The sequence below is a fragment of the Telopea speciosissima genome, chromosome 5 (genome assembly GCF_018873765.1).
Source record: "Telopea speciosissima isolate NSW1024214 ecotype Mountain lineage chromosome 5, Tspe_v1, whole genome shotgun sequence".
NCBI lineage: Eukaryota > Viridiplantae > Streptophyta > Magnoliopsida > Proteales > Proteaceae > Telopea > Telopea speciosissima.
The window spans coordinates 19,864,456-19,936,544 of NC_057920.1; the positions used below are offsets into that span (position 1 = coordinate 19,864,456).

The window sequence follows — 72,089 nt, forward strand, 5'->3', positions numbered from 1 at the left end:
CCCCCCCCTTTTGTAGTTCTTTCCTTTGCTTTTTGGCTTTAATAAAATCTCAGGGGCTTATTCGGGTCCCAGGTAATATTCGAATTTAAAAAAAAAAAAAAAAAAAAGAGAAAATTTCTTAGATCCACCAGATAAGAATGGAAATTACAAGATAAGTAGGTTTCAAATTTGTTTTACATCCACTACTTTCTGTTTTAAAAAGATTTACTTAATTCCAAATTTGGTTAGAACTCATGCCACGCAAGAATAAAATAAAAAGTAAACTTTCAAAATTGCCCCAACCTCATTTATCTGTTTTAAAAACCGTGAAATCCTATGAAAGTGCACCTTAATTGTAGGAGTAGAAATCAAAGGGAAATACACCTTAATTGGTGGAATAGAAAACAATAGAAACGTATTAAAAAAACATTATAAAAAAAAAAAAAGAGGATGGTTCACCCACCTTCCTAGGGTTCACAAAACCCTCCTAGGGTTTTACTATGTTCCAAAATACCATCCCAATACCTATTCCCACCCTCTCCTACCCCACAGTAAATGAGATCCCTTTCACCGTGGATGGAAGGAAACTCGATCCAAAATAAAAAAAAATAAGCGAATAAAAAAAAAGGAAAAAAACAACAAGTAGAGAAAGTTGCACACCCCTGCTCTCCTATTTTTCCATCGTGGTTTAAAACAGATTTTTGGGGCAATTTTAGAAGTTTATTTTTATTTTATTCTTACATGACATGAATACTAACCAGCCTTGGGGATTGAGTAAATCTTTTCAAAATACAAATTTGAAACCTACTTATCTTGTAATTTCTGATTTTATCTAAGTATATGTAAGAAATTGCCCACCCCCCCCCCCCCCAATCGTTATCGTCTACGGTTCCCTGATCGGTGCAGTTCCCTAGTGCCTCTCACAAGAGGGGGGTGGGACCCACCCGGGGCACCTGACCGACACTCTGCCTGGGTGGGGTCCACCTTCCTCTTGTGAGGGGCACTAGGAAACCGCACCGGTCAGAGAACCGCATACGATAAAAATTCACCCCCCTCCCTCCCCTTTAAAAAACAAAAATTCTCTCAATGGTTGTGTGAAATCCTTTCGCCCATTCCACACCAATCTGTTTCTTCATCAACCACTACAATACTAGGAAATTTCATTGATTGAGAAAGTGGAACGTGGCGTTTAAACAAGCTAGAATGGTCGTCGAGAGAAGGAAACTCAATTAGCTCCTCTAAGTTTGTTTCCATATAAAATGATATAAATGGTTTCCTTTTTTTAATATTTTTATTATTATTATTCCTATCTCAAATTCTCAATCAGTGGATAAGATGGACTTTTCCAAAATATTTTGACTAATAAGTAGAATAAAATATTAAAAATAAATGTGACAAAATTTTGAACGAAATTTTCAAACTTTTTAGTCAACAAGGGCAGCTACGTAACGTCGGATCTCAACTACGTATGAAGCTGCTAGAGAGTGAGAGGGAGAGACGCAACTTCCATAAATTTGATTAAGGGGCAATTACTATCATTATTCTACACTTAATCTATATTTACTAAAACTATTCTATCTTCAATTTTTTTTCTAATACTACCCTGTTTTTAAACTTTTACATCTCCTTCTACCTTCATATTTTTAAATATCTAGATTGCCTTTCCTTTTCACCTAGTAACTTGCTAATCTATTTAACCTACCATTCATTTTCTACTTTTTACTATTTTTGTCATTAAAATAATACAAAACGAAAATATTCACCCGCTTCTCTCTCCCATTTTTTATTCAATTCAATTTTTTTTTTGCTTTTTTTTTTTTTCTATTTAATTAATTTTTTATTCAACATTTCGTCCTCATCATTCTTCTTTGAAGAGATCGTGGTTCTAAGTATCGATATCATATTGCTAGTGATCGATATCGATACCGTATTGGTAGCACGGTACAGATAAGGGGTAAAATTATCAGAAAACTCATTTTTTAAGGAGATTCAGGGATAATTTTGCCTAATACAGGTCGATACCATATCGGTATCGTATTAGTTTTGCAGGTTATCGATACCCATTCTGATACCGTGCACTAAAACCATGGACAGATCGACTCTCTTCAAAAATAGTAAAAATTAAATTGAATAAAAAGAGGAAGAGAGAGAAGAAGTGGGGTGCTTGGAAGAGGGTCGATCTGTTCCATGGTTTTCGTGTACAGTATCAGAACGGGTATCGATAACCGACAAAACCGATACGATACTGATACGGTATTGACCTAGATCGATTGTATCAGGCAAAATTACCCCTGGATCTCCTTAAAAATGAGTTTTCTAACCATTTTACCCCTTGCCCGTACCATGCTACCGATACAGAATCGGCACGGTATCAATATCGATGACTAGTAAAACTACTACGTATTGCCAATACCATACCGATATTTGGAACCATGATCTGTTCGTAAAAGAATGATGAGGATGAAATGTTGAATAAAAGATTGAAAGAAAAAAAAAACCAAATGAAGTAAAAAATGGGATAGAGAAGATGCGGGAGGGTGCTTTAATTTTTTACTATTTTTGTCATATTTTAATGACAAAAATAGTAAAAGTAGAAGATAATGGTAGGTTAAATAGATTAACAGGTTATTAGGTGAAAAGGAAGGGCAATCTGGATATTTAAAAACATGAAGATAATATCAGAAAAGAAACTTAAGGTAAGGTAGTTTTAATACATATAGGCTAAGTGTAGGATAGTGATAGTAATTGCCCCTTTATTTAATTTAATCCCCTTTCTCTTACTCTCGCAGTATATATTCTCCCTCTCCCTCCCCCTCTTCCTCTCTCTTTGTCTAAAGCTGAACTATGAATTCTGAAATGGATTCAAGCAGTCCTAAACCTGAAATATTTTTTAATTTCCGTCCCTTCTTTCGCATCTACAAGGATGGTAGCATTGATAGGCTCACAGGAAATGATATCGTCCCTCCTTCAATCGATCCCCAAACCGGCGTTTCCTCCAAAGACGTTCTAATTGTACCTGAAACCGGCGTCGCCGCCAGAATTTTCCTCCCAAAAATCACCAACTCCACCCGAAAGCTTCCTCTCCTCATCTACGTTCACGGCGGCGGGTTCTGCATAGAAACCCCCTTTTCCCCTGCATACCATAATTATGTATCATCTTTAGTGGCAAAAGCTAACGTAGTTGCAGTATCAATTCACTACAGGAGAGCCCCTGAACACCCTCTTCCGATAGCTTACGACGATTCATGGGCAGCGATTCAATGGGTCGCTTCTCATTCGAAGCGGAACGGTACTGAGTCATGGCTGAACAAGTACGCCGATTTTGACCGATTCTTTATGGCAGGGGATAGCGCAGGTGCTAATATAGCCCATAATTTGGCTATGAAGTCAGTAGAGACACCATTAAAGAATGGAGTAAAGATTGTTGGGTTGGGTATGGTTCACCCTTACTTCCATGGAGAAGAACCGTTGGGTCCAGAAGCTAGTGAGGAAGAGAAAAGGGAAAACGTGGATCTTATGTGGTTGTCAGCTTGTCCATCTACTAGTGGTTGTGATGACCCCCGAGTTAACCCGGCAGCTTGTAAGAATCTGGCGAGTTTGGCTTGTAAGAGGGTGTTGGTGTTTCTTGCAGGGAGTGATGTGGTGAGAGATGGAGGTGTGTTTTATTATGAAACGTTAAAGAAGAGTGGGTGGAAAGGAAAGCTGGAATTGATGGATGTGGAAGGGGAGAACCATGTGTTTCATATTTCTAAACCTAATTCAGAGAAGGCTTTGGCCATGCTTGATCTCTTGGCTTCCTTCCTTAACCAGATGGATCAGAATTACTACTACCAGCACCGTGAAGAACAACAAATCCGCCATGATCAGTACGTCTCACTTCGCTCCTCATTGTGATCATCTGCTAGTCTGCTACTGCTACTAGAGATTTTTTCTTAATGTACTGTTTAATGAAGAGTGAAAATTCTATGTATAATAGTTGTTTTTCTTTACTACATAAGCCATTAATAAGGGTATGTATGTGTAAGCAAAGTTTGAATGCAACTCAATTGGGATATGATTATTGGTAAATTATTGTTCTGTTCATCTGTTCATCATTTATGGGAGGAATGTAACTTCTGGATTGTTAAAATTAGAACAAGGTCCAAGCCTTAATCTGTGATGCAGTTAAGGAAGGTGTTCGTCTCTCTCCTTTACCGACACGCTGATACCAAAGAACATATATATTACTGACAATTGGGGTATTCAGGTCCCCGGATCTTTATCCCCTCTAATTTCCTGTCCGGCCAAGTTCCTCCGTGCCCCTAAAAAAAAGGGTGGGGGGAGGGGAGGGGATGAATGACCATCCTATCCCTACCCGAATGCGCTGCCCGGGTGGGATCCACCCCACCCCACCTTATTAGAAACATTGAGGAATTGAGCCGAGCTAGGAATTGGAGATAATTTTCCTTAGGTCCCCCCTACCTTTTTTTTAGCTAAAGGTTGACAAAATATACTAAATTAAATAAAAGAAGAGATACAGAAAAAAGATCCAAGCATCCCAAGACAATTACAAAGAAACAATCAAGGAAAAGCTGCCCCACCTTCGGCAAGGCCATTAACAAAGCAACTGTACCTACCAAGAAAAGAAGATACATGATCACTTAGAGAAATGTTGTCTAGGCTTGCCTAGTTCATCCTTCTTTAATCCCTCCAAAATATCGGAAGGGAAAGTCCTAGAAGATATGGACAAACCTTAATTTATCTACTGCTAATTTAGCCAAAAAATCCGCAATGGGATTGGATTCTCTGAAGCAATGAATTATCTTACATGATATTAAATCCAAGTAAACCTAAGCATAATTCAAATTTTGCCTGACAAACCATGAAAATGATTTGGTTTCTTCACCCTAGAGAGGTTGTATTACACCATGGAGATGCTCACCATTTATAGTGGTCTTGTTTATGTCCAAAATTTCCATTATATAAAATTCGTAATTGGCCATTGATATATTGAAGAAGATATATGGGCTTGGAAAGTGTTAATTAAAGAGCTCAACCCTTCACCTACTTGAGATGTTTAATTGGTACAAGTTGCAACATGTTTGGAGAGAGCAGAATCAATTGGTATTGCTTCGTTGGCTATTAGATCTTCGGAATTCATCTTCTACCCTCGTAATTTTCAGATGAGCTTCGTAATTTTGTGAAGGATGATTCTAATATGCTTGTTTTTTCGTTTTGTTGGTAGGGTTGTCCTGCTTGTTTTAAGGGGCTTTCTTACTTCCTCTATAGGGTCTATCTAAAGGAAGTATTTTAGGGTCACTTATCCTTTATATATTCTTTTTTCTTTTTTTTCTTTTTTTTTGTAATATATTTTAAATTACTTAAAAAAAAATTAAAGGTTTAAATTAATGGGTGATTAATTTATTAAGAATAATCTCCTTAAAATATATATTTTTTTCAAACAGGTCAGTCTTTTTAAGAGAGAAAGCACACAATTTCTTCTTGGGCTTTGCTAACCTCATACATTTCTTCTTCCTACTTAAAAATTTTGGAGCACTAAAATAAAATTCTATTGGTCCAAATTCTAATTTTATAAATTTTATTTATAATGGATCAAGGAATTTTGATTGTAAAAATGATATCTCTTACATAATGCAAAAAACAAACAACCACATGTACAACGCAAGAAAATACGTGATTCGATAAATTATCTACATCCACAGAGAGATGACAGTTGTTTCACTAGCAATGAAAAAGAATTAATCTTAATTAACCTTAATAGACATATCGCTATCAATTTCTAAAGGAAACAAAGAGATTCTATTTCCTGAATTACATCTATGTAAACCCTAAAAAATTTTCTTTGCAACACTCGACAGTGATATGATCAATAGTCGTTGGTAAAAGTTGAATTAGTCTTATTTCATAATAAAATAGATGGATGAACACTGATATATGGACTTGGAATTGTTGGTCATTGGTCAGATTGAATATGAGTTGGAAGCTTTGGACACATCGCCTTGACTTCTATGCGTGCTATCTTTCATTATAATTTGTCCATATACGCCTTGCGTTTGTAACAATATATTGAAAAATCCAGATTTGAAATAGGCAATGTATGACTCAAAACTGATCAGAAAGGGTTATTTTCTAGGGATTTGAATCCTCTACGGCCGGACAGCCTAGCGGCTAACGTGTGGCCTCACACAGCCAGGTGAAATGAACACGTCAGCCACTGCCTATGTGAGGTCGTATGCTGGCCGTTCGGCTGCCCGCCCGTAGAGGATCCTGATTGTGATTTTTTCTATAGTTCACGTTTGACTCAAAACTCAGAAAAAGATAAAATACTTCTCATGTTCCTTTCAGGGCATAATCACCAAAAACGACATTAACAGGGTGAGATAACTGAATGCAATAGTCAGTAAAGAACAAGTCCAGAGTTTTCCATTGCAACGTAAGCCGCCAAAGTGGAGCTTCCATTAATTGACCATTCACCCAACTAATTGACCTTTAATTGTTTCTCTCCACAAAATTTTTTTTTGGTTAGAATCTCTCCACAAATTTTATTAATTAAATAAGGTGAAAATGATTTCAGTGACCACTCCACATCTTCCATGAAATGCGAAATGATGCTCCAGTTGATGCTACCACATGCTTCCATTGGCACCCGTGCATAGAACGACTACACTTCCCCTTTATAAGATAAGGGGGACTTGGGTCCTCTCAAGCATAGGAGGATTTACAACGCACACCTAACAGATGGTTTGGCACGATCTACATTGGGATGTATACTAACATGTGGATCGTGCCAGCCCATCCGTTGGATGTGCGGTTGACACAGTCCCACGCCGAAGAGGAGCCACGTCCAAGATAAGGGGTATACATTTTCAACTGTTTCTCAAATAACGCAACTAAACAAATGAAAGAACATTTCAACGCCCCTTAGACAATAATTAATTCACAGATCTACGTTATATGATGATAAGAAATATGAGACATATAAGAAAATCAAAAGCACGCTTATCTAAAGCAACAGTCCCAGATTTGAAATCCAACATAATTAAAGTGGCAATGAGCCCTGTAGGGATTTTTTTTTTTTTTTTTTGTTTTTTTTTTGGGGTGGGGTACAAGCACTGGTTTTGACAAGAAACCTACAGTTCTCAATCAAAAGCCCAGCAGCAAGGAATATCATTGAAGTTCATTGGAAGCAACCACCCACAGGTTGGTGGAGCTCAACATAGATGGATCCTCAAGGAGTAATCCAGGCTCAGCAGGTGCAAGAGGAATTTTTCGCGATCACAGAGGTACAGTAGCAAGATGCTTTGCGGCTTTCCAAGGTGTGGGTACCAACTATATGGTAGAAATGGAAGCTTTCTTTGTTGGGATGAAGCAAGCTCAAGAGATGAATATTGATAGAATTTGGATCGAGAGCGACTCGGCGACTCGGCTGCGGTGGTAACATGTATTCTTTTGCGTAACATTCTTTGGTGCTTGTTGCAAAAATGGTGGTCAGTGTCCTCATTCCTTGGCTCTATCCATTGACGCATAACTCACTGCTTCAGAGAAGCAAATGTGCCTGCGGATAAGCTAGCAAACTATGCAGCAAAAGAACACACAACCAAGTTCTGGAGTTCTCCTCCGAGGTTCCTTGCCCATGCTATCTCCTGGGAAGCATCCGGCCGTCCTTATTATAGATTCACTTAGAATTTCCTACATTGTATCTAATAGCAGGGACGACAACTTTGTGTCAACTAGGCTGAGAGCTCATTAGCTCTCACCTAGGCTTCAGTTTTGATTTTTATTTTCACCATTACTTGTAATTTGATTCTTTTACATTTCACATAATCAATACATTGCTGACCTTTAGCAAAAAAAGGGTAGAGGGGATAATTCAAAGAGTTTTGGTAGCCTAATGTTTAGTGTTGATCATAGGGTCTATGCCTCATATTCTGAAGATGAATCAACCTTTAATTAGTTGATGGTTATTTTGGTAATACTAACATGTGTATGTTTGTGAATGGACTAACCAATTCCATGAATATTTTGGCATCAAAGAGGGTTATCAAGGAACAAAAGATAATGGATGTCTCAAAGTTTAAATGGAAAACTTCACCATGATCCATGTGAAGAAACCAAGTCTTGGAAGCATCTTGAAGAAGACGACTTCATTAGACATAAGATTTTGTTATTTATTTTGTAATCTTTGTAATCCTATGAGGTAATGTCTCTCACATATTTTTTAAAGCTCATTAAAAGTCACTAAAAACCTAATTGGTTTAATCTCTATACTTAGGTAGTTAGAGATTTCGGTTAAACCTATCCAGATAGCATTCCACAAACTAAAATAAAATGTTTGCGCCTTGGCAAGATGCCTAATCAAAATTGCAAAATAAGCCAAGTCTTTTGTTAGAGTACGTCTACGTAAGTTGAAGATGTATCTGTTCATAGACAGACATCTACATAGTCATGCAGATGCCCAGCCAACATCCAGAGACGTCTGCACCTTTTATTTTTTTTGATACATAGTATCACTTTATTGAAAGAAAGAAAGAACAAAGATCAACCCTGTTAGGGAAACATGCATTCTATTCCATATACACAGAGGTTTAGGGATTACATGAACTGAATGGAATCGCAGCGGAAGGGACGATCGAATGCGACTTGCAGTTACGAGCACTCCGCGATCTCCACAGACTTCTCTCTTCGTAGAGAAACCCACACCACAAAACCCTAGGCAACTGAATGGAAACCCTAGGATAACACAGAACTTGAAAGAGGAAGAGATCTAATCGATTAATGCACTCAGAGGAGGGATCGGTCACTTAAGTGACCGTCCCTCTCTCTCTCATTTTCGGCTCAGCCGGCCTACCCCATGTGGGCGAACCAGCTGGGCCTCAGGCCCATGAACGACTTACATCTCCCACTCGCCCACACAAGGCGCAAATATCATGCATTCAAGTTTCTCTCATTCCGCGTTATCCTCCATATAGGTAATGGGGCATGCGACCTGTCGAGATGATACAAGGTAGGAGTACTATATCAAACTTCCATCTAGCCAACATAGTACATCACTCTCAAAAGTCTCGAAATACCCCAAACGATCTACTTACACCCGATCTAACACTCTCGACCTCTCATGATGAGCAGTGTTAATCCTTGGTATGTAATGTACTCATGACTGCGTCGATCACAAATACGACATGTCACCCGAGCAATGAGTCACATAACAAAGGTGTAACGTCCAATGGTTTTCCCTGAGCCCCTCATGTCAATCCAAATATCCCCAATAGCTTTCCCAATTGCTTCCCGCTGGACCGCATCATCCATGGTCCTAAGGAGAATGTCAAAGTAGCGTCATTGGGTGTCTTTTTCATGACATTGTCTCAGGTAATAAGGGTACTATGGGATTAATATAATCCACGTGGCTCACACAGCGACGAAGCAGGGATCCATTCGATCACTCTCACTATCGGTCAGCATGAGCACATGCAGTATGATGTGCATGCTATGGCATAACTCCCACTAGGGTGGGCATGTCACTCGCAATAACTAAACATCATACAGATCTTAGCCTAGTCGCTTCTCTAAGCGCCTAACCTGAGTTTCTAACACAGTCATCCTCATGGTTTCTGCCTAAAACCCCACATCTGGCTTCCAATAGGCTACTTAAAAGTGTGGTATCTTCCAAGTTGGACCAAGTAAAGGTCTTATCTTAGCTCTAACTAAGGCACCATAGAGCACACATGCTCATGGGCTCATCTCGCTCGCTATACCCCAGCGCCGAGGCAAATCACCCGTGTGAGTGGGTCAATTCTATGCCTGGTGATATCTTTACAAACAATGAATGTATACACACAAAATTACTCAAACAAATATATGCTCATCAATAAATGTAAGAGAAATACAGATAAATGTCCATCACAAAAAAAGTGTTCCCAAAGCAAATTTATATCAGATTCTCCTGAGTCCCAAGTTCCTAACGTGAACTTGGAAAACATCTCTGGCAAGGGGCTTAGTCAATGGATCAGCCAACATATTGCCAGTGGAGATATGCTGTAGAACAACTTCACCTCGCGCTACCATGTCTCGAATGTACTGATACCGTATGTCAATGTGCTTGGCTCTACCATGAAATTTGGAGTCCTTCGCAAATGCAAGCGCTGCCGTGCTGCCACAGTGTATAAGCACAATGTCGTCTGAGTAAGCAGAAATGCTAAGTCTCTACAAGAACCTCCTGAGCCAAATGGCCTCCTGTACTGCTGCCAAACATGGGACGTACTCTGACTCCATCGTGGACAGGGCGATGCAGGTCTGTTTCTTGCTACTTCAAGTGACAGCCCCGCCTCTCAGGACAAATGCATACCCCGAAGTGGACTTGCGCTCGTCTCTATCACTAGCCAAATCAGTATCACTATAGCCTCTCAGTCTAAAGTCTGAACCACTGAGGGTGAGTGAGAGGTCTGCAGTGCCACGTTGGTATCGAAGTATCCTCTTTATTGCCTGCCAATGAGCTGGCCCTGGATTACTCTGGTAAAGGCTCACCATGCCAACGGCAAAGCAAATATCTGGACGCGTACACATCATCGCATACATCAGACTGCCTACTGCAGTTGCATAGGGTATTTTGGACATTTGGTTTCTCTTTTCATCACTCTTAGGGCATTGGTCTAGGCTCAAAGTGCATGCCTTGTCCATTGGAGTGTCAATGGATTTCGAGTTGCTCATATGGAACCACTCCAGGACTTTCTTTATGTAAGTCTCTTGAGACAAACTAAGAAGTCTCCTAGTGCGATCCCACACAATCTTCAAGCCCAACACAAAGTTGGCCTCACCCATGTCCTTCATCTCAAAAGTGGAGGACAGCCACTCTTTAGTGGCGACAATCATTTCAATGTCATTCCCAACCAACAAGATGTCAACATACAATGATAGGATAAGAAATCCCGCCTTAGACCGTTTAACATACACACAATGGTCCTCTTCAATCATGTCAAAACTGGCAATGGTAATGGTATGGTGAAATCTAATGTACCACTGCCTGGACGATTGTTTAAGGCCATAGATAGAACGTTTGATATGGTATACTTTGCGCTCATGTCCCTTCTTCTCAAAGCCCACAGGCTGAGCCATAAAGATCTCCTTCTCCAGTTCTCCATTGAGAAAAGCAATTTTAACGTCCATTTGGTAGAGTTCTAAATCCAACTTTGCGACAATGGCTAGAATGAGGCGTATTGAGGCCATTCTCACCACAGGGGAGAACGTCTCATTATAGTCTATACCCTCTTTTTGGGTATATCCCTTCGCCACAAGACGTGCCTTATACTTGTCAATTGATCTATCTACCTTTCGCTTGACCTTCAGGACCCACTTGTTCCCGATGGCCTTGCGCCTAGGTGGAAGATCAACTAACTTGCAGATTTGGTTCTTGCTCATAGAACTCAACTCATCTTCCATAGCAGCTTACCACATTTCCTTAGTTGGAGAAGAGAGCGCCTCACTCACTGAGGCTGGCTCATCCTCATCCCTTGGGGCACAGACAAGGGCAGCGTTCCCTTCAATCTCAAAATGACATCGGGGAACGTGTCCACGTGCCTTTTACGCGCAGAAGGTTCTTGACCCACGGGTTGTGCTCTTTCATTAGGTAGCGCACTCCCATTGGGCTGATGATCACTCTCACCCTCTCTGGCGATCTCTTGATGAGTGTTCAATTCCTCACCCTCGCTAAGAGTAGGTGAGACACTTTCATCAGTCTCTATCTCAAAAAGATCAAGGTCTCTGCTAGCGTCACTAATGCTAGGGAAATTGGTCTCTAAAAAATTCATATCCCGGGACTCACTCTCTGTCATTCCTCCATCTTGATGTTCACTGTACACTACATACCCTTTCGAGGTATCGAAATATCTTATAAAGATACTCTTTTTAGCTTTAGGGCCAAGTTTTCCAAATTTATGGGAGGTACTATGAACATATCATGCACATCCCCATGGTCGAATATGTCCCAAAGTGGGCTTTGCGCCTTTCCACAATTCATAAGGAGTAGAGGGAACTGAATGTGATGGCACGCGGTGAAGGACGTAGGTAGTGGTCAACATAGCATCCCCCCAGAAAGATATTGGGAGGTTGACCTGCGCCATCATCGATCTAAACATATCTAAAAATGTCATATTCCTCCGCTCTGCTACACCATTTTGCTGTGGAGTGTGAGGAATAGTCAGCTGCCTAGTGATTCCTTTTTCCTCACACATCTCTTTAAATTGATCGGACAAATACTCGCATCCTCGATCAGTACGCAGAGTTTTTAACCTCTTGCCTTGCTGATTCTTAACCTCTGCTACAAAGCGTTTGAAGCAATCTAGCACTTCGTGGCGGTGAGCGATCAGATACACATAATCATATCGTGAATAATCATCGATAAAGGTGAGAAAATAGGAAGCACTATGACGTGTCTTCACGTTCATTGGTCTGCAGATGTCCGAATGGACAAGCTCTAGGTCTGAGTTGCCCGTTTAGCCTTTCGAAAAGGCTTCCGATGGGCCTTACCCGCTAAACAGGCCTCACATGTCGGTAGATTGACTTTAGCGAGTGAGCCAAGAAGCCTTCTTGAGCTAGCAGGCCCACCCTATCTCGACCTATGTATCCTAGTCTAGCATGCCAAGTAATTGAATCAGGACTAGTATTAGAATCAATTACAAAAGATGAAGAGGAAACAATAGGAATTATCAAGTCTAATTTAATAAAACCATTCTCAAGTCTACAATATCCAAAACTGCTACCATCAAATCAAATCTCAAAAGAGTCACCATAAAAAACAAAGGAATATCCTAAAGTCAATAATGCAATAACGGAAAGTAAATTATGCTGGATTTCTGGTGCGTATAGCACATCATGAAGTGGCAAGATGCGCCCAGTGCGCAAGGTGAGCTGGTAGGTACCAACTCCTCGAACTGCTTCACTTGTGTCATTCCCTATGTAGATACTTTAGACGCCATCCGAAATCTTTCTATAATCTACGAACCCTCCTCGATCTCACGCTATGTGTCTTGTTGCACCTGTATCCACAATCAAATCAGATTGGGTTTGGGCAAACAAAACGTGTGATTTGTGTTTTAGTTATAACTATATGCATAATATGGGGTTTTTGGTTCTAACAAAATGCATGTGATATGGTTTTTGTTATATGCATATGCTTTATTTTGTTATGCATGGGGTTTGTCCATGATATGTTATTCATGTGGTTTCTTTATTTAAGCATATCTTGTATTTGTGATTTGTTCTTGTGGCCCCTAACAAATTTTGGGGATCTCCCCTGTAGGGTTTCTCATTTTGGGGGGTTTTTTTATTTCTTTCTTTTTCTTTTCTTCTTCTCCTTTTTTGTTTTTAGTTCAAACGTGTTGCTGCCTAGGCAGCAGCTTCTTTTTTTTTTGTTATTTTTTTTGTAAACTATTGCAACGTCGTGCTTGGCACTGCCATGCTTAGCGCTGTCGAGCATGGCTGCTGTCGCAGCCTGCATCCTTTTTTGTTTTTTTTAAACCCTACTGTAGTTGTGCTTGGCGCTGTCGAGCATGGCTGTTGCCCCGGCCTGTTGCGTGCACTAGATTGCAGTAGCCACGAGCCGAGGCCAGCTGCTGTCACTGCAGCACGCGACTGGCCCCTCCCCTTCTTCCCTTCATGTTTTGCTCTCCTACGCGCACTCGCACACAGCCGTGGTAGCAGCCACGTGCTGCTGCCTCGATGTGCGCCAGTGGCCGCGGCCTCCATGTGGTATCACCGAATGGGAAGAATAGAAAAGGAAGGAAAAAAAAAAATGGAAGAAGAAAGAAAAGAGAAACGATTATGCAGCTTTCCAAAAAAAACTTGTAATCTCTAAAAAAAAATATCATGTGCGAACTGCAAACCCTAATGGCTTTGATACCACTATTAGGGAAACATGCATTCTATTCCATATACACAGAGGTTTAGGGATTACCTGAACCGAATGGAATCGCAGCGGAAGGGACGATTGAATGCGGCTTGCAGTTACGAGCACTCCGCGATCTCTATAGGCTTATCTCTTCGTAAAGAAACCCACACCACAAAACCCTAGGCAACTGAATGGAAACCCTAGGATAACACAGAACTTGAAAAGAGGGAGAGATCTAATCGATTAATGCACATTTAGGGTTTATGCTTTATATCTATTTATAGGCTAAACCCTGAGATAAACCAATCAAAGGAGGGATCGGTCACTTAAGTGACCGTCGCTCTCTCTCTCTCATTTTTGGCTCAACTGGCCTGCCCCATGTGGGCGGACCAGCTGGGCCTCAGGCCCATGAATGATTTACAAACCCAAAAAGACAATCGAGACTAATCCCCCTTCGAAGGATAGACCCTAGGAAAGGGGAGGAGAGCAAGAAACCCAAAAGTGATACATGAAGAGCAAAACACTGAGCATAGGCGGCATCTAATGTAGGGTTCAGGTGGGCTGAACACCCCACTTCTGGGCCAAATAACAGTTCCTACTAGATCTCTTACCCTTGAGCGGTAAACCATTACACCTATCCATGACATCCTACTTGATCTCTAGTAGCAACTGGAAATGAGATCTCTATTCATGACGAAAGATCTTAGCTTTCCTCTCATTCCATAACTTATAGACAATAAAACAGAAAGCCAGACAAGCAATGTTACCAATAGAATCCCCCCCCAACTCCTTAGCAACCCATTTTGCTTCGGCATAGACAAAAAGATTGATTCTTCTAGAAGGGGAACACAGCAGCTAGATTTCATTCTAAATGTCCATAGAGAAAGACGTATGCATCTTGACAAGACATCTGATAAAAATTGCAAAATAAGCTAAGTCGTTTGTTAGAGCATGTCCACGTAAGTTGGAAAATGTCTATGTTCTTAGACAAACATCTGCATAGTTATGCAAACTCCCGGCCAACATTAGGTTTATTTAGTCTCTAAGTCAGAGTATGCTTGCAACAAGTTATACACGTCCGTGCTCTTAAGGAGACTTCTGTATGATCAAGTGGACATAGTTTCATCATCATTGATTCTCGGACTTGATCCAAATCCCTCAATCTGACAAATGTCTATGAACCTTAGAAGATGTTTTCCAAACTGATGCAGATGTCTGCACACCCTTACGGACATTCGTGTGTTCAAATTCCAACAAATATAATTAGGCTCTCTTTGTTATTTTTGCTTTTGACACAACAACGGTTTTGCCGATGTTTGGTATAATTTATGGATCTTATTTCTATTTAAAATAAATCAAAATAATAGAAAATTCATAATAGGGTCAAGACCCATTAATCTATTATGGCCAAAAATCGTTTTTGGTCATTTTTTAGAACACTTTAATGAGAACATGCTTATAATTCTCAAAATTGAGGGGTAAAATAGTCATTTGCTATTACTATTAAAAAGGTAAGCCCTGACCCTTCTTCTTCTACAACCCTATTCATATGTATGTAGTTTAGCCGCTTGAACTCTACTACGATCACTCTGTGAAATGGAATATGGATTTTGGGGCTTAGGATTTGGGAGAGTGTACGGGTATTTAGGAAATAGGATGTGATGAACCAAATTATTACTGACCAATGAGATGGTGACACGTAGATGGGGTGAGAGGAACAATTCAAATCAGGTCCCATGACTGAACCGAGCCATGACGTTGGATCACTAAATACATCCAAGTAAATAGGAACCAAAGAACGAACCTACCTTGGAGATTGGACATTAGTCATGCACCAAGGACATCTCTGAAAACACTCGACTGCACGACACAACACACCGTGAGTGTCGACCTGATAGGTCGGTCAACCCATTCAACATGTCAACTGACCTGAACTTTCAATCATACTCGGATAATAGTCTTATCTGGCTACTATTCAACGCACACTTTCCATGTAATGATTACTCGACAACCACCTCAGCTAAGCTCTTAACTTGTCTAACAAGCAACTAAACTATAAGAGTAAACTAACCCAACAAGTAACTTATCGGTTAGGAACGTTCTTGAATGGAGACATGCTTTCTTCATGACCTCCAAGTTAACATGTGTCTCATACGAGAGGTGCCACCTATCCAAATAAGGGACATTCCACAACAGTCTACCATCGAAAAGACTCTACATTGATCTATCATCTCAACCCCCTAGCCCAGGTAAAAGGGGATTCATTTCATTCTCAATTTAAAGAATTATTTGTTGCTAGAGATCTGACTTAAGCATTGGAGTGTCCTAGCCGATTCAAATTGGTACTCCGCTATTTGATTTTATTCTCCTGTGCAAGTCAGGTCATCCATTGGAGAGCACCAAGTCAAAATCTACCACAATAGATTGGCATCGTCTGTGGAAAATTCACATAAAAAAGCTATGAGTAATAGTGACAGAATGATCAAAGACCTCACGATGAGGAGCCATTTGAACTGAAGGAGTTCCTCGTCGAGGAACGAATCGAATTAATAGACCAAACACCCACTAGTCAATCAGGACACTTCTCCAGCTGTCGGTTCTTGCACCCAAACCACAACCTCTAACCGTAGGACAGCCTGACAAGCAGCTTCCTCTACCGCCCCGCTACTAGTACAAGATACTCATGGCATCGGGGAATTCATCCAACCCACTATCCCAGTCACGAGCACCCACACCAGTTTTTTATCCAAACGCTCCGGCAATGAATGTTCAAGTTCATGATCTTTGGCTCCAACTCCTGGAGACTAATGCTTTGTTCAGAGCTTACTTGACGAAGGTCGGGACAGCCAATCAACCACAACTGGATCTAGTAGTATCCTCCAAGAGGAACAGGTGAACAACTCAAAGGTCAGAGAGTCGTGCCAATTTGTCCAACGCTAGGCGTCTCACTCCGCCCCCGGTTCAGCAACACAACGCCACCAATTTCACTCCCTAGGCTGGAGGGACCTCGGACACGCGCTTCTGGAGGGACAAGGCGAAGTCATGGACAAATACCCACTAGGCCTAACTCGAGACAGTCTCACAAAGGGTTGGGTCGGCGTGGTAATAGTCATCCTACCGTGTGGAGTCAAAGACAAGGAGGAGACGGATTCAAACTCCCGCAAAGAACAACTACTTATCTCCCACGCCGATCTGAGGAGAAAGACTTGGAAAAATGATCTGGGAGCTTGACGAGAAGATTAAGAACCTTGACAAAAAAGACTGTTGGAGAGATCCATTCCCTACCTGGACAACGCTCGTTCTCTAGAGAGATCATGGAGGTGCCTCTCCCTATTGGGTTTAAGCTGCCCAACTTTGACATGTATTATGGAAAGACCTACCTGATCAACCATGTAAACTATTTCAATGTAGTTATGATGATATACGACGGATTAGATTTCATGTCGTGGCAAGCTTTCCCAACTTCGTTGAAGGGAGCCGTGACGACCTAGTTCTCAAGATTGAAGCCGAGGTCAATCAAGAATTTTGAGGAGCTTGGAAAGGCTTTTGTTACCCGATTTCATAGTAGTATTCAACAGAAAAAGACTGTCGCCAATCTCTTAGCTATAAAGCAAAGGAAGGACAAGTTGATTTGTAAGTTCGTACTCGGTTCACTCAGGAGTCCTTAGACATCAAGGACCTATACGATGCAATAGCTTACAATGTCCTATACAGTGGCATAACCAACGAGGAGTTGGTAAAATCGTTGGTCTTGAATCCAGTCAAAGGGATGGCCAACTTCATGGACCGATGTCACCAATATGCCAACATGACTGAGGTTCTAGAAGGGGCTGAACGCCACATGGACCCACATGATCAGAATAGAAGAGAAAAATGTCATGTGAGCCTCACTACCAATCTTTTTCATTGATGGTTAAGATTCTAGCATTGTATCCCATTTCACATTCTCTCTCTTTCAATATTAGCATATGCTTTTGGGATAAGCAATAATAAGAAAAGCGCATGGTGGGAGTCGAACCCACAATACCACGTACTTAAATCAATAGATTCATTAATTAATTCATTTTTTCAGTTCATAAAAAAAGAAAAAAAAAAGTAGATTCAAGATTGAGCTACAGGAACTTTGTTATATAATTGCTATAAAAATGTAAATATATATTTTATTGCCACTACACAAGTAAGCTTAGCTCATCACCGCAAGTAGTTGATATAGGGTGGCAATCCGATCTACCATGTTGAGAGCGCAACTGAGCTTAGAGTGTATTGTTCCACGAATCTACAAGGTGTGAAGCGCAACTGAGGAATGTTATTTTTTTTATTAGGGATGTAAATTGATCGTATTCAAATCGAATATAACACTATTCATATCTGTATTCGATTAACTTCTGAACTGATTCAGATAGTTTTTGGGTATCAATTTTCGAAAATGGATTCCCTTAAATGGATAAAAACATGCATAAAATATGGATTTTTTACTATCCATTTACATTTCAAGTGGATACTGAAGACTAGAGAGTGGAGTCGTGAGTCTGTAAAGAGAGGCATTACAGTCTCTCTATGTGCATCGACCTACATAGAACTGGAGAAGCCAAAACTTCAAAAACACGAAAAGATGAAGGACTGACTCTACTACCCCATTAGGGTTGATAAGAAGTGTCACCTGAAACTCCATTGATGTATAGATCGCCATCAGTGTTGGTTATACATTAAAGTGTCCCCAACTAGGGATACTATTGTTAGATTAAGACAGCTACTTATCCACATATTGTGGGTGAAACAGCCCACTCTAAGATCGCAGGACGTAATGGCATAACCCGATGCAAGTCCTACATTCACAGGATCCCATGGGAGGTAGATTGGTGTTGGCACTCTCTAACTAAGCTTCCCAAATAGAATTATTTGGCACCCGAACGATCTGATCAAGAGTTGAGAGGACTGACCCTTGGATCCCTAGCCTACCAAATTTTTGCATACCTACATCATGTATGAGGCATCCATCCATTACCATGGTTGATAATCTTATTTTAGGAAATCAATGGAACATGTCTAATTTACTGCCACTGAATGTTTTGAATGTTTTGTTATAAATTCAATTCCCTTATATTGTGTCCTGGAATTATTGGATTTATGTGCCTTCAAAATTAGGACATTTTTCAACCAAATCTGTTGTTAATTTCATTAGGAAAAGTAATAGTGATGGTCCTCAGGTAAGAGCTTCGTGTTGAGATAAAATGTGGTGGAAATTTATTTGGAAACTTATAATTCACCCAAAATTCAAGATTTACCAGTGAAAGGTAGATTGGTTGAGTAAAGCAGTTGTGATGAGATGTGTGTCCTCTGCAATCGTGAATCTGATACATTAAGACACCTATTTTTGGCTCTTCCATATTGCAGTCAGGTCGTTCATTCTTCCAGCCATGCTCCCTCTCCTTGTTGGACAAAAATTGGTTCTCCAGTGCTTTGGCTATTACTTTTTATCTCTATTTTAACCCATTTGCAGTTTTGCAGAATACCAATAGATGGCTGAGTGTATCTAATATCTCTGTTCTCCAAATCATAGGTATGACTCTTGTTCATTAATTGTCACCTTTGGAAATGCTTCTATCCATTGATATACCTGCCATGGATCCTACATTGATTGATGTTTATGCTGGTTTTAACCATACCACTTGTAAGGTTGGATGGGCTTCTCTAATTTTAACTATGGTTTCGCAGGAGATGCGATCGAGGCTCAGGCAGAGGCTCAGGCAATAGGTCTTCTCCAAGGACTCCAAGTAGGTGTGCAAATGGGACTTAAGAGTCAAAAGAAGTGGGATAATTTACACATACCACCCCTGAGGTTTGACGAAAATATAGTTTTACCCCCCAGTTTTGGGTAATTCTGCGTACCCCCTGAGGTTTACAAACGTTAACACTTAAACCCATTCCGTCAGTTGATCAGTAACAACGGTAAAAATACAATGTAAACTGACAAAATTGCCCCTGGCAATTGGGTTTCAAAACACTTTCAACCGTTTAGGAGTTTAGGGTCTGAAATTGGGGGAAAATTCCCAAATCAGAACCATTTGCGCACCTGCAACTCTTCTTCCTCCCCACTCGTGACCACGGCGTTGAACCATGACCACGGTGTTGAGCTCGTAATCGATCCAGCGCAGGGTACCATGTTAGTCATCTTCCTCCCCGTGACCTAGAGTTGAAACAACCCAATGCAAGGTACCTGCAAGTCATCTTCTCCTAAAAACGAAACATCTCATCTGCTCTACAATACCTGCTATTCATCGTCCATAAAAGGGACTCATACTCCTTAGATTTTTTTAAGTAATTTTTTCTTGAAATGGATTGCTATTCATCTACTCAGCGATACCTACTATTCATCATCCATAGAGCCTCATTGCATCTCAATCCTCAACCCTAAATATCACTGTGTATTCAATTCGAAAGCAACAGAATAGAAATACCCTTGTTTCTATATCACCAAATGTCAATTTCACATCTTTGAAATATCATTGTTGTTTTAAAGTTTATCAAGCATAGAATTGTATATTATATACTTGTCTGATGCATATTAGATACTTGTCTGATGCAGTAATATGTTGTGTTTATGCATTTTGTACAATGTTGTTTATTATAGGGCAAGGTTTGAATTATGGGAAAAACTGTATGCAAGTTGGTCTATCATTATGTGAAGTCTGAATCCAAAATAGTAGATGTTGACAGATTTGGGTATTTGGACTTGATTGCTGACATATACAACTCAGTGTTGAGTTATATACCCAATGGAAGGTTTGTGAGCTTTAGTGTGAAATACATAACAACTGATACGGGTGAAGATATAAACTTGGAGAGAGATGGAGATGTTTTAAAGATGTTTCATGTCTTGAGGACTAACATGAACTGAACATATATGTGTACAATGTGCAAGTGGGTGATCCAGTGTTATGTACTTATGTGAATGGACACATACTTGATGTGATTGGTGGTGATACTGCCATTGATAGACCAGGAAGTGGAGAGGCACTACTTTGGAAAATTATCTGCTCCATTTCCTGCCTGGTCCATTTCCTCAAGTTCCTCTAGTAGGGGGGGGAGTGGAACCCACTTGGGCAGTGTGTTTGGGCAGGGGGTAGAGTGGTCATTTTTGCCCCCTATTAGAGGAACTTGTGGAAATGGATCGGGCAGGGAAATGGAGCAGATAATGTTCACCTGTAGAGCTATTTGGTGGTGATTTAACAAGAGAAATTGCGACTTTTTCAAGAGAAATTGAGACTTTTCCAAAAGAAATTGAGACTACCAGTAGGAGATCAAAAGCAACTGTAAGGTGGGGTGGTGGTACTTTAGGTTTACCCAAGTTAATGAGTGGTGCCATTGGTAGTGCAACCACTGGTACTACACGCATTGGTACTGCACCCACTGCAAGAAGGAGGAATGTTGGTATTAGTAGTACCTCACAAGGTAATCTTGTTGTGAGGAATGACTGTAGTAACACTTGTGTTCTCGAGCCTAGAGATGGAAATCCTGCTGGTGTGACTGTTTACAACAAGAGTACAACCAATATGAGTGGATGTGGTATGTCATTTCAAGAGGTTGGGATGTCTACTAGATATGTAAGCAGAGGTGGTGGGTTTCTCAAGACATCTACCACAAGTTGTACCAGTATTGCATTTGAAGCTCAACAGTCAGCTAGCAAGCTGCCTGACAAGGAAGTGAATGAAAATCAGGTCATCAATGATACATCTGATGATGAATGGGAAGCTGGAGAGTCAAATAAATAAGTGAGAGTCAAAAAAGTAGTGAAGATGATGTTAGTGAAGAAGAGTTGGAGAAAGAGTATAACAGTAATGATGACATATCTAAATGTCAGTCAGAAGAAGGGATAATGTGATTGATGGAGAAGGGGATGTGGACCAACATGTCTCATTTAGAGTTGGTCAAGAATTCAAGAATGTGAATCATTTCAGGGAGGTCCTAGAGGATTATGAAGTTCAAGAGGGCTTCAAAGCTTTGAGACAAAAAAAATGAGAAATCAAGAGTAACTGCTATATGTGAGGGGGATGGGTGTTCATAGAGGATCCATGCTTCAATAATGCCTAGGGATCGTATCACATTTGTGGTCAAGACACTTGTGGACAGTCATACTTGTAGGAGAGAAGTTAGCAACAAGTATGTAACTTCAAAATGGATAGCAAAGAAACTTGCTTCCAATCTTAGGGCAGACCCTGGAATGATCAACAAGGTAATGGAAAATATGCTGAAAGATAAGTATAATGTGGATACAACTAATATGCGACTGTATAGGGCAAGATGGAGAGCCAGGGAAGAAATTGATGGGAGTCATGCAAAGTCATTTAAGAAGTTGGAATCATATGGGGACATGATAAAGGCAAAAAACCTTGGTAATTCATTTGTTATCTAATATCAAAATGGAAATAAATATGGAGAGCAGGATGCATATGGGGTGGTGAGAGTAAATCCATAGTTCAAGCGACTGTTTGTATGCTTTGATGCATGCATACAATGATTTTTGAAGGGATGTAGGCCATTCATAGGCCTTGATGGTTGTCATCTTAAAGGTTTATATGATGGAGTCTTAGTTTCTGCGGTTTCAGTTGATGGAAACAATGGGATATTTCCAGTTGCATATGGAGTTGTAGAATCTGAAGGAAAGGACAGTTGGCTATTCTTCCTCTACCATTTATATGAGTCCATCGAGAGATGCATAGAAAAGGTTTACAATAGAACCACAACCCCTCATGATATACTCACATTTATGACTGACAAATAGAAGGTATAATCTTTTTCTTAAGCTTAAGTTCAAATTTATAAATTTTGATAAGATCCCTTACTTATGATTATTAATATGATGTGAATCAATATATTTTGTACAGGGTCTAATTGAAACAATTTCAACCATCTTTCTAGAAGCAAACCATCGATGTTATAGCAGACATCTATACAACAATTTCAAGAAAGTGTTTGGAGGTGGGCCCGCATTACGGGGTTATTTCGGGGCTACCAGCAAAGTATACAATGTTTTTCAATTTCAAAAGACCATGGATGGTATGAAAGCAGAAACGAAGGATGCATATAATTGGTTGATGAAGACTCCAGTTAGTATGTGGAGTCGACATGCATTTGATCACAGAGACAAGAGTAATCAAATAACCAACAATATGACTGAGTCATTCAACCATTGAGTTAGACCCTGCAAGGATAAGCCAGTCCTTACCTTAATCGATGTAGTCAGATCTAAGTTGATGGCTAGGTTACAAAAAAGGTATTCAAGGGGTTGTAACTTTGACGAGACTATATATCACTCCAAAAATGAAGAAAAAACTTGATGATTTGCAGAAAAGTGTCCGGTCTTGTAGACTAACATTATCTGGAAGAGATAAGTATAAGGTACAAGATAACAGTGTTAGGTATGTAGTGGACATGGCAAATAACTTCTATGAGTGTGGGATCTACATGGCAACTGGATTACCATGTAAACATGTGGGGGCATGCATTCAATTTAATAGGGTGCCTCTTCTGCAATACTGTGATTCATACTACACAACAAACAGATATCTACTGGCTCAAGAGGGAATGATTGATCCATTGTCTGATTTAAACACTTTAGCAGACAGATCCCTATTTCCTCCACCAATGAAGAGGTCAATTGACAGACCAAATAAGTCAAGGAGGAGAGAACAAGATGAGGCACCTAAAGAAGACATTAGGAAAAGGTCTAGTACTGTAAGATGTAGTAAATGTAAATCATTTGATCACAATAGGAGGACATGCAAAGGAGGTCCAGTTGCTGAGAGGAGGAAATCTTCCTCTAAGAATAAGATACCTTAACTAAATTTTATCATTCTCCAATTAGACTTTTGTGCATAAATGTTTAGCATTTTAATTCTTTGTTTTTGTTGATACAACTATAGGGGAAAGAAAGTAGTGATATAACATCTTCTCAGGTGGTAACCAGGTCCTCTTAGCCTAGGTCCCCTCAGGTGGTAACTAGGTCTTCTGAGCATAGGTCCCCTCAGCAGATGTCCCCTCAAGTGGTAACCAGGTCTTCTCAGCATAGGTCCCCTGAACAGATGTCTTCTTAGGTGTTAATTAACCAGGTCCTCTCAGCAGAGGTCCCCTCAGGTGGTAACCAGGTCCTTTCAGCAAAGGTCCCCTCAGCAGAATGTTGGTGTCAAGGTAGCACTATTAACTGAATTATTATTTTTATGTTAGAGTTTTGTACATAAAACTTTGAAATTTTAAATATATGTTTTGTTGATGCAACTGCAGAGGAAAGCCAAGACTGATACACCTGATGATACATCATCCTCTCAAAAAGTACCCAAATCCTCACAACAGTCATCTACAACTCCACAACATGTGATTCAAAAAAGGATGGCAGCCAAGGCTATGAAAGAGAAGGTAAGGAGAACTAGTAGAGCTACCCAATGAGATGGTGAGTGGAGTTGCTGACTAGGATCAGTCTAACTGCAAAAGATGTGATTTACTTTGATGAATTATTGGCCAGTTTAAATAGGTGCATGAGTTCCATTGATATGTGTTTTTGCCATGTACAGTTCAGTTACTGTCTAAGAGCAGTCCATGGAGCTGATGAGTTGTGTTGGAGGTGCAATGTTTTGGAGCTGAAGGTTGGTGGAGCTGAAGTGAAGTTGTTGTCTAGGACCATTCCAGAGAAGCCAAGGCTATGGGTTGGCTTATGAGATTGAACAAGTTCTATTTTAATGGACCAATTTGATTGGAAAACATTTTGAAATATAATGGTTTGAGTTGGATTTGGATCAACAGTTTGTATTATGTTTGCAAATGATGTTTTTAATTTGATGGATGGACCAATTTGATTGGAAAACAATTAGTAACGTAATGGTTTGAGAATGGTCTGATTTTTATCTCAAATTTTGTCATTGAGCAATGTTTTGGTTTGAGAATGGTCTGGTTTTTATCCAAAAATTTGAAAGCTTCTCATATACTAGAGACCAAAACCAAACAGCAGAGCTACTACTTTTTCTTGCTGGATCTTTGGCTCTTGTACAAAGCTTTTCACCCATTTGGACTTGGGTTGCAATATTTTAAACCTTAAATTCAAAATACCATACACTAAAATTCTGAAACATTCATTGAAAGCAAATTGTACTTTCAAAATACCTAACAAGACCATGTTTATTGAACATCCCCTTCCCATACATTAGGTGAAACTCCCCTTTCCATACATTAAGTGCCCTTCCCCATACACTCCATTTTTTCAGAACAATTACAACAAAGTTCAATACAAACAAAGCAACCATCATTTGACAAAACATCTTTATTGCAGCATTTGACTTTTCCAGGTCAATCACTCTATTCTTAAACCTACAGAATTCTTCCTCCTCCTTCTGTTGATCCCTCCTCTGTTGCTCCATCCTCTATTGTTCTTCTACACTAATTTGAACCACAGTATTTGGTGGACCTGGATGTGGAGCTGGAACATTGGTGAGGCTAAATTGACCTAGTTCACTAATGGTACTACACCTTTGGAGGAAGTTGCAGCCTCCCTTATTTTTGTCTTCACAGTAATAATATAGCCTATTTGGGTTGTCTGTCGAGTTCGAGATCCTCAGAGCAGCTCTTTTCCTACAAAAACACAGTTTGTTCTCAAACTTAAGGTACCCTGAATGGCTCTCATTGACACTAGCATAAGACATTTTACCTGCAAACATAACATTGAATCAAATCATTAGCTTACTTAAATTTATATTTCTGAAATGGTCAGCTTTTAGGGAGGCTCGACCCATCCATATAGGCCTCTGTTAAGTGATGAAAGTTGCAAAATTTACTTAGGGTTGTAATGGTCAACTTTTACATTTGATGTTTGTCCAATTTTGGGCATTCTACATAGCAATTTTGGGCTTCAGTGAGTACTAAGCTTTACTCAGGGACATCAATTGGACTCAGATATACCAATTTTGGGATTCAAATCTCATATACGAGGGCACAAGCTTATTAGGTTTTTCCAACATTTCAAAAAATCAGAAACAATGCTCATTCATAAATTCAGTTTAGCATTTCAAATGAAGAACAAAAATAAACATTACTTACAGCCAATTAATGCTAGGGTAACCTTAATGTTTGGCGGAGTTGCAGGTCGAACCGAGCTTGGAGAAGTTGCAGGTCCAACAATGGTGGTCTACGAACTGAGCTTGGAGAAGTTGCAGGTCCAGCAATGGTGCTCCACGAACCGAGCTTGGATAAGTTGCAGGTCCAACAATGTTGGCCCTTCCCTTCTTTTCCCTTTTCTCTTACTTGCGCTAGATCGATTACAAGCTCAACACCATGGTCATGGTTCAACGCCGTGGTCACGAGTGGGGAGGAATAAGAGTTGCAGGTGCGAAATGGTTCTGATTTGGGGATTTTTCCCCAATTTCAAAACCTAAAGTCCTAAACGGTTGAAAGGGTTTTGAAACCCAATTGACAGGGGCAATTTTTTCAATTTACATCGTATTTTTAACGTTGTTAGTGATCAACTGACGGAATAGGTTTAAGTGTTAACATTTGTAAACCTCAAGGAGGTATGCAAAATTACCCAAAATTGGGGGGTAAAACTATACTTTCGCCAAACCTCAGGGGTGGTATGTGTAAATTACCCAAAGAAGTGTGGCTGGTAGATGAAAAGCTGGTGAATCTCATTCCAAAAGCTACAAGTACTACAGTGTGGCATGGGGACTATTTTAAAACTTTGCTTCAGATTTAAAAATTCTGTGAGTTTTTCATACTGTACATTGAAGACCTGTAATAACAATCTCATGAGGTTTGTTAGTTATTTGGCTAGTAGGGCTAAGACAATTAGATTGAAGTATGAGAGGTATGAAGAAGTGTATAAATTTGTAATTTCTCCCAGACAACTGCTCTAGCACGCAACGTTTAAAAATGAATTACCACAAAACAAGAGGCCTGCAATTAAATCTTCACTGAAGAAAGCACAATCTTGTACATGAAAATATATATACCTATGCTTAACTGGCCCAATTCTCTACCAAGATAAGGAGTTTTGACCATGAGAAGGGTTTTTTTGTACCTTTTTTTAAGTCAATCACCTACTGCATGTAAAAATTGAACTGCTTGATGCTTAAGAAATGAAGTTCAATTAACACATTTACCATCACAGGAATAAAAAATTGTTCATACATTTCTTACACATGAGATAGAAAAGAGTTTTAGAAGAATTGAAAAGAAAAAGAACGAAAAACACAAGTCAACCCATCTGACACCAATCGAAGGCCCCCAATCTACTGGAATCATCTACAAAAGTGTGGATAATAGGAAAATGTGAACTATATATAACACACTAGTTCTTGAATACCAGTAGAAAGTCGATTGGGAGGAGCACAACAACCTTGTTATCTTGATCAACACTTGCCCACCATCATTAAAATACAACTGTATCTAGCATAGTGCCCAAAGTCTGAACTATGTTTGATGACATCAAGTTAGAGACATGTTCTTCTAAATGCTTCTTGGCATCTTGCCGGCCTACGTTTGCAATTGCCAGCTTCTCAGGAGGTAACTCATCCTCTTCCTGAACCGCCTTGTTGTATTTGATGGCCAGATTAAGCATCTCCTGCTCAATCCCAACAAGTCAAATGAGTACAAGAAGGGAATTAATTTTTAAAAGTAGCTCTCAAGAATCAGCCAAGAAATTATCTAAATTTGTGGTTTATAACTCCCATACTAACCTCTTCCTGATAGGTACCAGTAGGGCACTAGGGTTCATCATTATGAAACACAAAAAAGATGCAACCATAACAGAGAATTTCATGGTATAAATATCATGACAGTCATATTAAAATCCCTTTTTCTCTTGTTGAAAAATAAGATCATGTTAATTCTTGATTTATTATTAATTCATACATGTTTCTTCTATTGTTTTCCAACTTTTTGTTCTTTGATTTCCCATGTTCGCATCCCTCACTCAGGAGAGCAATACATAGAACGCAAAGAGTACAATCAAACTAAGAATTAGTGTCAATGTTATGCACGCCCATGACCAAGAATGGGAACCAATCACTTGTATTCTCCAGGTTAACTTTAACTAAGAGAGGAATGCAAAGAGACCTACTTACCTGAACAGTTTGTTCATTGGTTTTGGAATGAGTATCAAATCGTTGTAGCATTAACCCATCAGTCCATTTCTTCTTGTGTAGGTTCAGTAACATCTTCTCCTCAAGTTCATTCTTTCTGTAATTAATTGCTATCGAGTAATAGTGCCTGTTCAGCCCATGGATCAAAGCCTGATAAAAATTAAAAGAGGGAGGATGGGTGGCGGTTTAGTACATGAAAGGCTAAATTTGAGGGAATATGACAGTACAACTAGTTAACAACTTACTTGAATAGATGGCTTATTGAGATGACCAAGGTTGGACGTTGTTTGGCGTGGCTCTTGGCCGAGCATCATCGTTTGTGGGTTGATCAATCGAAAGGCATCAATAACTACCTTTCCTTTAACACTCTGGATTGGGTCAACCACCACTGCAACAGCTCGCTGATTCAGAGCTTCAAAACTCTGCAAGAGAAAATTGGTGGAAGCAACTAAGTTGCAGGATTAGCATTTAATACAAATGCAACTACAAAACAAAATCATGCAAAGATTTAGGGAACCTGTGCACAGTGCACACAGACAAGTACTGTGGCCAGGAACCAAAGGAAGCCAACTAAGAAGCAGCCTAAGCAAAATAAAGCTATATAACTCAGCAGAGGGTAAATAGATCCCACAAATGCTGGGACACACTCGTCAACCTTCAATGAGATAAAGAGGGCAAAAGCTCACAGAGGTGGAGGTAAAATAAGGGTTGGAGAGGCCACCACAAAACAGCTTTAAACCACCAATGAAATAATTCCCAATTGCATATCATCCTACACATGGCTCAGCCATCTAAATTGGAACTAGAACTATTAAAACAAAAACCACCAAGGAAAACTCACATTTATTGGTTCAGGCGGCATGCTTATAGTACTACCATCAAGAGAAGAATGACAATGGAGCAAAAAGGACTACCACAGGATGGGAGAATCTGAGAAAGACAAGCACGGTAAGTCAACCTTACAACCTTCTCATTCACGGCATCTTTTTTTTTTTTAAGATTAAAAGACAAATCCGATTTGTGGCTTCATCTGTTATGTAAAAAGGTCTATAAACCTAATGGGCCTGTGCCCATCAAAATCAAACAGCCCATTAAAATCAAATAATAAAAAAGGGGGAGCGTGGCCCTGCGCGCGAGAGTGGGAGCAGAAGCATCATGGGGGGTGGGTTTTCCGCCTTCCATAGGGGGCGGAGCAGTCATTTCGCCCCCACTGTGTCTGGGTGTGGGTGGTACACTCCCCCACAACTTTCCTCGTAAAATCAAGGGGAAATGAATGCTGCCAGACTGCATAGTGGGAGGAGAGAGATAGAGACTAACATTGCAAGACAGCAGGGTCAGCTACCCATCCGATCTCCAATCAATGACAAAATGCATGGACAAGACCAAACCAGAGCTCAGTTTCTACTCATTGTCCTTTTTTTTAACCAATATTACGAACATTCTGCCTGCTACTTTATAATGATGAATAACCCTTCAACGTAAAATCTGTAACTACAACAACAAAGTCAGCCTTATCCCAACTTAATGAGGTCGACTACATGGATCCAAACAAAATAACACAAAGTAGGTAAAACTCGGGTCTAAACAAAAAAAGGGAATGAAGAGATGGGAAAAGAGGGATGGGGAATAAAATGAGAAATGCAAAATGGAAAATGACAAATGAAAGATGAAAGTAAGACGAAAGAAGCACAGCCCAGCATTTCAGGAAAATCTCAGCTAAATTGGGTTTGCTACATGGATCCTTGCCCTCCAATAGGTCCTATCCGAGGTCATACTTGATACAAGACCTAGACTATGCATGTCCTTCCTCACAACTTCTCCTATGATCATTTTAGGCTTCTCCTTAGCTGTTTTAGCTCCTTCAATCGGAATCAAATCACTCCTTATTGGGGCGTCCCAAGGCCTCCGCTGAACATGACCATACCACCTCAAACGACTCTCTCGAAGCTTGTCGTTGAACGGGGCAACTCCCAAGTCAGCTCTAATACGTTCATTCCTTACTTTATCCTTCCTAGTTTTTCCACACATCCATCTTAACATCCTCATCTCTGCTACACATAACTTCTCAATATGACACTTCTTAACTGCCCAACATTCTACCCCATACATCATGGCCGGTCATACAATAGCATAGTTATCAAGGCGTCGCTTAGGCGGCACCATGGCATTCAGGCGGTTATACAGGGGCTAAGCGATTAGTCGCTTTATTGTACAACACAAAGGCGAGCGTCTTAGACACCAAGGCGTCGCCTTAAGTGCCTTGGGACGCCATTTCTTCTGGGCGGTCGCCTTAGGCCCATTTTTTGGTTTACTTTTGTTTTTAAATTTTTTTTTGTCTTTATAAGTTATTCTAGTTGGAAATATTTCATTAATTGTACATTTTTAGTTCCATGTTCTGAGAAGCAAGGAATCATATGTTAAACTTAAAATAAAAAAACAAAACCTTAATACCCAAATTACCAAAATACCAAATCGAATTAATCGATTCACCTTCGCCGGCTTCACGACATACCAAAAGCCGAAAGAGAAAAGAAGCAGCGGCGACTTGAGACCTCAGTCCTTTGAGGCTTCCCTCTCAGTTCTCATCGGCCACCGGCGTCAGGCGAGGCAACGACTTGCAGTGACTCCGTCAGAGACTCAGAGCTCAGACAGTCACTCAGTTCTTAGTTAGACTTCACTCCTTCGACTCCTTCTCAAGTTCTCAGTCCTCCCTCGCAGTCCCCATCCTCCACCGGCGTTCGGAGAGGCTAACTATACTGCTGTAGTCTGTAAGTATCGTGTTTCCCCCCCCCCCCCCTTTTCCTTCTAAAATCTAAACCCCTTTCCCTTTCTAAGTTCTAACCTCTCCTCTCCACCGATACCCCCATCACCAGCATCCACCCCCACCGGCGAGAGAAGCAACCTCCGGTCCTCCACCTGCGTCCGACGACATCTCCAGTCTATAAGTATCGTGTTTTTTTACCCTTCTAAACAAGTTTTAATTTTCTAAACCCCTTTCTAACGGTCTTATCTCTCCAGTCTCACTCTCCACCGACATCTCAATCTCCAGAGTCTCGCCTCCACCCCCACCGGTTTCCGGCGACATCTCCTGCCTCCACCGGTAAGTATTATACTGTTGTGCACTTGGGCATTCTATTTTTTTTTTTTTCTTCTAATATTCGAAGTCCAAACCCTTTTCTTCTAACCACATCTTTCTATTTCTTCCTTTTGTAGCAGAAACTGGCTGTCTTCCTTTACTCCGGCGACATGTTCCGGCCAGCACTGCAATAAGTGTTTTGATTTTTTTTTTGGTTTCAGTTCTTCTAGTACTCCCTTTCTGAGTTTCTTCCGGTTATCTCTGTGTTTTCTTCTTTTTCTTTTGCAAGTTCAATAGTCTTGCCTTTCTTTGGGAATGGAGTGAAACCTTTCTTCAATTCGTAATCCATTAATTCCTGTTTTAGTCCTTTAGAGTACTGTTGTTTATGATTGTATTGTTCATACTTCATAGATCTGCTACAATGGGGTTGGAAGTTCGAACATAGTTGTTTATGTTTATGATTGTATTGTTCATAAAAAATCTATTTTGTTTTCTGATTGTTGGATAGAATTTCTAGTCCGTGTCTATGCTTTTAAATGATCTGAAACACTTTGCTTTTTATTCTTCCACTATACCTATATTATCCTTTCCCTTAAATTTTTTTAATTATTCATTATCTTCACCCCCTCCTCCACTGCCTCTTACTTGTTTATTTAAATGCAGATTCTTCCTGATTTTGATTTCCCCATTTTTACGTTATACCCTTTTGGGTTTGTTTTTTGGACCATAGTGGCTTCATGATTGCACATATTTAGACACATTGGCACTATATTGCAACTTGAAGCAGTACCAACACTTCTCCAACCATGCTCTAGGATGTCATATTTCTTAATTAAACCTTTTGCATAAAAAAGGTGCATATTGTTTGTGCTGTTGTAGTACTTCTAGTCTTCCATTAGTTCTATATTTTTATTTTTTTTCTATTTTCTGTCATTGTAGACAACTAGACATCAGACAAAGAGAGTACAATGGCCAATGTTGATGGTAGTAGTGGGGCTGAAAATATAAGTACAGCGTGGTCAGGGATTGATCCAAGCAAGGATCCAAAAATGAAGGCTAAGTCTAATGATCCTGGGTGGAAGTACGGATACTGGCCTAATTTAGAAGATAAGAATTGTGTCAAGTGTATCCTTTGTGGGGTGGATACCAAGGGAGGAATAAAAAGATTGAAGCAACACTTGATTGTTGGCCATGGAGATGTAGCCAAGTGCACAAAGACAACTACAACAATTGCTACAGAGATGAGAGAAGCACTCTTGAAAAACAAGAAGAGGAGGATGGAAAATTTGGATGATTTGGATGTTGATGGTGCAGCTTTACCTGTGGAAGGGGCCGAAGAAGGGCATGTAGAGTTAGATCCAAGGGGGGGGGGGGGGGCGCTCAAGCCTTATCCCAAGCTCTGGAACAACTTAAAAAAAAAAGAAAGTTGTCATTCAGACCATAGTCAAACAACAAGTAAGGGATCCCATGGATGCTCATGTCAAGAGGCGGACTCCTGAGAGGTTGTTGCAGAAAGGCACAGTAAAAGTCCCCAACAGACTATAATGGAGAACCGTATAAGATCAGAGGAGGAAAGAGATAAACTTCGTTCTTACTTCACAAGGTGGGCTAATGAAAGCAGTGTTCCATTCAATGCCTTGAAGCTAAGAAGCTTTGAAGAGTTAGTTGAGGCAATTGGACAGTATGGGCCAGGTTTCAAGCCCCTTTCATTTCATGATTATAGGGTTCCTCTATTGAAGTCTGAGAAGGAGAAAATTGATGAAATAAAAAAGAAACACAAAATCTCTTGGAAGAAAGGGTGCACTCTCATGTCTGATGGGTGGACAGATAAGAAAGGAAGGCACTTAATTAATTTTCTTGTCAACAATACAAAGGGGACATTCTTTTTGGGGTCTGTGGATGCATCAAGTCAAATACAAGATGCGAAAATGTTATTTGAGCTCCTTGATAGTAAAATTGAGGAGATTGGAGAGGAGAATGTGGTTTAAGTGGTAACTGATAATGCTTCCAATTATGTTGCTACTAGAAGGTTATTAATGGAGAAAAGAAAGAAGTTGTATTGGACTCTATCTGCAGCTCATTGCCTAGACCTTATGATGGAGGAGATAGGCAATATAAAAACATACAGGTTTGTGATATTGAAGGGGAGAAAAATTACTAGCTTCATCTATAGGCATACTCGCCTTCTTGAAGCTATGAGGATACATACAGAGGCAGGGAAGCAAAATGTTGAAATAGTTATTTATTTCCACACCTTTCTGGAATGGTGTGCAAGATTGCTTGAGAGCATCATTGCCTCTTTTTCAAGTATCAAGGATAGTAGATGGAGATGAGAGGCCTGCATTGCCTGAAGTATTGCAATGGAAGAGGCAAAAAAAAACATAAAATCAAATTTTAAGGACATAGAAAGAAAATGGAAGAAGATTATAAAAATTATTGATAGGAGTTGGACAAGTCAGATGGAGAGACCAATATATTCGACGGCATTTCTCCTCAATCCAAGCAAATACTTTAGTGCAATTGAGAATGAATCAGATGAATCTTTAGCCAACTCCTTGATGCATAAAGCAAATGATGCCTTTAATGATATTCTTGCAATGATGGTGCCTGATACAACCTTGCAAGACAAGATCAGTGAACAATCTGCTCCTTATACTAGAAGTAATGGAAGTTTTGCAAAGGAGATGGCGATTAGACAAAAGGACAAGTTGAGTCCTAGTAAGTAATTTTCTTTTTAATTTATATTGTTTAGTTGTTTCACTTGTTTGTACTTTTGTATGTTGATTTTAATTTAATCTATATTTTTTCTTATATACATATTTATAGTCATTTGGTGGGAAAAACATGGAAGCTCTACACCTGAGCTTACAAAGCTTGCAAGGTGCTTACTTAGCCTTTGTTGCTCATCTTCTGGTTGTGAGCGCAATTGGAGCATTTTTGAGTTTATGAGTAATTGAGTCCTTTACTACTAAGTTAATTTTAATTTTTTATTTTTTGTGTAGTTTTATGAAAGAATGATTTAAGGAATAAAAGTGATATTTGCATATTGTTAATTGTTCTTCAGATTCACACCAAGAAAAGGAATAGGTTAAAGCATCAACGTTTAAATGATCTTGTCTGCATCCAGTATAACCGTCGTCTTCAAGTAAGGTTCCAAGAAAAAATGGAACAATGCAGAAATTCTAATCCACTGGTGCTTGATGATCTAGATTGGAGTAGTGAGTGGATGACTGGCGTATCAGATGATGAATTAGTTCATCCTGGGGATGATCTCACTTGGAGAACTGTATCAATAGTTTTTGGAGCATCTTCATCATTTCATTGCACCAATAGAGCAAGGAGGTCTGGACCATCAACCAGTGGAGCGGTTCCAACATTTACCTCTTATTCACGACGCAGTAGGGGGAGGGGTGAGGAGCCTTCAGATGACGAGCTGGAGTTCGGGTTGGAGTTGGAGCAAGTGGATGTGCGTGATGATGAAAATGTTGAGGATGATTTTGATTTACAAAGTAATGTTGTGGGCAATCAAGAGGAGGAAGAAGATGATTTGAATATACTTAATTGGGATTGAAATTTGAAGTAGTGTAATACTGATTAGAATTTGGATGGTTTTTTTTAGACTTTTCTTCACTTTAAGTATTTGAATGTTAAGCTTTAATGATAACTTAATTTTGGCATTTTACTATTTTAGGTTATTTTATGTTTTCTTTTATTGAGTATTGATTGACAGGGTCGCATGAGTAGAAATATAGTGGATGACCTTAGGGCCTATTGCCTAAGCACTCATTTTGGCATCATAAAGATAAGTATAATAATTTACCAACCCTTTATGCTTTATATTTAATAATTTATAATGTTGTTTCATACTTTCATATTTATATGCTATATTGCTATGATAATATGATGAACTTAATTTGTTAATTTATTTTTTTGGATGAATATCTTGCATTTGTTTGACTCTTTAATATTTATTTGACAAAGAAGTAGAATTATATAATTTTTAATATGCTATTTGTGCCAAATAAAATGGTTATATAAAAAAATAGAACATTAGAACGCCTTGTTCGCCAAGGCGACGCCTTGCGGCGGCCCGATCGCCAAGGCGCTTAGGAAGGCCCCCAAATGCTGTGGTCGCCGTGCCGCCTTGATAACTATGTACAACAGTCCTATAGAACTTTCCTTTAAGCTTTAAAGGAATGCTTCGGTCACACAGTACTCTGGATATACCTCTCCACTTCATCCATCCCACTTCAATTCTCTGTGAAACATCTCCTCTATGCATAGAACTAAAACTCGCGAGATCTCATTTTTTCCCAAGGTCGAAATGAGATGGCATACGAGTTGAAAAAGTGTAACAACTCGAGCGAGATCTTGAGAACTCGACCCAAACTCCTTTATATAAGTGTCAGATCTCAAGATCTCGGTGGGAAATCTTGGTATATAGACACCTATCTATGCAAACCTTGGTATACAGACACTTATTTATGCCTAATATCACATTTCATTTACTTAAGATATTATTCATAAATAAGCAAATACCCCTTATTTGAATCCAATAAAAATAGTTAAAAAATCAAATTCCAAAAGGAAAAAAGGTCAACCCCCCCAGTTCAAGAACAAAAACTAGATTTTTTACGGTAGGTGCAATTTTCAACTTTCTAATGCTGGGGTTTTTCTCAAATCTAAAAATTCCATAGATCTTAATATGGTAAAACATTGCTAAAAACTAAAAGTTCTATAGTTGCTAATCAGATTATGGAACAGCCTACTTCCATAATCAGATTTAAGATTTAATAATCAGATTTCAACAAAGCTTTCCAACAAATCCAAGATTCTTAAATCTGATTTATATTGAAGGAGTTATGTACCGGTCAAACTTAATTTGGTATATGCGAATGTTATCAAAATCGCTCTGAATGAAAATATTTTTTTGGACATCAAAACAAATGAATATTTTACCGTACTTACTGTTTTTAGTAATGTTTTACCATATTAAGATTTATGAAATTTTTATATTTGAGAAAAACCCCAGCATTAGAAAGTTAAAAATTGCATCTACCGCCGAAAATCCAGTTTTTGTTCTTGAACTGGGGGGGGGGGGTTGACTTTTTTTTCCTTTTGGAATTTATTTTTTAACTATTTTTATTGGATTCAAATAAGGGGTATTTGCTTATTTATGAATAATATCTTAAGTATATAAAATACAAATACAAAAGCATTTACTTAAATAATATTAGGCATAAATAAGTGTTTGTCCTGTGTCTGTCCTAGTTTTCCACTAAGTGAAACTCCTATTTAGACTTTGTTTTTGAAAAATCTGATAGTGTCATTGTATTTAAATGGCCAAAAATAGGCTGAGTACCAAGTTTCAGACCCAAACTAGGTCTAAAACCCACCAAAACTAGGTTTTGAGTTGAAAAACATATATATATGCACCAACTCGACCAAGATCTCGAGATATCTCGAGTCAAGTCGGTTTTTCCCAGGGTTGAAACCTGGTCGAGTTCCGAGTTTTAGTTCCTTGCCTCTGTCACCTTATTTATGATTGACCCCAGATATCTAAAATAGTCACTTGGCAGTATCTCTCTTTCCTCAATTCACACCATGTCAGTATCCATCATAGTGTGACTAAAATTACACATCATATACTCCGTCTTCGTTCTACTAATCTTAAAGCCGCTTGTTTCCAATGTTGATCACCATAGCTCTAACTTAGCGTTAGTCTCTGCTTTTGTCTCATCCACCAAACGATATTGTTATTAAAGAGCATACACCACGGGACTTAGTCTTGAATGCTCTTGGTTAGGTCATCCATGACAAGCGCAAAAAGATAAGGGCTTAAGGCTGATCCTTGATGTAACCTAATCATAATTCGGAATTCCTTGCCCTGACCTCCCACAGATCTCACACTAGTCACGACGCCCTCATACATAAATTTAATTACATCAACATATTTACTCGACACCCCTCTCTTCACTAGAACATGTTGGATTAAATCTCTAGGTACGTCATAAGCTTTTTCCAGGTCAATAAAGACTATATGGAGATCCTTCTTCCTATTTCTATATCTTTCCATGAGCCTCTTCAATAGGTAGAGATAGCTTCTGTCATGGATCTACATGACATAAAACCAAAATGGTTCACCGTAATATAAGCCTCTCTTCTCAAACAGGTTTCAATAACCATCTCCCGAAGTTTTATAGTATAACTCATTAGCTTTATGCTCCTATAGTTATTGCAGCTTTGAATATCATCTTTATTCTTGTCGATCGGGACTACAATGCTTCTCCTCCATTCATTTGGCATCTTCCTTGTGTTCATAATCATGTTAAGCAAATTGGTTAACCAATATACCCCATAATCTCCTAGGGTTTTCCACACTTCTATTGGAATCTCATCCGGGCCTGGTGTCTTGCCTACTTTCATCTTTCTTAAGGCTTCTTTAACTCCCGCCACACTAATCTTTCATACAAATTTATGTGTGGTGCCTTGTTGAATAATGAAATCATCCAGGTCATTTCTACTCTAACTTCTCCACTTAGTAGGTCACAAATATACTCATCCCATCTCTTCACAATGTCTTCATCCCCTACCAGCACTCTTCCATCATCACCCTTGATACACCTTACCTGATCGAAATCTCTACTCTTCATTTCTCTCATCTCAACTATCTTAGAAATAGCTTTTTCCCCTTCTTTGGTGTTTAGGTTGATATAGAGGTCCTCATATTTCTTTGGCCTAGTCATCCCCACAATCTTTCAAGCTCTGTTTATGGCATCATTATACTTCTTTGTTTCTTTAGTCCTTTGTCATGTCTTAAAACAATCTTTCTTAGTCTTAATGGCTGCTTGGACCTCATCGCTCCACCACCAAGTCTCCCTAGGGACCTGACGACTACCTTTCGCTTCCCCTAGCACATTTAGCAACCCTCTTAATACAAGTCATCATCTTGTTCCAACCTAAAATCCATAACTAATCCGTTTCTGGGATCATTATACCTCTTTGTTTCTTTAGTAATCCTTTGCCATGTCTTAAAACAATCTTTCTCAGTCTTAATGGCTGCTTGGACCTCATCGTTCCACCACCAAATCTCCCTAGGGACCTGACGACTACCCTTTCCTTCCCCTAACACATCTTTAGCAACCCTCTTAATACAAGTCATCATCTTGTTCCAACCTAAAATCCGTAACTAAACCCCATTTTTTATATCATCAAGCTCAGTCCTTTCTAGTCCAACTCCTCAACTTTTCCCAACCCTGTAGCTTAGATGAAATAATCCAACCCATTTGAAGATTTTCTGAGAAACTTAGGGGGAAAGCAAAAATATGCAAGCTGACTAGTCTTCCCAAATCTTCCATGCCTGTCCGCCTGGCTTATGTATTCCATTGGTAAAATTACAAAAATACCTCCACATCAAAATCTTCAATTCTCCCTCTGAAATCCTACAAAGTGGACATTGGAACCTCCACTAGACTAATAGGCATGAATTATAAGAAATCAACCCTGGAACTCTCTCAAAAGGTGGACGATGTTTAGAATACAATGAGAAGGTAGTATAGGGCTTGAGACTTGATCTTTGCGTCAATCTGCGACATCCCCCCCCCCCCTAAAAAAAAATCCTTTAAGAGGATCTAAGAGGATTTATAAGGAGGGAGGAGGAAACTGTTTCTTCTTGGTCCTCACACTCCCCTTCCCCATCATGCACAAATCATTTATATGAAAATTTTGAGATTACTTTATAGAAGGAATTTTCAACCCCAACCACTACCTCATCAGACATCCACCTTACGGCATTCACATTGCAGGGAAGAGCATATCAACTTTGAAGTTAGATTCAATAGGGTTGTGATTTGATCCCAACTGTACAAAACCTGACTCATCAGCTCACAAACATCCCTTGTCATCTCCTAGTGTAGCCGATCACGTAGATGCAAAGAGCATAAAAGACTTAAGGGAAACCATGTTTTGTTAGGTGTTCGTTGATGTACAAGTGTCCCGAGACACTAATTTTCATTTGATGCCTAGAGAATAAACTCAACAGAAATGACTATTACGTTGGTTGATGAGTTAGCGCCACAAGGGGCTAATGAAAATTCCATGTATGAGAGAATATATCCAACTACATGGTCCCTTAGTTTGGTGTCTTTAGGCTTCGGCCTTACTCTCTTCTGGTTGTTGTACAGTATCCGTTGTATCTCATATTTCATGGAGAAAAGCAACAAGTCTACTTCAACTCACTAAACTCCGGTCACAACATAGTTATCAAGGCGGCAAGGCGACCACGGCGTTTGAGGGCCTTGGCGATAGGGCGGCCGTAAGGCATCACCTTGGCGAACAAGGCGTTCTAGTGTTATATTTTTTTATATAACCATTTTATTTGGCACAAATAGCATATTAAAAATTATATAATTCTACTTCTTTGTCAAATAAATATTAAAGAGTCAAACCAATGCAAGATATTCATCCAAAAAAACAAATTAACAAACTAAGTTCATCATATTATCACAGCAATATAGCATATAAATATGAAAGTATGAAACAACATTATAAATTATTAAATATAAAGCATAAAGGGTTGGTAAATTATTATACTTACCTCTATGATGCCAAAATGAGTGCTTAGACAGTAGGCCTTAAGGTCATCCACTATATTTCTACTCATGTGACCTTGTCAATCAATACTCGATAAAAGAAAACATAAAATAACCTAAAATAGTAAAATGTCAAAATTAAGCAATCATTAAAGCTTAAACATTCAAATACTTAGGGTGAAGAAAAATCTAAAAAAAAACCATCCAAATTCTTATACAACTTGTTCAATACTTCAATAAGTACTTCACTACTTCAAATTTCATTCCCAATTAAGTATATTCAAATCATCTTCTTCCTCCTCTTGATTGCCCACAACATTACTTTGTAAACCAAAATCATCCTCAACATTTTCATCATCACACACATCCACTTGCTCCAACCCGAATTCCAGTTCGTCATTTGAAGACTCCTCACCCCTCCCCCTACTGCGCCGTGAATAAGAAGTAAATGCTGGAACCACTCCACTGGTTGATGGTTCAAACCTCCTTGCTCTATTGGTGCCATGAAATAATGAAGATGCTCCAAAAACTGTTGATACAGTTCTCCAAGTGAGATCATCCCCAGGATGAACTAATTCATCATCTGATACGCCAGTCATCCACTCATTACTCCAATCTAGATCATCAAGCACCAGTGGATTAAAATTTCTGTATTGTTCCTTTTTTTCTTGGAACCTTACTTGAAGACGGCGGTTATACTAGATGTAGACAAGATCATTTAAACGTTGATGCTCGTACCTATTCCTCTTCTTGGTGTGAATCTGAAGAACAATTAACAATATGCAAATATCACTTTTATTCCTTAAATCATTCTTTCATAAAACTACACAAAAAACAAAAACTTAAAATTAAAATTAACTTAGTACTAAAGTACTCAGTTACTCACAAACTCAAATATGCTCTAATTGCACTCACAACCAGAAGATGAGCAACAAAGGCCAAGTAAGTGCCTTGCAAGCTTTGTAAGCTCAGGTGTAGAGCTTCCATGTTTTTCCCACCAAACGACTATAAATATATATACATTAAAAAGAAAATTACTTAATAGGACTCAACTTGTCCCTTTGTCTAATCGTCATCTCCTTTGCAAAACTTCCATTACTTCCAGTATAAGCAGCAGATTGTTCACTGATCTTGTCTTGCAAGGTTGTATCAGGCACCATCCTTACAAGAATATCATTAAAGGCATCATTTGCTTTATGCATCGGGGAATTGGCTAAAGATTCATCTGATTCATTCTCAATTGTACTAAAGTACTTGCTTGGATTGAGGAGAAATGCAGCCAAATATATTGGTCGCTCTATCTAACTTGTCTAACGCCTATCAATAATTTTTATAATCTTCTTCCATTTTCTTTCTATGTCCTTAAAAATTTGATTTTATGTTCTTCTTTGCCTCTTCCATTGCAATATATACTTCAGGCAATGCTGGCCTCTCATCTCCATCTACTATCCTCAATACTTGAAGAAGAGGCAATGATGCTCTCAAGCAATCTTGCACACCATTCCAGAAAGGTGTGGAAATAACTATTTCAACAATTTGCTTCCCTGCCTCTGTATGTAACAACTTAGAACTCTTCCAGTGATCAAAAAGAAATAATTTTCTCAAACTATCCTTGTGCTTCAATAAGCTCTGAAGTGTTAAAAATGAAGACGCAAATCTGGTTGCTCCAGCCCTCACCAAGTCTGCTCCTCTTGTATGTACCCTCATAGCTTCAAGAAGGCGAATATGCCTATAGATGAAGCTAGTAATTTTTCTCCCCTTCAATATCACAGACCTGTATGTTTTTATATTGCCTATCTCCTACATCATAAGGTCTAGGCAATGAGCTGCACATGGAGTCCAATATAACTTCTTTCTTTTCTCCATTAATAACCTTACAGCAGCAACATAATTGGAAGCATTATCAGTGATCACTTGAACCACATTCTCCTCTCCAATCTCCTCAATTTTACTATCAAGGAGCTCAAATAACATTTTCGCATCTTGTATTTGACTTGATGCATCCACAGACCCCAAAAAGAATGTCCCCTCTGTACTGTTGACAAGAAAATTAATTAAGTGCCTTCCTTTCTTGTCTGTCCACCCATCAAACATGAGAGTGCACCCTTTCTTCCAAGAGATTTTGTGTTTCTTTTTTATTTCATCAATTTTCTCCTTCTCAGACTTCAATAGAGGAACCCTATAATCATGAAACGAAGGGGGCTTGAAACCTGGCCCATACTGTCCAATTGCCTCAACCAACTCCTCAAAGCTCCTTAGCTTCAAGGCATTGAATATTTGAATGGAACACCGCTTTCATAAGCCCACCTTGCAAAGTAAGAACAAAGTTTATCTCTTTCCTCCTCTGATCTCATACGGTTCTCCATTGTAGTCTGTTGGGGACCTTTACTGTGCCTTTCTGCAACAACCTCTTCAGGAGTCCGCCTCCTGACATGAGCATCCATGGGACCCCTTACTTGTTGTTTGACTATGGTCTGAATGACAACTTTATTTTTTTTTTTTAAGTTGTTCCAGAGCTTGGGATAAGGCTTGAACCCCCCGCCCCCCCCCCCCCAAAATCTGACTCCACATGCCCTTCTTCGGCCCCTTCCACAGGTAAAGCTTCACCATCAACATCCAAATCATCCAAATTTTCCATCCTCCTCTTCTTGTTTTTCAAAATTGCTTCTCTCATCTCTGTAACAATTGCTGCAGTTGTCTTTGTACACTTGGCTACATCTCCATAACCACCAATCAAGTGTTGCTTCAATCTTTTTAGTCCTCCCTTGGTGTCCACCCCTTAAAGGATACACTTGGCACAATTCTTGTCTTCTAAATTAGGCCAGTATCCATACTTCCACCCAGGATCATTAAACTTAGCCTTCCTTTTTGGATCCTTGAATGAATCAATCCCTGACCCCGCTGTACTTATATTTTCAGCCCCACTACTACCATCAACATTGGCCATTGTACTCTCTTTGTCTGATGTCTAGTTGTCTACAATGACAGAAAATAGAAAAAAAAATTAAAAATATCAAACTAAAAGACTAGAAGTACTACAACAGCACAAACAATATGCACCTTTTTTATGCAAAAGGTTTAATTAAAAAATATGACATCCTAGAGCATGGTTGGAGAAGTGTTGGTACAGCTTCAAGTTGCAATATATTGCCAATGTGTCTAAAAATGTGCAATCATGAAGCCACTATGGTCCAAAAAACAAACCCAAAAGGGTATAACGTAAAAATGGGGAAATCAAAATCAAGAAGAATCTACATTTAAATAAACAAGTGAGAGGCAGTGGGAGAGGGGGTGAAGATAATGAATAATTAAAAAAATTTAACGGAAAGGATAATATAGGTACAGTGGAAGAATAAAAAGCAAAGTGTTTCAGATCATTTAAAAGCATAGACAAGGACTAGAAATTCTATCCAACCATCCGAAAACAAAATAGATTTTTTATGAACAATACAATCATAAACATAAACAACTATGTTCCATCTTCCAACCCCATTGCAGCAGATCTATGAAGTATGAACAATACAATCATAAACAACAGTACTCTAAAGGATTAAAACAGGAACAAAGGGAGTACGAATTGAAGAAAGGTTTCACTCCATTCCCAAAGAAAGGCAAGACTATTGAACTTGCAAAAGAAAAAGAAGAAAACACAGAGATAACCGGAAGAAACTTAGAAAGGTAGTACTAGAAGAACTGAAACCAAAAAAAAAATCAAAACACTTACTGCAGTGCTAGCTAGAATATGTCGCCGGAGTAAAGGAAGACAGCTGGTTTCTGCTGCAAAAGGAAGAAATAGAAAGATGTGGTTAGAAAAAAAGGGTTTGGACTTTGGATATTAGAAGAAGAAAAAAAAAAAAGAAGGCATAAGTGCACAACAGTATAATACTTACCGGTGGAGGCAGGAGATGTCACCGAAAACCGGTGGGGGTGGAGGCTGGACTCTAGAGATTGAGATGTCGGTGGAGAGTGGAGAGTGAGACTAGAGAGATAAGACCGTTAAAAAGGGGTTTAGAAAATTAAAACTTGTTTAGAAGGGTAAAAAAACACGATACTTACAGACTGGAGATGTCGCTGGACGCAGGTGGAGGACCGGAGGTTGCTTCTCTCGCCGGTGGGGGTGGATGCTGGAGATGGGGGTATCGGTGGAGAGGAGAGGTTAGAACTTAGAAAGGGAAAGGGGTTTAGATTTTAGAAGGAAACGGGGAAAAAAAACACGATACTTATAGACTACAGCAGTACAGTTAGCCTCGCCGGACGCCGGTGGAGGATGGGGAATGCGAGGGAGGACTGAGAACTTGGGAAGGAGTCGAAGGAGTGAAGTCTAACTGAGAACTGAGTGACTGTCTGAGCAGCTGAGCTCTGAGTCTCTGACGGAGTCGCTGCAAGTCGTCGTCTCGCCAGATGCCGGTGGCCGATGAGGACTGAGAGGGAAGCCTTGAAGGACTGAGGTCTCAAGTCGCTGCTGCTTCTTTTCTCTTTCGGCTTTTTTTTCTTTTGATTTTGGTATGTCGTGAAGCCGGCAAAGGTGAATCGATTATTTTTTTATTTTAAGTTTAACATATGATTCCATGCTTCTCAGAGCATGGAACTAAAAATGTACAACCAATGAAATATTTCCAACTAGAATAACTTATAAATACATAAAAAAAAATTGAGCAAATTACTTAGACCTCCCCTGACCTTTTTGACAATTCAATGAACCTCCACTGCCCTTCTGACAACTACTCAGACCTCCCCTGCTTTTCAAACTGGGCTTCACTTAGCCCCAATCCGTTAGTTTTTTAACTATAGGTAACGGATAAATTAGAAAAAACTAGAAAACCTGTAAATTATAACTTTTTTACCTACTAGAAGTTACCCTATTGCCCCTTACACTCTTGCCCTTTTTTCTTCTTCTTCCTATTCTTCCTCTTCTTCTTCTTCTTCCTCCTCCTGCAAACCCACTTGCTCCCACCCCTCTGCAACCCCATCCACGCAGGTTGCAATCCCCACTCTCCTCCTGCAAACTTATTCTTCCTCTTCACCTCCTTCAATTTCAACTCCTTCATCGCCTTCTCATCCTTCGTCCCCAACCCCAACGGGTTGAAAACGGACCCCTGGGTATGCCGGTTCACCAGACCCGCTTAGATACTTCTCAAACCCAAGGAAGTATTGCTTCCCCATCGACCCTGGCTTCGCCCAGTCCTAGAATCTCCTGTGCTCTGCGAAACCCATCAGCGCCTTCTCCATCACGAACAACGTGTACAGATCTGCCCAGTAACTGTATGTCCCTGCAGGTGGTATTACCCCTGTCTGGAACCAAGGCAGTGCCGTCTCCGCCTGCAAACCCACCTGCTCCCACCCCTCTGCAACCCCGATCGAGTCGCCTTATCGCTGCAAAATTTGCAACAAGACATTCCAAACGGGTCAGGCCCTTGGAGGCCATCAGAGAATGGGAATCGAATTGGATGAATCATCCCATACCGTTCTGAAAGATTTCTGCAACCCTTTTCTGAATCACCATGGTTTAACTTTTCATCTTTAGTTTTGACATTGTTTCCTTCTTTGAATCGCTAAAATTGAAGAAAATCAAAGAAATTTCTCTCTGTTATCAAAATCCCCAACTTTTTGCTTCTTCCTGATTTCAATTTCTAGGATTTCAACAAATTCCCATAGTTGCAAAATCCCCAATTTTATTAAATAAAAATTTCCAACTTTTCCTTCTTCCTGATTCGAATTTCTATGATTTCAACAGATTCCCATAATTGCAGGGGTTAGAACTAAGGTCTAAGCATGGAAGATTATAGAACTCCAATACTGAGAACTTGATTACTAGAAAAGAGAAATTGATAATTTGAGAACCTCTGCTGAATCTGGAAGGAGTAAAAACTTTAACGGACTAGCAATGCAACTTCTTAGGTTTGGGAATGCAGATAAGGTTTTCAACGGCGAATTAATGAGATAATTTGAGAACCACTTTGTTGAGCCTTGAGGAACTATTTCCTACGCCATTAATTGAAGATATTGAAATCTCACCTAGACGAACATCTGGATCGAATCATAAAGAAACGAAATCGCCTACTCCATCGACGGGGAAGCCAAGGTTAGCAATTGTTGCAGGTGCAAAGGTTTTGATGGCTATGAGGACTGGTTCTGGTTCGGCCACTAGGGTTTTGGAGAGAAGAGTGTTGTTGCATCTGAAGCTGTGGAAGCGAAACGAGAAGGAAGAGGAGGTGGGTTTTGGAGAGAAGAGTGTTGTTGCATCTCATCTGGGTTCAAGATTTGCAGGAGGAAAAAGAAAGAAGAAGAAGAGGAGGAAGAAGAAGAAAGGGAAAAGGTTTGTTGTGTAGTCCATTTTAAGTAAGGGCATTATGGTCACATCAGGTTAATTATTAACACCGTTAACGGACTGGTGCTAAGTGAAGCTCAATTCAAAAAGTAAGGGAGGTCTGAGTAGTTGTCAGAAGGGCAGGGTAGGTTCCCTGAATTGTCAGAAAGGTCAGGGGATGTCTGAGTAATTTGCTCAAAAAAATTTTAAAACAAAAGTAAACCAAAAAATGGGCCTAAGGCGACCGCCCAGAAGAAATGGCGTCCCAAGGCGCTTAAGGCGACGCCTTGGTGTCTAAGGCGCTCACCTTTGTGTTGTACAATAAAGCGTCCAATCACCTAGCCACTGTAGAACCGCCTGGACGCCATGGCGACGCCTTGATAACTATGGGTCACAACACACCATTTAGTAATCTCCCCTCGCTTTTTCCCTTATTAGATTTAGTTAAAAACAAGAAAACTAGTTTACAAAGAAACCACACTCAATCATCTTTTGACAAAACAATTCTAAGACTCACTTCTTATTTTGAACCTAAGACAAAAAATCACTAGTTGAGTCCAAATTCAACTTTATCACCTTCCATGAAGAAAAGAGAAAATTTTAATAGAAACTCAGTGAAGTTCCTCATTACCACGATTAGAAATCCTATCAAAGACGCATAACTCTCTTAAGTAGTTTGAAATTGTAAAATCTTCATCTAAACTGGAGAGAAAAATAAAAGAAACCCTATTATCAAAATCATCCAAGAGGAGTTTTAACCTCCCAAAATAACCCGAAAATCGCAGTATAGGCCATATAATGACTCAAAACTCGACAAAATAGAAACCTAAACCCAAATATGAATTGCTTCCCTGGAGTTGATTGATTGTGGACTGACCAAAGTAAAAAAACCATTACTCAAAGCCTGAGATGTCCCCCGCATATTTGTGTTTTGGTTACACATATTTTATCTCAATTGAAGATGACAAGAGTACCATTCCTTTGTCTGGAAGCTAAGCCAGACCACATATATTTTATTAGTAGGGTCCATAACATGCAGGATTCCTGACCGCATATTTGTGTTTTTGCCCATATATATTTTTTTTCGTCTTACAAAAAAAAAATGCACCTTTTTCTTTTTCTTTTTCTTTTTTCTGCAGTCCAGTGATTGTTCCCATCGGAGTACAATATCTTCTTCTTTTCTTTCTTTTCCTTTAATAATTTGCCAAATCCATACCCACTAACAAAAAGCCATACCTAAAATGTTCCCAAATAAATACCCTCATTGCCCAAATCACTTCTTCATTATTTGAACATCCTCAACCAAAAATATTAATGGAAAAAAACACAGAGAAAAAATTCTTGTTTTACATGCATTATTTGAACCTAAACCTTAAATTTCCTTACTTCAAATTTAGGGCGCTCCCCTGTTGGCACCAAAATCTATCTTACATCAAGATCAATAAATCATTAAAGGCTATTGAATTTGCTAATGGAAGAGAAAATGATTTAAGAAAACATAGAACCAAAGCTGCCCCCAACAGCGAGTTAAAATGAATAAACGCATATTATAAGTAGAAAATTAACATAAAAAAAAAAGAGAAAAGACCAATTTGGCTCACTTACTTTTAGAGAAAGGTAAGAAATACAGTAGTACATTATAGAACAGAAAACATGATAAGTCAGAAACATCCAACCTGCTGTGTGTTAATATCCACACCAGAAAGCCAACAGCCAAATCCTGGGTGTGAATGATACCATCCTACCACCATTTCTGGTCTGCAATACCAGACCACAATATTAGCAAAGACAGCCACAAGCCAGAACTAGAAACAACATAGGACTCGGTTTTTTAATCATATCCACAGTCCACACAAGTTTCAAATAAAAAGCAAAACTCAATCGCCAACAAAGCAGTAAGAAGACATTGATGTATACAGGGTTAGAGCACCTTGTTCACATGGTCCTTTCTATCTGTACCCTCTTTTGACATTTATTTCACATGCTATCTCTTTCAATGAATTTATTTCAATTCATTATATAGGTCCCGTTGGTTTGCAGGGGAGTATGGAGAGGGATAGTTAGGAGTGGATCCCACATGGTGTTGTGGAATAACAGGACAAGGAAAGAAAAGGAGAATCACTGTAGCATCCTACCCCATTTTTGTTTGGTTGGGTGAAAATTCTATGGAGAGAGAGAGAGAGAGAGCAAGTGCGAGGGATAAGGGATAGGAGAGAGAGGTGGTGAGATGAGGGATTGTAGGAGACACCAACCACGAGACTCCTCACGAGCCTCGGTGGTCTTAGCTGAGAGAAATAGCAGGAGACACTACAGATTCTCTAGGTTCTTCACCAACCTCAAGCGCAAGAACCTGCTGTCCAAGAATTTCAAGGCACTCAGCATCAGAGCCAGGTAGGCCAGGAGGTGGCCACGCTGTAGCCCCTTCGCTCCTGTTAATCAACCAAAAAAGTGGAGATTCAAAAGTTCGACAAAGGTAGGTTATATTCTCTTTTATGACTCTTTTTATTCTGCTCTTTTCCTCCATCACTAATCCACCTACAACACCTCTCAAAGCTACAGGGAAATGCTTACGCAGAGGCGAGTGAGAGCGTGTTTGGGTGCGAGATTGGAGGTTTGACAAGCCCAACTCTGAGAAAGAGGAGGTGGAACCGTAACTACTACACCGCTGTGGCTATCTCACTGAAGCTATCCCCGGTGCCGGCAAGGGCCTCGTCAACGCCGTCAAGACCTTCAAAGAGGCAACAGCTTGAAACTCCGCATCAATCGCAACCTCAATGCCTTCGGCCACTCTAGAGGGAGACAGTGGAGCAGCCTAGTGGAAGCTGCAGATCGGGAGAATCGAGAACGCTTTAATTCGTTATGGAGTTGATCAATCGAACAAGCACTAACAGTTGCAGGGGGGATACTCTTCTTGAGATCCAAGACTAATGTCTTAATTTTATTCAACCTTCACTACCTTCCTCCATTCATGGAGGATTACATATAGGCTTAGAGCTGAGTACATGTAAGGAAGAAAAGAAAAATAAGAATCCAATATTCAATCAGCCCAATATACTCTCAATCAGAAAATAAGAATCCAATCTTCTCTTCAATCAGTCCAATATACTCTCAATAAGAAAATAAAAACCTAATCTTCTCTTCAATCAGCCCAATATACTCTTAATCAAAAAATAAAAATCCAATCTTCTCTTAAATAGAGATTCCCCGATCGGCAAGTTTGACACACTATTGGAAATTTCAGATTCAAATCTTCCATGTATAGATCGTCATCCAGTAGGAAATAATTCTATAGAAGATTCAATGCTTCAATGCTTCCATAATAAGAACCGCTTTAATTAGGAAACTAAGTGAACCAAGGTTTCCATTAAAATCCCGTTCGAATTAGGAAAGTGTATCTCCATAGCAGATCCCATACTTTCCATAATAGGAACCTTCCAATTAATGTAGGGTATTGCTGAGATGGCTGATAGGAACTTCCAACAGTAGAATTTGCAAAGCTGGCCTGCATCATTCCCTTCAGGTTGAAAAAGAGTTCGTCCTCGAACTCTTGGCCGATCAATGGTGGTCGTCGGCCACCGAGGTCGAATGGGAACCAAGCAAATTTATTGTTGTTGTCTCCTATTAAATAAAACAATATTTTCCTATCAATTTCAGATTCAACAAACATATCAAATGAGGTACTCACGGCTCGAATGAATGATGTGTTCAAATATGGATTGTTGTTGACGCTCATATTTCGAACAAATTAAGATAGAGACGTAAAATTGATAAATGCCAAGTACGGATCATCATACTTACTGATAATGTCGAACCACTTGAATGAGAGGGAATCATGGGTTGTGACATCATTTTGATGTGGGTAGAAATATTGTTGTGCTTTTGAAACGAAATCTGGGTCAAGACTTTCGAAAACTCCATGTTCATCGTCGTACTCATCTTGGTACTCGTCGAAAATTGGGGGTTTACTCAAGTCAACCTGGGTGACAAACCGATCACCATTGTTGTCGACTTGTGAAGCCGAACTAGTAATTTCCGGTTCATTGTCTTTGAAGCTCATATCCCATATTGGTAGAGTCCAATTGGGATAGCTGTGTCGATGAGTACTCCTTATTCGAATAGATTTTTTACCCTTTGAAGACGAAGAGTAAGCAGCGGATGTCTACTCATTCGGAACGGACGTTGCGAAGCTTTCCTCAAACATTCATTCTCGAGGCGAAGTTCAGCAAGTTCTTCTTGAAGTTCTTGCTGAACGCGCAAAAGTTCGTCTCTTGTATTGATATCCTCAACATGGACGGTATGACCTCCTTGTCACCTTAGTGCCATTTCCGTCTCTCGTTCTCCTCCAAAAGCTCTGATACCACCTGGAGCCATAGTTTAAAGTATCGACCGATACGATACAATACTGACCGATACCGATACGATACATACTGATACGTCTCCCTTTAAAAAAAAATGAACTGTCTCGAATTGTATCAAAATATATCAACCGATATGGGCAAATACGATACGATACGACCGATACGGGTATCGATACGTCCAGTAAAGGGTCCTGTGGGTGGTTTAATACGTATCGATATGTATCTATCGATACGGCTTGATACACACCGATACATTACCGATACATACCGATACGCACCGATACATACCGATACCATCGATACATTCCATAAAAAAGCCATTTTCACTCACAGACTCAATACAACTCCTAATCTAACAAAAAAATGAAGGAAAACTCTCAACCAAGAGTCTAAAATCTTGCATTTAATCTTGGTTTTTCACACTTTTAAACTAAAAAAACGAATCAAAGAGTGCTACAACATCATTCTTTGCATCATCCAATACTCTTTATGGCTATAGACGATTACAACATGTAAGAAACCTCATCTCTTAGAACAATTTCAATTTAATGTACTTGTTTGGTTATACATTATTCCCCATTTTAGGTTTTATGCATGGCACTTATTATATATTGCTTATTTATATTGTTTTTTGTTCCAAAAGTGTATTTCCATGTGTATTTTGATCATTTTTATGCGTAACTGTATTGTTTGATACGAATCTCCGAAACAATACAATACGATACGATACGTCTCTTAAAATCACCCAACCGATACAATACCCGATACCGATACTTTAAACCTTGCCTGGAGCAGCCTAGTGGAAGCTGCGGATCGGGAGAATCGAGAATGCTTTAATTTGTCATGGAGTTGATCAATCGAACAAGCACTAACAGTTGCAGGGGGGGATACTCTTCTTGAGATCCAAGACTAATGTCTTTATTTTATTCAACCTTCACTACCTTCCTCCATTCATGGAGGATTACATATAGGCTAAGAGCTGAGTACATGTAAGGAAGAAAAGAAAAATAAGAATCCAATCTTCAATTAGCCCAATATACTCTCAATCAGAAAATAAGAATCCAATCTTCTCTTCAATCAGTCCAACATACTCTCAATCAAAAAATAAAATCCAAACTTCTCTTCAATCAGCCAATATACTCTCAATCAGAAAATAAGAATCCAATCTTCTCTTAAATAGAAATTCCCCGATCGGCAAGTTTGACACACTGTTGGAAATTTCAGATTCAAATCTTCCATGTATGGATCGTCATCCAATAGGAAATAATTCTATAGAAGATTCAATGCTTCAATGCTTCCATAATAAGAACCACTTTAATTAGGAAACTATGTGAACCAAGGTTTCCATTAAAATCCCGTTCGAATTAGGAAAGTGTATCCCCATAGCAGATCCCATAGTTTTCATAATAGGAACCTTCTAATTAATGTAGGGTATTGCTGAGATGGCTGATAGGAACTTCCAACAATAGAAGATGCAAAGCTGACCTGCATCAGACTGCTTGAAATTTCACTGCTTTGCCTGTTGCTCTGCTCCCCTTCAAATGGATTGTATCTGCTGCCCCTCCAATAGAATGAATGAGTGATTCTATGATGGCCGGCATCTTCAATGTCTCTGGCCACTCTAGCAGGCAATTCTGTAACCTCAGGCAGCCCGTGCCTGACTTAAGGAGGACTGCGCATTTGATTCCAGAGAGAGAAAGAGTGTGTAAGAGTAGGGGATCTTTGGGCCTCCTCTAAAAATTTCAGCCCCCGTTAGACTTGCATAGAATTGAGCTGATACTTGACATGTGAGTAGGGGATCTTTGGGCCTCTAAAATTTTCTACCCCCATTAGACTTGCATATCTATCTATCTAACATAACATGTAATTTTTTTGCACAATTAGCAAATCCAGATATACTTTAAGAATGGTTCTATGAAACCATTGCAAGACAGCAACGAATTTTCACACAAGTAGCAAGCCAAACACAATGAGGTGCAAAACGAAATAAGAACTTAACAAAGAAGAAGGTAACTAATCTAGAGTACTTCCTCCGTTCCACAAAGACAATTCTCATTCCAATTATTGGCTATCCCAAATTCTTTGTCCACCCCCTTACAAAATAAAGTAGTGAGCTTTTATGAAATTTTTAACCTCTTATACTGATTAGCACATTGAGTCATTAGCAAACTTGAAGAGAGATTATATAAGTAATCAAAGGACAACATTGAAACATGAAGGGAATTTAATGCTTTAACCAGTCCAAGGTTTAGTTCGAAAACTCGAGGAAATTTTGAATTTTTCGGTAGTTTCAAAAGCACTGAAACGAAACTCTACACGAAATATGAGACTGGCAGTGTTTCAACTGAAATATCCGAATTCTGGTCATTTTGGTCATTTCTCTCATTTCGGTCTAAAAAATGCATTGTTTTGTCAAAATTTTGGTCATTTACCCCCAGAAATGACCAAGCGAAACTCATGGGGAAATCTTACCAAAAAAAAAGAAACTCATGGGGAAAAATACACTATTTCGGCAAAATTTCGCTGACTTTTCAATATTCCGCTCATCTCGATCTAACTGAAACACCGAAACGAAACAAGTTTTTGAACTATGCTTCAAGGGAATACTCCCCATAAACAGTCATAGTGGGACAAAGGATGATGTAGATCGAATAAGGCACCAGAGAAGAAGAAACACCCATCGAGACAGCCAGCATTAAAGACCCTTTTATTGCCTAGCATTGGGACAATAAATAGATCTCTTTGTTTATATGTTTCTATTTTTATTACTACTTTTTTAGTAATAGGATGTTATTTCACTACATATTAGTTTCTATTTGGAGACTTCTATTTAGTAATAGGATCTAATTCTATTCATAAGAGAAGGGGCAGCAGAATAGAACCCACAATTTTTGCTACTGAAGTTATGTTCCTGCTGCAATGTTCAATGAGAAGCAGGTGTTGTGAGAGACAGTAGGCGATCTGGTGAGAAGTTGTATAGACTGGTGAGTACGAGCTGGATGTGCTCCTACCACTACCGCATATGCTGCTGACTAAGGAGCTGGGACTGGTTAAGCAACTGGCTCCGCTCAAGCTTGCTTCTTCATCAATGTCATTGGCTCCAGTGTTGCATACAGATACAACTATCGACCCGTATGATACGGAGCAAAAGGATATAGATCCAGCCATCAGATCATGATGAGTTTTTGGAAGAATTGTTCCAACAGACATGACCTTCCATTGAAATGATCTAACTTGTGGATTGGTTGTTCAAGCTAGTTACTACTTTTGATCCAAGTTGCTATTTCTGTGTATTGCTGATTTGGAGCATATAGCCATTGGAATGAACTGATTTTTATATATGTTGTTCAGTTCATGGAGTGACATTCATGTTCTTGTGTCAATCTGCCATGTGGTTTTGGAGATATACAATTGTTTCTATTAGAGGTAGGGATGTAAACGGATCGAATTCGGTACGGTAATATCTGAATTTGAATTCGTTTAGCCAATACACTATCCGAATTGGGTTAACTATCAGTCGAATAAACAAAAATTGGGATCAAATTCAAATTCGTTTTGTAATCGGTTATCGAGATATTATCTGATCAGATCGCTTATCAAGCCACAGCGTCACTCCTAATAGAAACCCCTCTCAACATTCCGTCTTCTGTTCCCAGTGGGCTTGGAGAATAGCCCGATCTGAGAGCTTGAAGCCCTTGAGGATGCCTTGAAAATGAGGAACTCCAACTTCACACCTGCAAACGAAGCTACAACACCACTGGAAGCTGTCATTGCAGGGCAGCAGTAACGGAGCTTCAGAATCCACACCCAGAAACCCTTGCAGATGGTAAGAGAAGAAGGAACGCCGAAAGTAAGAAAAACCCTGAGAACGTGTCAATGACTCTATGGGTTGTTCAACGAATCCCGCAAGGAGGCTAAAGACGAAGCATCGGAAGATTCGAAACTCAACATCTGCAATGGCCATTACTGAAGAAGAAAAGGGAGCAACGAACATACCGCCATGGCTGAAGAAGAGAAGGGAGCAACAAATAGGGAAAAAAAATAAAAACAACAAAGAAAACCAAAGAAGACGAGAGGAATCAGAATCCTCCTCCAAATACAGGCTGTAATGGGGTCATTTTTACACTAAGGACTAGGAGTCGGGTTGTCGGAATAATTTTAAATTAAAAAAGTGCATTGAAGATGACGTGGTGTCGTGGTGCGGTAACATTGCGGGAATTACTGTCAAATGTCGATCATCATGATGTATGATTTAATAATATATTATATAATATGTATCAATCGACAATCAATACGGCAGTGTATATAAATTATAATATATTATATATAAGTTAAACAGATCAAAATATCCGATCAGAAATTGGCATATCCGAATTCGTATCCAATTAACTTTCAGATGGATACGGATAGTTCTCGGATTGTGATTTTCCGAATACGGATACTTCTAAATGGATACAAATGCGAATCGAGTTCGGATTTTCGACTATCCGTTGACATCTCTAATTAGAGGGCATACCTCAGCACAACGGTAATATTGCTCCATTGCGACTTAGTGGTTGCGTGTTTGAGTCAGGAAACACCCTCTCCACCAAGTACAGAGAAAGCTGCCTACATTATGACCTTCCCCAGACCCCGCAGGGACGAGAGCCTCGTACAATGGGTACGCCCTTTTTTACAGTTGTTTCTTCTTCTTCTTTTTTTTTTTTTTTTACCCCGAATATTATCTGGGACCCGGGCTGGCCCCTGCGAATTTTATTAGAATTTCAAAATCGATTACAAGGGGGGGACATAACCCGCCTTACCCCAAACCCAAGGTTACAAGAAACTTTGAAAAAACAACTCGCGGATTAACCGTACCCTACCCTCCCTTACAAATTCACTAGAATCGAAACACAGGCAAACCTGCTTCGTCTTCTCTAATAAAACCAATCAGATTAGGGGGTAACTCCTCCTGTGTTGCAAAAACACCCTGGGTTTTTGCAACGCAAGCCATGTTAGCCAAGCCATCAGCTACTCGATTACTTTCCCTGAAAGAGAAAATGACTTGGGCTTGAAGAGTCTCAACTAGTCGGATCACCTCCTCAAACCAGTACCAGCATTTCCATATATTGCATCTTTTCGCCGTGATGAACTGCACTACAGTCATTGAATCTGAGCACACCTGGAAACCCACCATTCCCAATCTTTCACAATGGCGCAGACCATCTAACATCGCCCTCATTTCCGCTTCAATGTTGGTACAATTGCCATAAAATTTTGAGAATGCTACCACCATACGTCCCTCATGATTGCGAATAATACCCCCTCCCCCACCCGGTCCTGGGTTGCCTTTACTGGCTCCATCCACATTCAGTTTCACCCCTCTGATAGGAGGGCACCAGTACACCAGACAAGGAACCCTGAGCTTCGGTCTGGGAGCCCGAACTCTAAGGACTTGAACTGCTAGGTCTTCTCTAACATTGGTGTCCCTTGTAGGGAAACTGGGCAATTGAATTTCCTGCATCCATTTACAAATCCTTGCAATGATCATATTAGAAGACCGCCCCCCATTCCCATGCCTTCTATTATTTCGTTGCTTCCATAATTCCGAAATAATAAAGGACGGCATCACCCCTATAACAAATCCCACCACCCTAGTAAAGGAACCGCAAGAATGCCAAAAACAGATTCTCGCCCTTGCTCCCTGAGTTGGAATCAGCTAAACATTCAAGAGCCTAGAAAAATACCTCCACACCTTCGTAGCAACGGTGCCACACACCAGCACATGATCGACTGTTTCCTACCTGGGATACTGACAGCATACACATTTCGATGCCATGGGTACCCCCATTCGCATTACTGAGTCATCCGTTGCAATACTTCCCACCAGCACCTGCCAAGAAAAAAAACCAATTTTTGTGGGAACCGAACCATTCCAGATCCACCGCACAAGCTGCACAGGATCGTCCCTCACTCAAATCGAGGCCCACGCCGATTTTAGAGTAAAAATCCCATCTTCTGCTGGGGTCCAGACTAATCCTCTCTTACTGACAGACGTATATTGCTATTGACAACCCTTTCCAGCACCCTGTTACTATCAATTCAAAGAATAACATCCTCATTCCATTGCCCCCTATCCTGCAAGACGTCCTTAATTCGCAGCTCAGTGTTGACATGTATTGCCCCATCCACATAGTCTATTAGCGGACCCTCACCACTCCAGTTGTCCAACCAGAAATTCACATTTCCTTGCCCGACTAACCAGACCGAGTTTTCCAATAAGTGATCCTTTAGAGCCAAAGCCATCCTCCAAGTTTTAGTGCCTGATGCAGGGTACTGCCCAAAAACAATGTGATCCCCTTTCAAGTACTTAGCCTTAAAGAATCTAGTCCACATGGATGACTCAGTAAGCGCCCTCCAAAGCCCTTTAAGTCTCATGGCTACACTCACCTCCATTAGAGATCTGATCCCCAGGCCCCCCTCCTCTACAGGTCTGCACACTTTACTCCAGCTAGCCCAGTGCCTTTTATTTCCAAACTCCGATTCCCTCCAGAGAAAATTGGCACACAAAGTGTAAAACCGCTGCACAACAGTACGTGGGATATCCATGCAAGCAATAATGTGAATAGGGAGAGAATTGACTAAAATTTCGAATCCATTCGTTGAACAACCCATAGATAATTTTCTGATTCTAAAATTTCCTTTCTATTTTCATTGATAATTGACTTGGAATCCATCCGTTGGATCTTCATCCTACTTTGAGGGATTGAAGAACTGCTAGTTACCTACAACTGGTCTGAATTTGGGGATAATCTGACCCTTAGATTGGGGGTTATATGTGGTGTTTAATCTGCTGGTTATGAGTCATCCAATTCTGTTGCAGGTAGGATTCTGAAATCTATCACGACATTAGATTGAATCCATCAGAGGGAGCGGTGTCTTGCAGAAAATTAAGGAGAAAAAGGAATAAGAGATGAGGGATTACTCTCCATAAATAGCGGCAGTGTTTGACTATTAAACCCCAACGGTAGGGAACTGTTCATCCACCTTCCCCCCCCCCCCCGGGCATCAAAAAAAAATTAGAGAACTGTTCTCTGAACCAGAAACAAAACCGAACCATAAGCTGAGTTTAAAATCCTGATCACATGCATATTTCTGCTTCAAAAATAGGATGCCTTATTTCAATACCTAGGCAAACCCAAAATACACACTAAGAAGATTTCTAATTGGATTTTCCTTCATAACAATAGTCCGGGTAACTTATGCTAATCAAACTTGGAGAGAAGGAAACCGACTTACTTATATTACAATTACCCAAGAACTTAATCCAAAGTAAACTTAGACGACCAAGCCCTGATTTGAGTAAAGACCATATCTATTTATTATAAGTACTTACCACCAATAGTAAAATTCAGGAACTACTATAAAAAGTAAACCTCATATTACTAAAAATAGTAAATTAACATTATAGTAAGACAGTATGGAGTGTGAGTCCAAAAAGCCAAGAATAATGGTGATCTATAATGGATAAGGTAGACTTATTTATCCATCATAGGAATTGTACCATCTACCTTAATGCTTCTATTGCCACATTTGATAGGAATCAAGATATCCACCTAAAATTGTGGAATTTGATTTCTATTAAGATACAGGAATTAGTTCCTTCGATGGGAATCTAATCTGCTAGCTCATCCAAGAAATTAAATGCAAAACATACAAAATTGAGCCTAAAGATACTATTGCATCAGAAACTTTCAAAGACAGTTTTGTAAGAACATTTTCCATTCCAAATGTATCCCATGCGTAGTACATGAATTCTATTCCCAAAGAGGGGGTGGGAGAGACCTATGAAAGTCTCTGTCTACTCTTCGTTCAGTCCTTAACTCCTTTTGCTCTTCATTTCTCCATCGAAAATCATAGAAACTATCTGCGATTCACACAGATCTCATCCGTAAGCAGGCTACAATTGGTCAAACAAGCCAGCTCAAGCCTTATATCAGTCTCGTCAAACTAAGCTCAGGAAGAACAGTACGATAACTAAACCTACAAAATGTAATTTCATTCAGCCAATGGACTCACGGATGTATATCCATTCTTAAATACCATGTCAGTTGATTGCCAAATGATCAAAAATTAAAATTGGCTAACCAGCAGGAGCAATGTGATCTTTCCAATTAACAAAGCAGTACACCAAAAATTAATAACACTCAGAAGTTCATGAAACAATAATTCTACACTATAATGAACATAAATCATCCATCCATAAACATTGAAAGTACAAAGAAACAAGTAAGGTAAATAAACACCTGCCAGTCTGCTTGAGCATGTCAAGCATGTTAGTCTGGAAGACATGATCAACGGCTTCGACACTGACGCCAGTACCACTCTGGGGCATCGCGAAAACATCGACAACACGGACCGTGTACTCATCTACAAACTCACCCAGCATCAATCCCATCACTTCCATGGGAACCCCAGCTCTACCTGTTCTCATCCCACACAAATCCAGGCAACATACAATTTTTTTTAAAAATGAAAAAGAAAATCTGATTAGGGTTCCTAATTGATGGTGTTTGTTTGTTCAATTCTGATTTGAGAAAAAGCCATTAATTGTATAAGGAAGATGGCTGACCGTGTTTAAGCATCTTGAGAAGGGCAAGGGAAGATATGTAGACCTGCTCCGATGAATCGAGCAGCGGTGAGTCCGGAGATGGGTGTCCCACTCCCAGCCCTCCTCCGGCTCCCGCGAACATCCTATGTATTCTCTCCATTCTTTTGATTTCTCCACTCTCTGCCTCTGTCTCTGTCTCCGGCGAATCTTAAAGACGTAAACTTTCCTTCTCGAGCGATTCCTGCACTCCTGCGGTGAGCGCCACGAATAGCCAATTTGTCTCGATGAGCGCCGCCGCCTTTACTTTACTTGTTTTTTTTTTTTTTTTTTGTTTTTTTTATCAGAAAAACAAAATATTAATTTTATTTTTTTTTGGGTAAAGGAAACAAAATATTAATTAATTAAGAAAAAGAGATATGAAAGTACATCATTAATGTGCATACATTTCCCTAATATAATAAGTCTTAGCTGCTACTGATAGATGATGAGCTAAAAGACTAATCTAATATTTTGTTTCAAGTAGAAACACATTCAAAAAGTTCAATCATAGTAGTAGTAATGACTCAAAGATAGGTAAACAATTCTCATGATTAGTTTTATTAATTTAATGATTCACAATCCATTCAGATAGTGATGTAATGAAGATCTAATTGTTTGGCCTTTTGAATACCTTCGAGCATCCTCTTGCACACTCTCTGTCAAACCAAAGTAAAGAGTTGCATTAATAATACATCTTTTTCTAATATTTACGGATGCCCTCCCTGCTCTTCCCGATGTATTGGATAAATTTTCGTCACAAATATGCCCACCTTCATTATGGGTTGAACTTGGACGAATTCCAAGGCTTCCCAAGGTCTTTCTTTTCACCTTTCCAGAACTGAGCATTGATGCAATCTAGCTTAGAACATATCTGTTTAGGGAAAAGAATGCAAGACATCAGGTATGTAGGGAATGAGTTAAGAATTGGTTTAACCAATGTGGTTTTGCTGGCTTGAGAAACAGGGATGCTTTCCAATTGGTCAGTTAACTTTGAGCTTTGGTTAGAATTCGCAAGAGACTTTTGCATTTTGAGTTACCCTTAACTGATGGAGCTCCTAAGTAAATAGAAGAGGGTGCCATTTCTTTCATTTTCAAAATGGAGCAGATATGTTGTCTAGTGATCTAAGGGGCATTCCTGCTAAAAAATGCTTTACTTTGATCTAAATTAATCTTTCAACCCACAAGATCTTGAAAAATGTCAAGAACAGCTCGGATGATCTACAAAACAAAAAAAGCATCATCCGACAAAAGTATATGGGAGACCTTAGGCGCGGAGCGGGCTATTTTGATGTCTCTAAAAGAATTGTGCTCATTGAAATAACAAAGAAGACGAGAAAGACCCTTCATAGCAAAGATAAACAAATATACGCTTAAAGGACAACCTTGTTTGATGCCTCTTGAGGGTTCAAAAAAAAAACTAAATCTAAATCATATGAGTTTAATAGAATAGGACATAGAGGAGATAAAAATGCAACTAATATCACATCAATTGTCACACCTCAAAACCATCCCCTGGGAGGATCTGATGGTTGACCTGAATACCGAAAGTATTCAAACACCTCCAGGATCCAGATGCAGTAAATACACGTCACAAACATATAATATTTAAAATATAACTAAGTTTCATAGTCAGAGTACGCTCATAGTTAATATTTACATATAGTTCTAGTTATATTATCTTCTTCTCATTCCCTACACTCAGTTACATCATATATATAATCCTCAAAAAGAAAATATAACATAACTAGTATTTACAATGGATTTTCATCCATCAAAAGAAATATAAGGAAATATAAGAAAGGAATAGCAAAGATCTTCATCATCAGTCCCTATTCCCCAGGGATACCCTGATCGTCCGGACGATAGGGGTTACACTCCTCTCGGTCCAGACCAGCATAAACACCATTATCATTATCCTTCTCCTGAAAATAATCCGTCCTGCCACCATCACATCCACCTGCAAGATCATCTACAAGAAAATATTCCACAGGAATGAACTCCACTGAGCCCAACAAGTAAAGGATAAACTACACACAAGCACGTACACACACAAAGCAAAATCCTATATGCATGGATTCAATTTTAATCTTAATTCCACCTATCAAAAATGTCTAAGTCTCTAAGTCTGTGCTACGCCAACAACTCAAAAATTATTCTCTGTTACACCCGCACCCGAAATACATCCAATATCCCGGGTCAAATTGGACTTTCACTAAACCAGTGATGCTACGATGGCAATGATCAACACCTGTGACCTTAAACCAAATTCTATTATAAGTATCCCCTCGAAGCCCTGGAAGTACGGGTCAAAGCCCCGCAATTTTCCTCGAGATTTGGGCCCTGACAACAACAATGGAGTCACGCACGGACTTACTAGACTGGTTCCCTTCGTGGATCCGTCCGTACTGTTTCTTACCCTCTTGGTGTATTTTTATGTGGGACCCACGTTCCCGTGTCCCGGACACCATAACCAGATCCTCGGACAAGATGGACTTCCACCCTTACCTTCTTTTGGTTAGTTGGGCTGTTACAGTGGGCCCACAAGACTTACTTAAATAAACAATGGGCTCCTTTAACTAGCTTGAACCAAACAAGCCCTTAAAATAATATGCCCTTGTAGGATCTTGGGCTAAGCCAAAAGTAACCTAACAAATTAGACTTAATAGGAATGTGACCTTCGCCAAACAGGCCTTAAAGCCCCTTTAAACTTAAAAGACCATCCTTAGTCTTAAGGGCACCTAGGCAAACAAGCCCTAAGGCCTCTTTTGGTCCTTAAAAGATAGGGCTTAGCCCCATATTCTCTCATCTCTCCCCCTCCAAGCCAAACCATGGACGAGAAGAGGAAAGGAAGAAGAAGAAGAAGTAAGGAAGAGGAATGGGAGGGGAAAGGAAGAAGATGGAAGGTATGCCAAAGGGGTTTGGCTGCCCTACCTTCCCTCCTCTTGCTGTCCGGACAAGGATTGAAGAAAAGAAGAAAAATGGGAGAAGGAGGAAGGAGGAGGTGGATCCTCAAGGCTGGCTAGGGCTGGGATTGGAGCTCCACTCACCAAGGTATGTTCTATCTCTTGGTACCTCTTTCTTCTCTCTTTTACACTCTTGAGTTGGATAGTTTCCTTGAGGATGAGCTAACCTAGGGTTCCATTTGGGACTCAAGGTGAGGCTTAGCCCTTGAATGGAGCTTTAATGGTGAGGACCAAACTCTATTGAAGGCTTCTATTAGTTACTTTGCAGCCTTAGTTGCTACTCCCCTGGTTTTCAAACCCCAAACCTTATGTTGGACCAAAATAAGAGTTAGATCCTTGTGAGATCTTGGATCTATGAGGTGGGCCTAAGTTCTAGTGACCCTAGGGAGACCTATAACACCCCTCCATGACCCTGAGGGCCATGTGAGCTCCAGGTTCCAAGATGGAGGGAAAAACCTTAAGAAATCTCAGAAAGAACTCCGACGGACGCAGAAACGGAGTCACCGTCGTGGTTCCATCCGTCAGTCTGTCCAGTATATTCTGGCAACTGGTTCGAATGGATGCAGGAATGGATTTACTGTGTTGCCTCCGTCCGTGGTTTCGCTCCCTCTCGGGAATGTCTTAGGGACCGAACGGATGCAGGGACGGATTCATGAAGAGGTTCCGTCCGTGGTTCCGTTCCATCTCGAGTATGTCTCAGGAGTCGAACGGATGCAGGAATGGATCCAAATGGAAGTTTCGTCCGTGGATCCGTCCCTCGTGTCGACCCGTTGGCCTAAACGGAGTCAAGGACGAACTCATCCTATTGCTTCCGTCCGTGAGTCTGTTCGTGCTGTCTTGGTTAAAACTCAACTTTAACTTTGAGGGCATGACATAGGACCTCTTTATACATCTTTTAACGTTTGCTCTTGCATTCTTAGGCTACCCAACTCGATGGATAGAAGGTGCACCGATGAGATTCATGTCAACCATACCGATTGATACCAGAGTTAGGTGAGTGGGTCTTGGGTGATTTGTTGGGCTTGAATATCTATTAAGAAATCATTATCATGTTATTATATGAGTATAAGCATCTTGTGCATTGCATTACTAATCTTGATTGTGAACGGTTACTAATATGATATGATAATGTTCTCAATTTGGTATCGGATCACGGTGCCGGGTGTACTGATACCGGAACCCCAGAATTAATTATGAAACTTGTTAACTGTCATCCTAATCTGTATGCGCCGTGCCATGCTTGTACCCGGGTACTAGATGAAATGGGATGTTGATGCACCCGGAATACCTCTCGAGACGATAGGACTTGCATGTAGTATATCTGTGGTTAGGATTCTTGCTCCCTTATACTACGACCCTTACCAACAGGGGTTTATGTGTTGGATAGTCTGAGCACCTATTGCCTGTGGGGGAGAGAGGCCAGGCCAGGGGTAGTGATGGCTATCGGGGTCTGCCATTGGGTGGTCTAATGGCTTCTACCACCGTAGGCTCCCTCGTGATAACTGAGGTTTCATTGTGGCGATAAGTTAAGTGACCCACAGTGTCTCCCGAGTTATCACAGTAGCATACACTTGACTTAGACTTTGTGTGCTAGGTGGAAAATGAATCTAACATTTGCATGCATCATGAACTGTTCAAAATTGTGTGTTTGCGTGTATGTGCATTTCCCTTTGCTCTCTCACTAGCTTGTGGAGCTAATCCCATTGCGCAACCTCTTTTCAGTTGATATGCAGGTAATCTCTTGATGCACACTTATGATTATGAATCGAGTGGAGCCGGTGGCTTGGACGTAATTGTCGATGTACACCCAAGAATGGTGCCCTTGGGGCGTGATTTAATTATTTATTTATGTATTCATCTTCATTCATGTATGAACTTCATGTGTACGAAAATTACTGGATGGATGCGGGGTATTATAATTGTATTATATGTTATCATTAGAGAACCGATGCTCTGTATTTATATGATTTAAAATGATTTACGCTTCCGCTAATCTCAATCTCTGCAATTGGAACAATTTATTCCATCTGGATACGTTCCATGACATTATCATGCATTGATAATTGGGTAGACTGTGGCTCGGAACACTGCGTGCTGTGATCCTGGTAGTATTGGGATGACACCTGTCATCCCAGTCACCCCCTTTTTCTTATAAAATATCATTTATTGGGATGGAGGCATGACAGGTTGGTATCAGAGCGTGATGCTCTGCACCGATCGCAGTTTGGTGTAAGCATTTGATTTACTCTCAACAATTAGGGTTCTAAATTAAAAGCTTTAAGATCATAAATAAGTGTATGCAGATCTAGGAGAAGACTAATTGTGGTGCAATTGAGAACCTTGAAGATAATAGTCAATTTATGGAATTTAGGACTTGAAGTGCATGTTATTTAAGTGATAACTGTGATACTGTCTTTTTAGGTTCTAAGTGAGTGATAAATGGTCAATCACATATAATATTCCACAATAATCCATAATAATTCATGAAAACCCATAACTTAAAGGAAGTAAGGCTATATATATATGCAATTAGTCACTCCTACTGTTCCAATGTTCAGATTCCTCCCTTGGAGGTAATTGTATCCTTCCCAGCTCAAAATACATATTTTCATCATCACCAAACTTTTTCAAACCAAATTGATAAAAAAAAAAAAGAGAGAGCAATAAAATAAAAATAAGCTGAAAGTAAAAGAGTTCCAACAACATCCAAAACAAGACAAGTAAAGAAAAGTCTGAATAAAAATAACTTTGATTTCTAAGAAAAGAGGCGGGCTAGTCCTCCATGCCATCATGTTCGTCAGTCCTCTCGCTGCCACCATAATAGAGGAAGGTGTTGATGTCGTTCAATTCCTTCTCCATCCTCTCGAGACGCCAACTGTGCGAAGAGAACTGCCCCTTTACTTCTTCGAACCCCTCTATCATCCTCAGATTCATCCATCAGATAGCCAGAAGAATATCACATCCACCTCCCTCCCTGGCAATGGAAGTCCCTGCAACATGTGGTCTGGATCCAATGAACTCTATGTCATCATCCTCATCATCAATCTCTCGGGGCCCTCCACCCTCCCCATATCTGACCTGCTCCCCGGAGCTGTAATAGTCATAATACAACCCCATCCTTTGTAATGTAACAAACCCAAAAGGCCCTTCCATGTTGGTTCCCTTGGGTTCGTGGTCGAGGTCTATCCCAAAGTAGAGGAAAATGCGGGTGAGCAGCCTACCATATGGCAATGTGTTCTTGCGGCGTGGATTTGCCACCGCATGAGCCATGTGTTGGATAGCCACATAGGGAAGACATATCTGCTGGCCAGTATAAAGGGAGTATGCCAGTGCTGCTGCCATCAAAGGAGGCTGGGTGTTGTGTCCTTTGGAGGGAGCCAAGTTAGTCTTGGCGATGAAGGTGAGAACTCGCTGAGAGGGGCCAAACCTGGGAAGGTCATCATTTTCATCTGTCTTGTCATTTGTAAGGGTCTTGTACAACTTTTGATGGTCTGCAGTGGGCAGGCATCTGCTAGGGTCGCTGCCTGGAGGATAATAAACCCTATCCCCTCTGCTGAAATATCTAAGAGAATCTCCAGCTCCGCCTTATTGAAAGCGATGGTTACCCCCTTCACGAAAGAGATTAACCTAACGCCTTCTTCATCCTCTTTGACTAACACTAAATTTGAGTAGAACTCCCTAACTAGTGTGGGGTAATAGAAGTCTGGATGAGTCAGCATGCTGCTCCACTTCAGCTTGCCAAATCTGATGCCCACCTTGAAGGCGATCAACTCCTCCTCAACAGTATCCCTCTCCACCAAAATCTTTCTGTCATGAACATGTTTTTTGTAAATTTCCTCAGTCTCCGCTGATATAAATCTCCCCACATTGAAGGCGAGAGGGGGAGCTGGCACGACGGCTAAATCATTTCGCCTATGGGGAGCCATAGATACTTCCTACACACAAGAGACCACCAAAAAGACAACAATAATTGAGCCAAACTGGAATAAATAAATATGATTGGCAAGTACAAATATAGATACAAATGCCTATGTCGTGTGGGAAATTATTGGATGAGAAGGGTTACACAATGATAAGATAAGACATAATTACCTTTGGGAAGTATGATTAACTTGGAGAAAGAAATAAGATACATGATCCCTAGGGCATGGACATGAGGGGATGAGGATTGAAGAAATAACCTATGCACTTGACTGTTCTATACCTCAATTAATATCAACAAGTGTTTGATTACATGAGAACCCCAACAATAGACAAAGATTTCATGTGATAGAATAAAAAGGGGAGGGGATGAATTTCAAATTCTATACTCACAACCATACAAACAAATAAACATGCTTGAGGGTACGTTAATGAAATTACTTTCCATAAAATTTTAGGGGATACAATGGATTTAGTCAAGCCTTTGATGTTTTTCCCAAAATAATGAGAAATTGAGAACTCTATCCCAACCTTTACCTAGAGACAATTAAAATAGTTCAACTAGGCATGGTAAACTTGACAAATAGTTTCTAAAGTTCCTTGAAAGGAATTTTAAAACCAATCAAAACAATTATGCACACAATCATTAACAAAGTCAGTAGCATCAAACGGTTAGGGCTTGATTCAACTAGAAACCCTAGCCTCAATCGATTTCGGCATGATTTCGGTGTTCACATGGCTATGAGAATGCGATTTAAGGCAACATATAAACACAAGCTTGAAATAGATATCCCTAATCGATGGAAAGGAGGAAGAAAATGGATAGGGCATAACCAAAACCCTAGAAATGGAGAAAGGAGAAGGAAAGGGAAGGGAGAAACAGGGAGAGAACCTTACCTGGGGTTAGTGGAGATCGACCTTGAGGTCTTGGCTCACCAAAAATCACCTAGAGAGGGGCAAGGAAGGCACAAAAGGAGGGCAGTTTCATTCTTCCCTCTTGGAGCCAAAATGAGTTTGAAAAACTCGTGGCTCTATTTTTATAAAATTTTGCGAACGGACGCATGAACGGATCCACCATCGTGATTCCTAGAACTGCACGGAACGTCAAATGGATCCACCAGCGTGAGTCCATCCGTAGTTCTATTCGTTTCGGCATTTTTACTAGACCAAGTCCTCTGAGGACGGACAAACGAACGGATTCATGTTACATAATCTGTCCTGACTATTCGCGATGGAGCCACGAACGGACTCACAACATTGATTCCGTCCGTTTTCTTTTGGGAATTTGAGCCCCAAAATTTTGAGGCCTTATGACCACACCTATGTGTGATGATTGTGTATCTATACCCTAAATATTACACCCATGTCGCTTGGCCTATTCGGGGTTAGTGTTTAATCGAAATACTATACCTTGAGGTTGAAATGTTAGGGCCTGCACCAACTGGCCAAGCCAGTAAGAAATGGCAAGCATTAGTATATACTGTGGCTCCCCTCTTATGTGAGAGAAGAGGAGTTACCCTTGAGGATGAAAATCCTTAAGTCTGATGGTTGAATGAACCTAAATTAGTTAGAAGAACCAAACCTATATGGTGTGGAAACCTTAATAAGAGTATCAAATGCAAATTTGTGGCAAGACAGAGCAAGAAGGGTAATGACAAAATGTCGAGCTTGTTATTTTAGATAACTTAATCTAAACAACTAATGGAGACCTTGTATAAGCGAAAGCCATTCATGAAACCTCACAGGCTAGTGACAATCCTAGTTAGAATTTTGCTTGGTCCATCCAAACTATTAGATCAAAAAATGGAGTCTCAAGTCGTGTTTAGACTTTCCAAATAACTATGATGGCTTTCATGTAATTACTAATGTGAACTTGCCTTGACCTTACTATGTTAGCTAGTTTGAGCCCCGAGTCTCCGACCTTGATCAAGTTATTGGTGGGTTAGTGATCAATGAATTTGACAGTGATCGGATAGATCTCAGGTAGGTTAATTGTTAGGATCTGCTTAAAAGAAATGGCTTAGACCGAAACTGGTAAAAGATTGTTTAGTTCTCAAAAGAGGACTAATGTGGACTTACTTCTGCTGGAAGGATAGATTGAGGACTTATGAGGTTATGAAGGCTGAAACTGAAGGATGTAACAGTACCTTCCCCAACAACAGATATGAATGGGGTAATGGGTCACCAAATGAGTTCCCTCTGTACTGGAAGTGAACAATAGGAGATTCCATCAATATTTCAAATCATTCTAAAGTTGGGTTAGGTAATGAAAAGATTCGAAGTGAAAGCATTCAGAATATGAACCCTGTGTCAAGGACTAAATGAAGTTAAACCTTGTGACTTAAGTTTGACCAGAGCATAACACTGACCGAGCTGGGGGAATCGAAGGAAACTTCTGTTCCTAGTGGCTTAACTTATTATTTGAGGCCCTATTTTCTTGATGTACTTTAATCATCGACTCTTAACTCAATTGAGCTCGAGTTACAGTGAACCACACCCCCTGCGGTAATGCGACTCTGTGAAAAGAGAAATTGTAAGTCCTGACTCGTTGTGCCATGTAGGCACTGCCCCGCCTTGACCGGACCCTTGACTTAGTCCGTGTAGCAGGTGACTAGAGGTGTTGTTATTTAACAATCCTCACCCATCGAGATTTTTTTTACGCGTCAAATTTCAAGGATGAAATTTTTATAAGGTTGGGGGAATGTTACACCCGCACCCGAAATACATCCAATATCCTGGGTCAAATTGGACTTTCACTAAATGGGTGATGCCACGATGGCAATGGTCAACACCTGTGACCTTGAACCCAAAATTCTATTGTACGTATCCCCTCGAAGCCCTAGAAGTATGGGTCAAAGCCCCGCAACTTTTCTTAAGGTTTGGGCCTTGACAGCAACAACAGAGTCATGAATGGACTCACTAGACTGGTTCCGTACATGGATCCGTCCGTACTATTTTTTGCCCTCTTGGTGTATTTTCATATGGGACCCACGTCCCCGTGTCCTTCTTCTCTCTTTTACACTCTTGAGTTGGATAGTTTCCTTGAGGATGAGCTAACCTAGGGTTCCATTTGAGACTCAAGGTGAGGCTTAGCCCTTGAATGGAGCTTTAATGGTGAGGACCAAACTCTATTGAAGGCTTCTATTAGTTACTTTGCAGCCTTAGTTGCTACTCCCCTAGTTTTCAAACCCCAAACCTTATGTTGGACCAAAATAGGAGTTAGATCCTTGAGAGATCTTGGATCTATGAGGTGGGCCTAAGTTCTAGTGACCCTAAGGAGACCTTTAACACTCCTCCATGACCCTGAGGGCCATGTGAGCTCCAGGTTCCAAGATGGAGGGGAAAACCTTAAGAAATCTCAGAAAGAACTCTGACGGATGCACGAACGGAGTCACCATCATGGTTTCGTCCGTCAGTCTGTCCAGTATATTCTGGCAGATGGTTCGAATGGATGCAGGAACGGATTTACTCTGTTGCCTCCGTCCGTGGTTCCGTTCCCTCTCGGGAATGTCTCAAGGACCGAACGGATGCAAGGACGGATTCATGAAGAGGTTCCGTTCGTGGTTCCATTCCCTCTCGGGAATGTCTCAGGGACCGAACGGATGCAAGGATGGATTCATGAAGAGGTTCCATCCGTGGTTCCGTTCCCTCTCGGGTATGTCTTAGGGTTCGAACGGATGCAGGAATGGATCCAAGTGGAAGTTCCATTCGTGGATCCATCCCTCGTGTTTTGACCCATTGGCCTGAACTGAGTCAGGGGCAGACTCACCCTGTTGCTTCCGTTCGTGAGTCCGACTGTGCTGTCTTGGTTAAAACTTAACTTTAACCTTGGGGGCATGACATAGGACCCCTCTATACATCTTTTAACGTTTTCTCTTGCATTCTTAGGCTACCCAACTCGATGGATAAAATGTGCATTGGTGAGATTCATGTAAACCACGTCGGGTGATACCCTAGTTAGGTGAGTGGGTTTTGGGTGTTTTGTTGGGCTTGAATATCTATTAAGCAATCATTATTATGCTATTATATGAGTATAAGCATCTTGTGCATTGCATTACTGATCCTGATTGTGAATGGTTACTAATGTGATGTGATAATGTTCTCAATTTGGTATTGGGTCACGGTGTCGGGTGTACTGGAACCCCAGAATTAATTATGAAACTTGTTAACTGTCATCCTGATCTGTATGTGCCGTGCCGTGCTGGTACCCGGGTACTAGATGGAATGGGACGTTGATGCACCCGGAATACCTCTCGAGATGATAGGACTTGCATGTAGTATATCTGTGGCTAGGATTCTTGCTCCCTTATGCTACGACCCTTACCAATAGGGGTTTATGTGTTGGATAGTTTGAGCACCTGTTGCCTATGGGGGAGAGAGGCTAGGTCAGGGGTAGTGATGGCTATCGAGGTCTGCCACTGGGTGGTCTGATGGCTTCTACCGGCGTAGGCTCCCTTGTGATAGCTGAGGTTTTATTGTGGCGATAAGTTAAGTGACCCACAGTGTCTCCCGAGTTATCACAATAGCATTCACTTGACTTAGTTTTAGTATGCTAGGTGGAAAATGAATCTAACATTTGCATGCATCATGAACTGTTCGAAATTGTGTGTTTGCGTGTATGTGCATTCCCCTTTACTCTCTCACTAGCTTGTGGAGCTAACCCCGTTGCGCAACCGCTTTTTAGTTGATATGTAGGTAATCTCTTGATGCGCACTTATGATTGGGAATCAAGTGGAGCCGGTGGCTTGGACTTGGTTGTCGATGTACACCCAAGAATGGTGCCCTTGTGGCGTGATTTAATTATTTATGTCTGTATTCATCTTCATTCATGTATGAACTTCATGTGTACGAAAATTACTGGATGGATACGGGGTATTGTAACTATATTATATGTTATCATTAGAGAACCGATGCTTTGTATTTATATGATTTAAAATGATTTACGCTTCCGCTAATCTCAATCTCTGCAATTGGAACAATTTATTCCATCTGGATATGTTCCATGACATTATCATGCGTTGATAATTGGGTAGATTGTGGCTCGGGACACTGTGTCTGTGATCCTGGTAGTATTGGGATGACACCTATCGTCCCAGTCACCCCCTTTTTCTTGTAAAATATCCTTTATTGGGATGGGGGCGTGACATTCTCGGTTCCTTCTCACTTCCCCGAGACGTTACCTCGATTGTTGCATGGAGCCCGCACTGGTCATAGTACCTCAGACCCCCTCAGTGGGCAGACTCTGAAAATCATAGCCTGGACCCCATCCCATCGTACCACCACACTCCTCAGTGACAGGGGGCAATGATCACCCAACACCTGAACCCCTGTTGGTAAGGGTTGTAACACCAAAGAATGCCATTCCAAACCTTATGTAAACTAAATGGCATCGTACGAGGTGTACAATGCTCCCGCATCCCATACTACAGCACACCATACCTCTCATTTCCAAGTCGACTACGACATAGATTCTAACATAAGAATTCACATTTCAAACCATTCCACATTTGCATCATTTACAATCCACAGTTCCATATCCATAAGCCATAACAAGATAATTAATAAAATATTTCCAAATAAAAGCAGTACATATTCATGTGCATGATTCCTAACAAACAATTCCAAAATGAACTAAACATTTCCAAAAGAATTCAGTCTCTATCCCCACTTACCATGTTAATCCGAAAGTAAAAACTTAAATCCGATCTCTAAAAGTTCCCGCTAGCATTCGCCGCTATGATTTGGTCCTAACCTATAGTGATTGATCAATGAAATAGCATTAAATCATGTTTAGGGGCCTTAGGAAACCCAAGGCATACTTAGGACTTGATTTGGGGTGATTAGAAGTCAAAAACATGGGAGACAGCAGTGTTGGTCGACTGGGTAATAGATTGACTACTCTGATCGACCAGTCAGAGTCAGAGGCAACTCAGCTCGACTGGCAAGATGACCTATGCCCAGTAAATTAGTCATATCTCGGCCGATAGACCTCCGTTTGTGCCGAATCATTTTGCGTTGGAAAGATAACTGAAATTTCCATATTTTTTGTGTTTATACCTTCTCTAAAATTTCATGAGAAGGTGACTCAAATTAGACTAGAAGTTGTTGTACATAGTTTTAGGTTCAAACATATCATCCATTTTTATTTGTTACTTTGATCCATATAGAAATAGAATTGGACAATCTCTATTTCTACAAAAATGAAGTCCTACAAGTCTATTTTCAAACAAAACTGGAATCATTCATTTTCAATTTTCAATGAG

General features: G+C 40.0%; 2 protein-coding genes across 2 annotated transcripts; one reads left to right on the forward strand and one right to left on the reverse strand.

Moving 5' to 3' along the window:
- Positions 1 to 2,796: 2,796 nt before the first annotated feature.
- On the forward strand, positions 2,797 to 3,888 carry LOC122661134 (probable carboxylesterase 2). The gene has a single exon (XM_043856459.1). The coding sequence runs from the start codon at positions 2,824 to 2,826 to the stop codon at positions 3,871 to 3,873; it is 1,050 nt and encodes a 349-aa protein (XP_043712394.1). The 5' UTR covers positions 2,797 to 2,823; the 3' UTR covers positions 3,874 to 3,888.
- A 23,305-nt stretch (positions 3,889 to 27,193) lies between these two features.
- LOC122662616 (26S proteasome non-ATPase regulatory subunit 14 homolog) lies at positions 27,194 to 59,092 on the reverse strand. The gene is made up of 6 exons (XM_043858300.1): positions 58,925 to 59,092; positions 58,599 to 58,776; positions 47,632 to 47,713; positions 28,227 to 28,403; positions 27,964 to 28,131; positions 27,194 to 27,461 (listed from the first exon to the last, which is right to left on the reverse strand). Exons 1-6 carry the CDS (start codon positions 59,061 to 59,063, stop codon positions 27,270 to 27,272), a joined length of 936 nt encoding a protein of 311 aa, XP_043714235.1. The 5' UTR covers positions 59,064 to 59,092; the 3' UTR covers positions 27,194 to 27,269.
- Positions 59,093 to 72,089: the final 12,997 nt, after the last annotated feature.

Excerpts from the sequence above, each read along its gene's own strand:
- LOC122661134 (XM_043856459.1), top strand. The coding sequence starts at position 2,824 with ATGAATTCTGAAATGGATTCAAGCAGTCCTAAACCTGAAATATTTTTT.
- LOC122662616 (XM_043858300.1), bottom strand. The coding sequence starts at position 59,063 with ATGGAGAGAATACATAGGATGTTCGCGGGAGCCGGAGGAGGGCTGGGA. Across the intron at positions 28,132-28,226 it reads TCAATAAGCCATCTATTCAA|GCTTTGATCCATGGGCTGAA; the intron begins GTAAGTTGTTAA and ends AATTTTTATCAG. Across the intron at positions 27,462-27,963 it reads CCAATGAACAAACTGTTCAG|GAGATGCTTAATCTGGCCAT; the intron begins GTAAGTAGGTCT and ends GGGATTGAGCAG.